At 41.6% G+C, this 72,089-nt stretch overlaps 1 protein-coding gene and 1 long non-coding RNA gene across 10 annotated transcripts in view; both read left to right on the top strand.

Moving 5' to 3' along the window:
* The first annotated feature begins 21,800 nt into the window (after nt 1-21,800).
* On the top strand, nt 21,801-53,195 carry LOC127658554 (mitogen-activated protein kinase kinase kinase 12-like). The gene is made up of 14 exons (XM_052147903.1): nt 21,801-22,024; nt 25,340-25,845; nt 25,931-26,114; nt 26,218-26,409; nt 27,485-27,643; nt 29,575-29,733; nt 29,953-30,061; nt 41,060-41,169; nt 41,832-41,948; nt 42,820-42,939; nt 45,701-46,355; nt 48,149-48,216; nt 52,214-52,499; nt 52,981-53,195. Exons 2-14 carry the CDS (start codon nt 25,422-25,424, stop codon nt 53,083-53,085), a joined length of 2,688 nt encoding a protein of 895 aa, XP_052003863.1. The 5' UTR covers nt 21,801-22,024; nt 25,340-25,421; the 3' UTR covers nt 53,086-53,195.
* Nucleotides 53,196-68,401: 15,206 nt separating this feature from the next.
* The window catches only part of LOC127659340 (uncharacterized), a 5,257-nt gene continuing 1,569 nt past the window's right edge, over nt 68,402-72,089 (top strand). The window contains exons 1-2 of one of the 9 annotated variants that reach the window (XR_007972526.1): nt 68,402-68,442; nt 71,098-71,264. This is a non-coding gene — a long non-coding RNA (uncharacterized LOC127659340). Of the gene's footprint in view, nt 68,443-69,065; nt 69,107-69,233; nt 69,275-69,399; nt 69,441-69,893; nt 69,935-70,059; nt 70,101-70,390; nt 70,432-70,557; nt 70,599-70,722; nt 70,764-71,097; nt 71,265-72,089 lie in introns of those variants that run through there. The other 8 variants (XR_007972525.1, XR_007972524.1, XR_007972523.1 and 5 more) reach the window with 8 other exon arrangements.

Here is a 72,089-nt window from a genome sequence, read left to right as displayed (position 1 = left end):
GCTCCTTAATTACAAACAAAACTTCGTCATAATAACCACTTTTCAGCTTTATCTTCACAAGATGACTGATTCCGTCGATAACCTCTCTGAATTGGACTTTCGCATCATCATCAGTAATAGTGTACCATGATCTAGGGTATTCAATTTCAGCCACACCCACCTCCCAACGACCTTTTAAGTTTATAGGTTTGGCTAATCTTGTTCTGTAATTTGAAATTCGGTTTTCGGGGTAAAGATCTAATGAAGCAGTGCATGGCAATGTAACATAAAACCCTGCTTCATCCATGACCGTTTACTGCAGAAATGAAGTCAGGTAACAAATGTTTTATTTTTATATGCTTTAAGAGGTTTGTAGATCTACAACAGCTTTTTCATTAACCCAGCTGTCAAACTTCGGAGGCCACCCCACCCATCGTACGAGCACCATGGATCTTTTAACATGCTTCTTCTTGTCTAATATCTTTTCTACTTTAAAAGCTTTGTCCTTATCCACAATAATTTTTTGTAACTCCTCTTCATAAAATGATCCATCGATAACGTCGCCATCGTAATCAGATAGTTTGTAGACTGGTGGTTGTCGTGGTATACATTCGGTTATAGTGAAGAACTCATCTGTGTAGTTTTGTTCATAACCCTTGGTAAAAGGACCCCTCATCTTTGATATTCTAACCACGTCGCCGATTTTGAATTTAAATACAGGCATCTTCTTACACACATTACCATACAAATTGTCATAGACGACCGGTTCATTTTCTTTGTTGACATCTACAGGCCTCATTTTAATACTTCTGTGATAACTACTGTTCTATCCTTGAATAATGTCTTGTAAAACATTGATGTAGCGTTTAGAGTTTATAGCTGTTAAATAACGCCACATCCGTCCTTTTAACGTTCTATTAAAACGTTCAATAACGCTTGCTTTCAATTCACTCCCCGTGCTGAAATGGTAAATGTTGTGTTTTTTAGTTAGTTGTTGGAAATGCTTGTTAAAAAATTCCTTTCCCTTGTCAGTCTGAATTTTCTGAGGGATTCTACCCTCTTGTAGTATTGAATTAAAGGCATTGGTCACCGCCAATCCAGTCTTGTTCTTTATACAACGTACCCATGCATATTTGCTAAACACGTCTATACATGTGAGAAGAAATTTAGTATTGTCATTTTCCGTAGAATATATTGACATATCTACCAGGTCCATTTGAAACTGTGTATCAATACCATAAACAACGACCCTATTCCTTTTAAAATGATGTCGCAGTGGTCTGTGGAGTGTATAAGCATCTTGACTGGCTAACCAGTCTGAAACTTCTTTATCACTTAGCAAATCACCACTTTCCTCTAATAAACCACGTTTTAATCTACTCACACCCCCTAAAGAGCCGGGGTTTGATGGTGTGTAGTACACCTTATGCAATTGCTCGGTCATGTTAACAGATCAGACACCACCTAAATAATGAAACAGTGATTCTATAAAAGTATCCTTTTATTTTAAAATCAGGGGTAATCATACAATACATGCTTAAATAGTCAAATAGAGACACCAACATCAACCAATGTCTAGATATTGTAGGAAATTATCGCATGTATAAGTATTTTTGTCAATCAGGTAATTAACCAGAGTATCAACATTTTCAAAGACATGACTATCACTCCTTTCGTTTCTTGACAATAACATCACACATGTATCCGTCACAAATGTACATATTATATGCATATTATATCAGATATTTTACAGACATTATCGCATTCAAACAATGAATTTAGAATGTTTTTAAGCAACAAACAGGGAGAATCATTCTGGTAGGCATAGACTTGTATCATTTCAGTCCAGTTGTTTGATAGACCTCTGACTATATCCATGTGTTTTTTTAGACAAATCAGCCGTTTGTTAATATAGGGTTCATTTACAAGCTTGTTTTGTCCAGAACGTTCGTCATTAATGATCTTATACAGCATATTGGTTATTTCACATTGAAGTCGATGTTTCAGAATAAATGTAATCAGGCCAGTAGCTCCGCAGCAGTTCCCCATTGTTAGCATCAAACTTTGGACCCAGCCGAACAGCCTTTCCAACCGTCCACAGCGTCGTAGACAGCCTGTTCACAGGTATCATTCACCAGCTTCTCACGGATTTCACGTACTCTCTGTAGAATGTTCGGCTCCTCTCTTAGTTCACACAACACGCCTCGACAACTCCATGGATTCTCTGAGGATGCGGTGTCAATCCAAATGGTTTTAAAGCCTGGCCGATGACTTGGTTTAACACAGGTTTAAACAGTTTACTGGAAATTTCTTCAAAATGAGTGTAAAAGAAATACTTGTCAGGATCAAACAAGCACGTGTGCTGGATCTGACTGGGGTGATCCACTTCACAACCGTAGCACAACTCTTTTAACTTTAAATCGAGGAGATGATCCAGAATGACCACTATGACTGCTTTTATGAAATTGAACCCCTTCACACCAATAATGCCATCCGTGTCGTCCTCTCCCTTAAGAGCCGCTGCATACGGAAGTGGGCATCCTGATCCGTGGGATGAAATGAACGTTAGATTGCTGTAGCCAAGCTCCATGCAAAACTTGTCAAGCCAATGGCCGATGCCAGAAGACCCTACAACAGGGTCATCTCTTGCTGAAGTATCTGGGTCATTGGGTGATGCGACGGGCCCAGGAAGATATGTAGTAAAGTCTTGAGACATGTTGGTTTGAATGTTGGTTTGAAATGCGGTCAGTCACCGCCAGCCTTTAAGGTCTGTAGAAGGTGGGCGGTGTTACACGGTCACTCCCATGCTTTTTCGGGGTCAAACAGGCTGACCTTAATTACATTGTATTGGTCATTTGCATCACACCATTTAAACAGTTTGTCTATCTTTGAAAAAACATCATTCAGTATAGGAATATCTTTCCACTGAAACAAAAACTTCATTTGGAAACATTCATTGTGCTCTGTCTCTAGGAAAGGACACCCTCTGTCACTGAGACCCTGTTTGTCCTCGCTGGTAAGTACAGGTCCTTCTCAAAAAATTTGCATATTGTGATAAAGGTCATTATTTTCCATAATGTCATGATAAAAATTAAACTTTCATATATTTTAGATTCATTGCACACCAACTGAAATATTTCAGGTCTTTTATTGTTTTAATACTGATGATTAATTTGGCATACAGCTCATGAAAACCCAAAATTCCTATCTCAAAAAATTAGCATATTTCATCCGACCAATAAAAGAAGTGTTTTTAATACCAAAAAAAAGTCAACCTTCAAATAATTATGTTCAGTTATGCACTCAATACTTGGTCGGGAATCCTTTTGCAGAAATGACTGCTTCAATGCGGCGTGGCATGGAGGCAATCAGCCTGTGGCACTGCTGAGGTGTTATGGAGACCCAGGATGCTTCGATAGCGGCCTTAAGCTCATCCAGAGTGTTGGGTCTTGCGTCTCTCAACTTTCTCTTCACAATATCCCACAGATTCTCTATGGGGTTCAGGTCAGGAGAGTTGGCAGGCCAATTGAGCACAGTACTACCATGGTCAGTAAACCATTTACCAGTGGTTTTGGCACTGTGAGCAGGTGCCAGGTCATGCTGAAAAATGAAATCTTCATCTCCATAAAGCTTTTCAGCAGATGGAAGCATGAAGTGCTCCAAAATCTCCTGATAGCTAGCTGCATTGACCCTGCCCTTGATAAAACACAGTGGACCAACACCAGCAGCTGACATGGCACCCCAGACCATCACTGACTGTGGGTACTTGACACTGGACTTCAGGCATTTTGGCATTTCCTTCTCCCCAGTCTTCCTCCAGACTCTGGCACCTTGATTTCCGAATGACATGCAAAATTTGCTTTCATCCGAAAAAAGTACTTTGGACCACTGAGCAACAGTCCAGTGCTGCTTCTCTGTAGCCCAGGTCAGGCACTTCTGCCGCTGTTTCTGGTTCAAAAGTGGCTTGACCTGGGGAATGCGGGATGTTTCTACTCCAGACTCAGTCCACTGCTTCCGCAGGTCCCCAAGGTCTGGAATCGGTCCTTCTCCACAATCTTCCTCAGGGTCCGGTCACCTCTTCTCATTGTGCAGCGTTTTTGCCACACTTTTTCCTTCCCACAGACTTCCCACTGAGGTGCCTTGATACAGCACTCTGGGAACAGCCTATTTGTTCAGAAATTTCTTTCTGTGTCTTACCCTCTTGCTTGAGGGTGTCAATGATGGCCTTCTGGACAGCAGTCAGGTCGGCAGTCTTACCCATGATTGCGGTTTTGAGTAATGAAACAGGCTGGGAGTTTTTAAAAGCCTCAGGAATCTTTTGCAGGTGTTTAGAGTTAATTAGTTGATTCAGATGATTAGGTTAATAGCTCGTTTAGAGACCCTTTTCATGATATGCTAATTTTTTGAGATAGGAATTTTGGGTTTTCATGAGCTGTATGCCAAAATCATCAGTATTAAAACAATAAAAGACCTGAAATATTTCAGTTGGTGTGCAATGAATCTAAAATATATGACAGTTTAATTTTTATCATTACATTATGGAAAATAATGAACTTTATCACAATATGCTAATTTTTTGAGAAGGACCTGTATGTAGACATTGTCAGCCACCCTCTTGATAGTGTGGTTACCAAACACACGGTCTCTTGGAAATGATTCTGGAGATGCTCCATTATTCAGATCCCTCCAAACACGATTGTAAAACACATCCCAGTCCTTTTCCGTGAAATACAAACAATGGTCTTCATCCATTGCATCACCCTTGTTGAATAACTTAACAGTACAAGATGTTCCGTCAAAGTCGTACACACACAACTGTGTGTTGTTTAGATGAAATTCATATTTCAGATCTTCTAACGGCTCATGGAGAGACCTGGTCATGCCTGGACCATGACATCTCCTCGGAGCCCAATATATCTTAGTAAGTCTTTTTACATCATTTAACATTGTTTTTTTTAGGAGTGCTGGGAGCAGCCATTGCACAAGTGTAAATCACAAAATTCTTGCTGAATAGTTGCAATGAACAAACCTAACCCTTTTTAAATACACCGATGGGGGTATCAGAACAGACACGCCATATCACAGCATGTAGCCTACAACTACCGGAGGGAGGGGAGGGGGGCGGAGGGAAAGGTCAAATGTACAGCAATTAAACCATAAATCAGGGCCATAAATCATTTTTTGTCACAACGTACATAATACATACTACTGTCACATTTAATGCAAAATAAAAAATACTGCTTTCCTTTTCAGTAAATCACAGATTCCCCTGAAATTTAGAGAACAAACTGACAAAGATACCATTGTGCTGTATTAACAATACCTTCATGTTCCCATCACCTCAATACTGTAACTTCAACCCAGATTGACCTTAATAATACTTAAGGGTCTTTAAAAACTTTGATGTACAACATATGAACATTTTGGATATATTTCAATAACAGATAAATCGAACATTTCTGTCCTCAACGTAGTCTATTCCAAGTAATGACTCTTATACAAGATACTGTATATGCACACAATCGTATTCAGTCGTTATATCTCATATATTTCTTTTCAATCAACGAAGGCTCGTATGCCAACAAATTAAGTCTTCTTTCCTACCGGCCGAGCAGCCTCCACTTTTGGCCACATTTGTTTATGTATGGCTTTGTCTATAGCTGTTAAATCCTCTCCAAATAGTATCTCCTTTGTCTTCAGATGGGTACTCATTTTTGCAGCTTTCCAAAGCATGTCACGTGAGGACCTGGACACGAACTGGATGATGACGATTCTCACTTTAATGGCATTTCCTTCAAGTTTCCTTCCAAGCCGGTGTACGATATCTACATCTTGTTGAAGTTTGCTGGTAAATTACGGAAGTATTACACAACAAATATCCACCACTCATGCCTTTATGTCTTCGCCTACCTGTTCCACCAGTCCATACATTATCAGATTTCATCTTCTTCTATATAGTTCTACATCGTTGAGCCTGGCTTCAATCTCCGACATTTTCATGTGCACCACTGACCTCATGACTTATCTTCATCTCCTTCTTAACATTTTTCATTTCTTCTTTGACGTCTTTTACTTCATTGAAGAGGAATTCTGTCGTTTTCTTCAAAGCTTCAATGCTCCCAGTATTTGCCCTCAAGAGTTCTTCTAATCCGTTAATTCTCTCATTTATGCATCGTATGATGTTTTCTTGAATTTCAGACAAGGAAGGTTCATGTTTACCATTCTTCGGATTAGGAGAGCTGGGGTCAAATCAGGTAATGGAGAAAGTGTAGTGTTATGCACCAAATATGAGTGGAATGCTTGAATGTCAGTGCTGCAAATGTGTACTTCATCATCTATGCTATGACATGGGCGTCGAATGTAGTGACACAAGGGGTCTTCCTTGGGAGCCTCGCGTACCTCTGAACTTGAGAAAAGGCCAATGAGAAATTGGCAGACAGAATTTTCATGTCCCGCCCCCAGACATATGGGTACAAGCAAGCTGAGTATCACTACTGTTCCACTCACCTCTGTTGGCCGAGCACTGCTGTTGCATCTATGGCACATTTCCAGCAGCGTTCGTCAATGTGAGGGTGGCTCACGGCCAGTCTGTTTACCCCCGTGAGCTGGATGATGATTTTGTCACTGCATCGGAGAGCGTCACAGCGGCATCTGATGCTGATGACTCGTCTGGGCTGCCAGCTTCGGGTCTGCTCACCCAGTCTGAGACTGATTTGCGGATGCCGCCATGAGCGCGAGACTGGACTGGAACCCCCCCCACCCCTCATGGCTATTCGATTGGTTCCTCGGGTCAGGGCGCCGCTCATAGCCATGCCCGCCCCCAGTTCCTTTCTTCCCGAAAGTGCATGACGAGCTGACAAGGTCGCAATTTACTACCCAGATCCGAACTCCTAGCTTGTCCGCCCTTACTACCATTGATGGTGGGGTGAACCACGGGTACACAGAGGTCCCCCAGGTGGATAGGGCAGTTGCGTTCCACCTGTGTCCCGAGAACGCCGCCACCTGGTGGGATCATCCGTTAAACCCTCCAAGGCCTGCAGGAGGATGTTGTCACTGACTTCGAAAGCTTACAGCGCCACTGGACAGGCCACTTCTACCCTGCATGCCATGACTCTCCTGCAAGTCCACCAAGCCAAGGAACTTAAAGATCTGCACTTGGGTAGTCCTGACCCCGATGTGCCGCAGGGACTGCGCTCTGCCACCGACCTCGCTCTCAGAGCCACGAAGGTCACAGTACGGGCACTCAGGAAGGCGATGGCCACTCCTCAATTCCCCCGTCTCCCAGCTTGGCCTCTTCGGCGACACCGTCAACGACTTCTGCCAGCAGTCTATAGCAATAAGAAGGCAGACGCTCTCAGCCCCAGCGTCGAGCACCTCACAGGTGGCGCATGCCCCCATCTCCAGGACTTCCTCTAGGAAGTCTCCTAAGCACACCTGAGACGGAAGACCCAGGGAGTCAAATGTTCGCTCCGGAGCTTGTACCAAGAGCACTTGGAGGGCCGGAAGGAAAATCCTTGTTTTCCCACATTGTTAATAAAAGAGTGATTTCCCCACTTCCTGGGTCATCCAGCCAGTGTACGACGTTCTCAATGGCAACCCGGCACCAAAAACCCCAGTCCCGGCTCCCTGGACGCAGTTACTTTGCCTCTGGACCCACGACTGCCCATCCCCGGCGGGTCACCGCTGATGAGTTCCGAGGACGTCTTCACAGGACCTCCTCCTCAGTCTTTAACCCGCCCCCCTTCTGGGTGCACGGAGCAAGATAAGTGCTTTGAGTCTTTTCTCAGTACTCAAGCCTCGGGACCTGCTTCCCCCACTGTGAAGCCCCACCCATTGACAACCCATGTGGTGTGTTGGCCACATATCACCTCCCTTGCGAGAAACATAGAGAGACAAAAGGCTGCGGCTGGCTGGCTTGCTCCCATGATGGTCATATAGCACCTGTTCCCCCCTTAGGGGTGCTGGGAACCTAAGACCTGTATATGACACCTTTTTCTGGGGGCATTGGGGTGGGTTTCATGTGGCCAATACAGTTGCTTCTAGCACTGTGTCAGCAGTTCACGTAACACGATCTAGTGCAAGGTTCATTTGAATGGGCCCCATGTGTACTACATTCAACACAAAGTTGAGTGAGTGACAGAAGGGGAATGTCATGGTTACTGTTGTAACCTCTGTTCCCTGAGGGAGGGAACGAGAGGAGGAGCCCTGGGAGGCTCGAGAGGAGGAGCCTTGGGAGGCTCGAGAGACTTGAGAGGCGGAGCCCTGGGAGGCTCGAGAGACTTGAGAGGCGGAGCCCTGGGAGGCTCGAGAGGAGGAGCCCTGGGAGGCTCGGGAGGAGGAGCCCTGAAAGACTCGAGAGACTGGAGAGGCGGAGCCCTGGGCGGCTCGAGAGGAGGAGCCCTGGGAGGCTCGGGAGGAGGAGCCCTGAAAGACTGGAGAGACTGGAGATGCAGAGCCCTGGGCGCCTCGAGAGGCTCGAGAGGCGGAGCCCTGGGAGGCTCGAGAGGCGGACCCCTGGAAGGCTCGAGAGACTTGAGAGGCGGAGCCCTGGGAGGCGGAAACCTGGAAGGCTCGAGAGGCGCTGGCCCTTGGACGGTCATGGCTACTGGCGCTGGCCCTTGGACGGTCATGGCTACATGCGCTGGCTCAGGGACGGTCGAGGCTACAGGCACTGGCTCAGGGATGGTCGAGGCTACAGGCGCTGGCTCAGGGATGGTCGAGGCTACAGGCGCTGGCTCACTGACATCGGGGGCTAATGGCTCTGGCTGGTTGACCGTGGGTGATGTGGGCTCTGGCTCGCTGACCGGGGCTAACGAGGGCTCAGGCTCGTTGACCGTGGCTGACGAGGGCTCAGGCTCGCTGACCGTGGCTGACGAGGGCTCAGGCTCGCTCACCGGGGCAGGCGTGGGCTCTGGCTCACAGACCGGGGCAGGCGTGGGCTCTGGCTCGCTGACCCGGGCAGGCGTGGGCTCTGGCTCGCAGACCGGGGCAGGCGTGGGCCGGGAGGCGGAAGCCCGTCTTCTCTTCCTCCTTCGGGCAGACGAAGTGGGCCGTGCAGGCTCATGGGAGACGACTGGTGTGGGGGTTTGCTCGCTGGTAGGTGGGGCAGGCGTGATGAGAAGAGCCATGGGCGAATGGGAAGTCTCCACTGCGGAAGGTGAGGTTGGGTCCTCCTCTGCCACACCCACAGTGAGTGGCGAGCCTCTGACCAGCAAAGTCTCTTCCACGATTTCCTACAGGGTCCAGCCGTGCGTCGCCGGAGGCAGCCGCTCCTTCAGCGAGGGGTTCAGGTTACCCCAGAAGAAAACCACCAAGGACGAGTCCGGGAAGTCGGAGATGTTTGCCAGCTCAAGAAAGTCCCGGACGTGGTCTTCTACCGGTCGGTCCCCTTGCTTCAAACAAAGCAGCTGGTAGTTGGCCTGCTGGACCGCTGGATCCATTTGTGTGGTCGGTTGTTCTGTTATGAAAGGGAAGTCAGGAGAAGGCAGACGGGAGATGTGGATCCAAATGCGTTTTTTTTATTGCAACAATAATCAGACAAACACAGGAACAAATGAAAGGTCCACGAGGGGAAAATGAAACTAAAAAAACACGAAAGAACATCCACGAAGGGCAAGGTAATCCACGAACGAACATTCAGGAGGAAACATGAACAGGCATGAACAAACATCAGGAAACACTAGAAAACATTATCAACATACAACAACCGACAAGGGAATGGAGGAACAAACAGGGTTTAAATACACAAGGACACAATAAAGACTAAACGAGACACAGGTGAGAACAATGATGTGTGCAGGCAGTGAGGGAGGCCGGGAATTGTGGGAATTGTAGTTTTCTACAAGGACAGTGAGACTCGGGGCGGACAACAAGGAAAACATGACATGGAATGTGATCCGTGAAGGGTGAAATGGAAAACACGGGGCAGACAACAAGGAAACGTGACATGGAACATGAAAGGTGGCATGTGAAACAGACAACACGGGACAGACAACACAGGAACGTGACACTCATATTGGCTGGAGTTTCTTTTATAGATTATTTTCTTTTGCGTAATTCTGTCTCACAAAATTTGTATAGAAAAACTAGACTTGAGCAATCCGATGGCAAAGTTGTCATGTTGGCTCTCGTAGGCGTACATGGACTGTTTGAGTTTAGAGGGATGGATTTCAGTTTTCTTTTTCAGTTTTCTTTTATTTTTTTCATCAGTCCCTAAGATTTATTCTAGAATATATATATTTTTGTATATATGTATATATATGTGTGGAACTTTCCAGTAAGGAAGACGGGAAAACGGCGTCAAAGGTAAGGCTTTTAATATGTATTAATAATTACAACAAAGCATCACACATTTCTTTGTTTGTCGTGTCGGGTTCTCTCTCTCGGGGCTCTGTTGCTGCTGCTTTTTATGCCGCTCTCCTCATGCTACTGCAATTAGAGACAGGTGTTGGACATAATTTAGCTCAGGTGTGAGCGCCCTTACCGCTTTTCTCTCCCGGACGGGCGCTTGACCACGCCCCCGCTGCCACAATATATATAAGTCCCTCATTTAATCTGTTATTGATTGTTCAGTTGGAAAAAAAATTGTCTCAGTTCGGAGATCAGTTGCCACATACAGAGAAAAAGAAATCATATGTGCTTTAATGTATCCCTTTTGCAAAATCCAGAATTCCAACAAATGCTAAAGACTGACATCAATGTCTATATGGAGACCAACTGGACCTCAGTATCCTCTGTGGGTGTGGCATAGGAGGCACTTAAGGTGGTTCTTAGGGATCGGATCATCCAGTTTGCCTCATTCACCAAAAAATCCAAAAGCACGAGAACTCGTGGAGTTGGAAGGGAATATTAAAAGTGCCGAGCTTAAGCACCGAATGTTGTCTGATATTCTAAGAGAACTGACCTGATTAAAATACAGATATAACACTATTTTGTCATTGACAAATTTGTACATGTGGCAGGGTGGAGGGCGGGGCCGGGTTGTGATTCTACACACCCGGTCCCTTATCAGGCTACACTGCAAAAAATGATTTTCTTGACAAGTATTTTTGTCTTGTATTCCTGTCAAATTATCTAAACTTTCTTAAAACACGATTTATTTACTTGTCAAGCAAAATGGGATAAGATATTAAGTCTTGTTTTAAGATAAATCTGACTAAATTTAGTGAACTTTAGACTCAAAACAAGAAAAAAAATCTGCCAATGTGGTAAGCAAAATAAACTTAATTTAAAAGGAAAACAAGTTTATTTTGCTTATCCCATTGGCAGATTTTTTTTCTTGTTTTGAGTCTAAAGTTCACTAAATTTAGTTAGATTTATCTTAAAACAAGACTTAATATCTTATCCCATTTTGCTTGACAAGTAAATAAATCGTGTTTTAAGAAAGTTTAGATAATTTGACAGGAATACAAGACAAAAATACTTGTCTAGAAAATCATTTTTTGCAGTGTAATCAAGCCTCCAAGAGGGATAAAGGCCGACTGCGGAGGATGGTGATCTCTCTCTCCTGCACCATCCTCCGCAGTCAGCCTTTATCCACCAAAGGGTGATCCACACATTGTATCCTTCATGCAGTGGAACCACTGGAGTGGGACATGATCTGAACAGAGGGGGAAGGCCCACGCCAGCAGGAAGAAACGGAGGGTGAGGACTGCCCACTTGATCTTTAAACAATACTTTTCAATGGTGCTGTACTTAGTTTCCTCAGCGAGAGTTTACAACTAAAATACAGCACCAGTTGCTCCTCCACCACCTGTGAAAGCACTGCCCCAGCCCCCTGTCAGATGCATCATCTGTAAAATAAAGGGGAGAGAGAAGTTTGGTGCATGTAAGTGTAGTACCCCACAAAGTACAGATTTCACTTTTAGAAAAGCCTGTTGACATGACTCCATCCACTGGACCGGATTGTGAGCCCATTCGAGTGAGATAAATTAGCGGGCTGGTGACGTTAGAGAAACTAGGCACAATCCTTCGGTAAGTGCACAATCCCAATTGTGCACTTCTTTGGGTTGGCCAGCCGCAGCGATCTCAGGACGGCTCTCAAATTTTGCATGTGCTGGCGCCAATTATTACTGTAAATGATGATATCATCTAGATACGTAGCGGCATATGTGGTCTGAGAATTTTGTCCATGAGATGCTGGATCATGGCGGGGGCCCCAAACAAACTGAACAGAAGGGTCATGAATTGGTGTAAACCGAACGGTGTGGAAAACGCAGTTTTTAATTTCGTTTTTACTGTTTGAAGGTCTCTTCTCCTAAGCTTCCCATATGACGTCGAGCACGCCACACCACTGCTGCAGTAGCAACCCCCTCGTGTCTGATCAGGCTCTGGAATGCCTGTGGGTCCTCCGCTTGGGTCTGGAACAGGAGTTGAAAACGCTGATCCTGCTCCAGCCGCAGCTCGATGAGGGCCTGACGCTGGTTCTACTGGATGCCTGCGAGGGTCTTGATCACCTCGCCCAGTGGTGAGGACTCCATAACGTCCTGTCTCCTCAGATCCTGGGTTTTGGCACCAGTGTAACAAGACCTACAGATTGGGTATGGAAAATGAGGAGATGGGTAGCATTGACCAGGGTTAGGGTTAGAAGCAATATTGAAGCAACATCTAAAGACATCAGCAAGGAAGTTAAAGCTTGGTCACATATGGTTCTTTCAAATGGACAATGACCCCAAGCATACCTCCAAAGTTGTGGCAAAATGGCTTAAGGACAACAAAGTCAAGGTATTGGAGTGGCCATCACAAAGCCGATCTATGGGCAGAACAAACTAAAAAAAAGCATGTGCGAGCAAGGAGGCCTACAAACCTGACTCAGTTACACCAGTTCTGTCTGGAGGAATGGGCCAAAATTCCAGCAAATTAATTTGAGAAGCTTGTGGAAGGACCCAAATCATTTGAACCAAGTTAAACAATTTAAAGGCAATGCTACCAAATACTAACAAAGTGTATGTAAACTTCTGACCCACTGGGAATGTGATGAAAGAAATATAAGATGAAATAAATCATTCTCTCTACTATTATTCTGACATTTTAAATTTTTCAAATAAAGTAGAGATCCTAACTGACCTAAGACAGGGAATGTTTTCTATGATTAAATGTCAGGAATTGTGAAAAACTGAGTTTAAATGTATTGTGTATGCAAACTTCTGTCTTCAACTGTATGTGTGTGCCTTTATGTATATACATATATTTTTGTTTTATCACCTACTTTTATTTTTTTTTTGTACTATTTTTATACCATATTTTCATTGATGTTTTTTGAGATGCTCAGTTTTATAGTTATTTTATATTTATTATTTTATGAAACTCTTTGTAACATCTCTTTTGAAAAATGCTATATAAATAGAAATTGGTTATGTATTATAAATATAAATGAATAAAAATGCACTCAGCACCTAGTTCTGCTTGATTCAATAGTGTCTGCTGAAAACACAACGGATGTTGCAGGTTTCCTCATTGTTCCTTTTGGGCAAACAGTTGGCAATACATTTCACTCTATAGTGATTTCTATCACTCCGCCATGTGACACGTAATGCATCATATTAACATACTCCATCTCTTATCTGTGTCCCTGTAATAATAAAGAATATTGTTAGAGTATAACAAACAACATCAGGCTAGGTATGAAAATAATTGAACTGTAAATGACAATGCATTCACAAATTTAATAGGGCTTTATTTTTGAAATTCAACACCAGAATTCCCTGACATTCTTTGAGTGACATTCTGAGGTGGCGTACTATCATTCTGAAGTGAAATTGTTCTTTGTAAACAGGGAGATTCCTTTAAATATATATCTGAATTTATTGAAAAGACATTTTATTTATGAAAAAGGAGTTTCCTTTTAATATCAATCTGAATGTAGAAGGAACACAGTGTATAAATATGACATTTAGAGGGCTTTAATTTTGAAATTCAACATCAGACAGTCCTGAAATTGTGTGTGTGTGACACTCTGAGGTGGTGTACTATCATTCTGAAGTGAAATTGTTCTTTGTAAACAGGGAGATTCCTTTGATCTGAATTTATTGAAAAGACATTTTATTTATGACATGTTAGAGGGCTTAAACCGAACAAAGGAAAAGCATTATTTGTTCCTGTGGCTATCAAATTCAACAATGGCATAATAGCGCCCTCAACCGACAATCGTTCATAGCCTCAATGATCCGCTTCAAATGAGAATGAGCAAAATGATTGACAGGTGAAAATCATCAATGACTGGGACCCACAGCCACATTTTTGTTTGCTGTTTGCTGTTCTACAGCGGTCACAGGGACCAGTGAGATATCTCAGGACACTTATTTCATTAAAATCTTTAAGGTAGTAGGACATGTTTTTGTATGCAAAAATGTATTTTCCATGAAAAAATCACTTACAGCACCTTTCAAATAAATGAATAAAAATGCAACAGCACCAAACGGTACGAAAATAATGGGACTTTATAACTCTCAAAAGATTCAACTCAATAAAACAAACAATTCAATGAGCTAAAACACTCTTAAAGAGACAGTAACCATTTTGCCTTTGTCCTGAAAATGTACATTCCAAGCTAAGTGAGTAAAGATGCTTACTTTCCACCCCTGAAGTAGTTTGAATCCAGGGTGTGCTGAGTCACTGCAGCCAGGTCTCCAAAGCAACCAAATTGGCCCGGTTGCTAGGGAGGGTAGAGTCACATGGGGTAACCTCCTCATGGTTGCTATAATGTGGTATGCTCTCAGTGGGGCATATGGGGAGTTGTGCATGGATGTTACAGAGAATAATGTGAAGCCTCCACACGTGCTATGTCTCTACGGTAATGCACTCAACAAGCTATGTTATAAGATGCGCAGATTTGCGGTCTCAGATGTGGAGGCAACTGAGATTCGTCCTCTGCCAACCGGATTGAGACGAGTCACTACACCACCATGAGGAATTAGTACACATTGGGGATTCCAAATTGGGGGGAAAAAGGGGAGAAAGAAAATGGTTCAAGGAACGAAAATAAAAACTGAACATGAACAAAAAAAATAAAAAATTCTGCTGATAAATCCATCATACAGCTTATTTTCACTTATTTTGGTGACTCAAGTTGCTTATTTTGAGCTTGTTTTTCCAGACCAGGTTTCTGTTGCTAGATCTGACAACATGACAACTGGTATTTCACCCACACTAAGCGCAGTGCTGTCATTATAAAAAACAAGTGTGGTGATGTGGTTGTGGCCAAGCGACGTCTGTAGAGAGCGAGGCTGGGAGAGTAAGAGTGGTAAGGATTGACACCTGTGGGAAATTATCTCTAACAGCTATTTTGTATTGCAGTGAGAGCTGGAGGGGGATAAAAGGGCAATCCAGACCTCCAGAGGAGAGAGAGAGAAGGATATGCACACAGCAGTGTCTATGTGTGTGTTCATTTGTTCTGCGGAAAATTAGTCTGTGTCACTGAAAAGTGTTGATATTAAAGACTTACGTGGATTGATTATCCTGCTCCAGCTTCATCCTTCCTACCTGAAAGAGCTAGAGACTTCTTACAGTGGTTCTGAAACCCGGGATTAGGAGGAAGAAACATCATCATGGAGTCCTCGTTGCTGATCGAAGTAATCACGATCCTCGCGGGTATCCACCATGCCCAACATTAGGCTCTGCTTGAGCTACGTGTGGAAGGACCAGCAGGTGGAGGACCAGCAGGTGCTTTGGAGCTTGGTACACCAGGAGGGTTCTCCAGCCAAGACCCCGGACCCACCTATGGCTGTGCCGACCTCAGGACAACCTTTTATCGAGCTCTGTGAGTGGATGGCCAAAGTATGGAAGTGGCCGAGCTCCCAGTGGGCGGCCCGCCTACTGCCACTGTTGTCCAGGGAAGCCCAACTCACAGCCCAACAACATCCTGCGGCCAACCTCCTGGTGTATGAGTACTTGGAGAAGGCCATCCTGCAAGGGAACGGCTTCAGCCAAGAACAACATTGACAGCACTTCCAATCGCGGACACTTGGCGAGATCCCATTCGCATTCACCCAACAGCTCCTTAACACCTGCCGGAGGTGGCTGCTGGCTGAAGAACATGATGCAGAGGGAGTGCTCGATCTGGTGGTACTGGAGCAGTTCATCACCCGATACTTGTAGGAATGGCATAGTTGGTCCAGTACCACCATCTGGCTTCGTTGGATGAGGTGGTCCAGCTGGCTGAGGACCATATGGCAGTGTATTCGGGGACTGGCAAGTCCCTTCTTCTCTCTCTCTCTCTCTCTCTCTCTCTCTCCTCCTTCCCCCTCTCCTTTCCTGCGTCCTGTTCCTATTCCCCAGAAAAGGGGAATTCTGACCCCTAAACTAGTTCACCAGTCCCATGGGACATTCAACCAGCCGGTCTTCCCTAACCATCTCCACTCTTCCCCACAGGCTGGTGAATTCGCTGCTGCGGGTGTGGGCATGAAGTCTGGGCTGGTCTGCTGGAACTGTGGAGAACCTGGGCATTTCCAGTACTCATACACCGCGATGGAGGTGGAGACATTGATCCGGATCCCCAACGTGCCACAGGCCAGAGTACTGTATACCGGTGAGTATTAAGGGGGTTACATACAAAGCATTGGTGGATTCAGGTTGTAATCAAATCTCCATTCACCAAAGCTTGGCAGTCACTTTTCAATTTCGGGGACAAAAGTATAGTGTTGAGGCTGCGGTTAGTCCCAGCCTCTACCATCCAGTAATATTGGGTACGAATTGGCCAGCATTTACTACTTTATTAAGGGGAATATGTGTGGATGGGTCCTGCAACAAAACGTATCTGTGTGTTGTGTTTGATTTGCTGGCTGGGGAGTCTGTGCCATCTTCGTCAGCTCCACGTCAGTAGGACGTAAGGGAGGGGAAGCCTCTGCTTCCTCAGCCCTTAGAGGATTCCCTGCAGGGGATTTCCCTCTGGAGCAGATGTGAGATGAGACCCTTAGGCATGTCTTTGATCAAGTGAAAGTGAATGAATGTCAACGCCTCCAGTCAGACATCGCACTCGCATAACCTTAAGGATCGGTTGTATCGAATGATGCAGTACACTCAGACAAAGGAGGATACAACCCACTTAGGGTAGGAAAAGACACTGCACTGTCTAATGGCCCATTTCGATTGACCGGGCATTCGCAGGGATTTTCGCAGGTGGTGTGCGGCATGCTTTGAATGCCAGCTGGTGAATTCGCCAGCCACCCCAAGAGCTGCATTGCGACACTTTCCATTGATCGAGGTCCCCTTTGAAATGATTGGTATGGACCTCGTCAGGCCATTAGAATAGACAGCATGCTGGCATCACTTTGTGTTGGTTCTGGTGGACTACGCAACATGATATCTGGAATCAGTGCCTTGTTGCTGAGGCACTCTTCAGAATAATCTCCTGAGTGGGGATTCCGAAAGAAATCCTCACTGATCAGGTCACTACGTTTATGTCAAGTACATTACGCAAACTGTACTATTTGATGGGGACTAAATCAATTCGGACCAGCGTTTAACATCCCCAAATTGACGCTTGGTTGAAGGATTTAATCAGACCCTAAAGAATATGATTCAGAATTTTGTGCAAGAAGACACTCAAAATTGGGACAAGTGGCTCGAGGCCCTATTATTTGCAGTACTAGAGGCCCCGCAAGCCTCCACAGGGTTCTCTCTATTCAAATTATTGTACGGGCATCGACCGTGCAAAATGTGCTATGCAAAAATTGTGAGGAGGGACATTCAAACAGCTAAAATGAAATTCAGTATGTTCTTTTTTACCTGGGCATCCACTTGAGTCATGGATAGGTGCGGCCCCAAATTGATAAGACAGCAGTGATTGCAGCCTTTCCGAGACATAAGACCTGGGCTGTAGTTAGTGGGGTGAAAAGTGGTAAAGATTCTAGGAGCCCAAAGGAACCCCCTGCTTTGCTCTCTCCTGATTTCTTTCTACCTTTTATCTTGCAGATGGATGCATTATACAGGGGGTTGGGGGTAGTACTGTCCCAGCTGGTTGAGGGGGAGGAGCGCCCTGTGCTGTCCATTAGTTGCAAGCTCTCCCTGATGGAGACTAGGTATGGCACAGTTGGGAAGGAATGTTTGGCCATCAAGTGGGTCCTCACCCTCCGGGGTATCTGTTGGGGTGTGCTTTCACACTCTTTTCGGACCATGGCCCGCTGTTGTGACTTTATCGCATGAAGGATACCAATGTGTGGATCACCTGTTGGTATCTAGCTCTCCATCCTTTTAAGTTCGAGATGGTCCACAGGCTGGACCACAGGCAAAAGCATTAGTTTGTGTGTGTCACTGAAAAGTGTTCATATGAAAGATGTAATACAGAGCAAGAGACTTATTATAGACCGTTAACTGTTCTTTTATTTTGTTATAACTGGTAACCATTTGGTAAGGAGGCTGCGGAACTTCTTTACCGGCATGAAAAATTAAATTTTTACAGAAAACAAACCAAAATGAGAAAAATTTCGTTTTCGTCTCTGATTCCAAGTAAAAGAAAAGTCAAAAAAAAATTCTCCCCTTTTCTCCCAAATGTTTTATTTTTGTCTTTTTTTTCACTCTTATTGTTTCATTCAGATGTTTTTGATTGGCATGTAAAAACTAAAGACAATCATTCAACCTTTGACAATTTAAAGTGTGAGCCTGTACATAATACTGAAATATTTACAGTTACAGTAATATAGTGTTATAAATTGCCTATATAGTCTTTAAAATAAACTTAGTTTGGGTGAACTGTCCCTTTAACAAAAATGAAAGCACTCCAGGTAACAATGGCTAAAATGTCATATCAAACATAAATATGTAAACTGCCTTTAACTGTTGAGGCTGCTGGCATTTTTGTCCCTTTTACATGCAAGTTATCCATGCACTACATGCATCCAGAAAATTTGCATCCCAAGAATAGCATACATAATGGGTAGTGGATAGTGTAGAAGTAGGTATTTTTTGTATTTTGAATATGCCAACAAACGGTGCCAGCCAAACATCACTTCGGTCTATTATGATGGACTTCAGAGGATGAACTGATACCAACTCCAACCTGCATCACCTCGGTCTATTGATGGACTACGATCTTGAAATGGAATGCATAGACTAACTATTGCCAACAAAAGCCTTCATCAGCCAATTAACAAGGACAATTGCATCTATGTGAACTTCTGCAGTTAATCCAGGATGGACTTCAAAGACATTAATCATTAATTTTACAGTTCAAACAAAATCGATGTTTAAACACTGACCCTTAACACTTACTTAGGTTAATAATGTTAAACCATGATTTGAACTATACACAAGTAATATTTACATTATATTCATGATGTTAGCCCGAGGGGAACTGGCCCCCACAGTAAGTCTGGTTTCTCCCAAGGTTATTTTTCTCCATTAATCCACATCTTATGGAGTTTTGTGTTCCTTGCCACAGTCGCCTACAGCTTTCTCACTGGGGTTATTAATACAATTATTATTTAATTATTCTTAAACACGATTAAGAATCATATTTTATCTAATTACACAATGATGATTCATCGACATTATAGACATTACAGTTTTATCGTCTGTTAATGATGATCTTCTGTAAAGCTGCTTTGAAACGATGTGTGTTGTGAAAGCCACTATACAAATACAATTGAAATGAACTGAATTAAATTGAAATATTAATCATTTTCAACAAGGAAACAAGCCTGATTAATTGATTGATTGACATCTAGTGTTACATTTTTTATTTAGCATGTTTCTATTTAATTGTTTATTTTTCATTACAAATTATATTATCAGCATAACAGTTTGAGTGAAAAATTGTGTGAAACCCAATGCTTATAATAAAATCATGATCCTGCATGAGAATTTTCACAGAACATTTGTGAAGTTGCTTTACTCTTTATGTACAAAACGAGTTAACAGTAATGTCACAAATTTGCTTATTTGAATACTCATCATGAAATTGTGTGGAATCTTAAACATTTCTTATATTATGTAATCACTAGCACACAAACAACAGCCAGAGAGAAACATGCTATTTTATTTCTAAGATGTTTTCTTGATCTAATCCTTCCTCAAGATCACGAAGCGTGTTTTCATCAGCTGAATGGGAGATTAAACAATTTTTAAAGTGTGACGAGACTCCAAATCGCACCTCCAAAATGAAACCTAAAACTTTATTTCCAGGTTTAATATATATTTTGAATAGACTTTAAAGATGTTTGAACCCCACGATGTGGGTTTGTTTTCTCTTTGAATCTTTTAATGTAATTTTGAGGGTAACAATGGTTTAAGGAGGGTGTACCTGTATGCTGGGTTGGAAATCCAGGATTTAAAGTGGTGTTTTCCTTATTACATCACATGTTCTTCTGAAAGCAAAACGAAACACAAAATGTAGGCAGTCATCCACGTAGCCTGACAAAAGCAAAGCGGGTACGTTTACTCCCGCGATTAACAGAAAGTGAAGTGCTGCCGGCTCATGATGCGAGAATGGCTTGCATGCACTGCACGATTCTGTTGGGTATACTGCAGTCTTGACACATTTGACATTTTTGTTTAGTCTCCCATTCAGCTCCCATTCATGATCATGAGGAAGGATTACATTAAGATGTAGATTGGAATTCAGGTGCAGAATAAAAAGTAGTATACTCCTCTCTTGCAGTTGGTGATTACCCCTCCGGTGCCAATGCTAGCATGCGTGCCATATATTGCTGACCCCTGTTATAGATCAATAGTTTTAGAACTGTTTACAGGTGATAAAGCTTGTATGTCAACAAACAATCAAACTCTATGGACCTCAAAGTGTAATGTGTGCCATGTCAAAAAAATACATAATTTGAGCTGATGTAATAATGTTACAGATTTGTGTAGCTAATGAAAATTCTGGGAGTTATCACATATATTCAGACAAAAGAATTGTATATAATTTTTAATTTGATGATCAAGGTGATTAATACATTCGTTTTTCTGTAGCCTAACTGTCAAATATGCCAAATATAAAAATGGCAAAATTGATTAAATAAACAAAAAAAAGCTGAAGTAGATGTTTTGAATTTGTACATTTCTTGCTTCAACAAAAATATTTGCTCTAAGCCATCAATGGGTACAACGGTTTCTCTAGCTTAATATCTATCTATCTATCTATCTATCTATCTATCTATCTATCTATCTATCTATCTATCTATCTATCTATCTATCTATCTATCTATCTATCTATCTATCTATCTATCTATCTATCTATCTATCTATCTATCTTAAAACAATACATAGCCTCCATCCATCCATCCATCGTCAACCGCTTATCCTGTGTACAGGGTCGCGGGGGGCTGGAGCCTATCCCAGCTAACATTGTGCGAAAGGCGGGGGACACCCTGGACAGGTCGCCAGTCCATCGCAGGACAATACATAGCCTATTCATTGTAATTTTTATTTTGGTTGCGTTGTACTCTAAACTAAATATGAAAACTAATGTTTTATTAGCAGCATTGGTTTCATCCCGTTCTCGCGCTGAATGATCTAAATGATCCGCTTCTTTACTAAAATACAACTAAAATAGTAACCTATCAAATACAGCGTAATCATGAAATGTAATTTAGCGAGACGCTACAGATGTGCCTGAACACACACACACACACACACACACACACACACACACACACACACACACACATACACGCTCACACATACACACACACACACACACACACACACACACACACACACACACACATATACACACACACACACACACACACACACACACACACACACACACACACACACACACACTTCATACTTTGACATCATGTTCTAACGCTCAGTGCGCGCGGCGCGCCCCCTATTGGGCGTCATGCCGCCCTTTGACGTCACTTCAGCACCATAGAGGAGAAACAGCTCCTTCCGTTCGAGCAATGGATCCGAATTCATGATCATGCAATTCAGCTGATGGGGCTTGATCAGGACCGGATGAAATCACATCCCACACCCGTGAAGAGAAACACACACGCGGCGGCAGAGGAGAAAGCGTAAAGTTACTACATTTACCCCGGAGCTGCGAGGACAACATCAGATCCCACCCGTCACTTGACAACGCGACAACAGCAACGGAGATTCGGTACTGTTTATCTGCAAAACACATATGACGCAAGCGATGTTTTGCGCTTGGTCTCATAATACTGCTGTATAGTGTGCGTGCAGAAACGAAAAAACGCTGAATGTCTTTGAATAATAGTGGAATTGTGCGCGGACGCGCGCGCGTGTGTGCGTGTGCGCATTCTCTTCAGTCATTGCGGTACTTCACGCTACTCCACGGCTGGACGTGTTCATACGCGCAATTGACGCCAATGACATCACATCTGAACGCGTTCAGTTATTTGCCTTTTATTCGTCGCGTACAGCAATGGCTCATTATCGTCGCCGATAAATATGTTGTGATCTTTGTAATTGTCCACACCTTTTAATCTCATTACTTTTAGTCTCATTAAACGCTCAAAGAATCGTAGTATTAAGCACCGAACGCAATGAGAACGCGTGCGTTAGTTATGCAATTTTGTCGTATTGTGCTGAGACTGACGTGACGTGAGCTATGCGTCCGTGGGTTCGCGTAGAGACGACCAAGCAGAAGTGAAGGGTTTTCTATAGGACTACAGCACATTTATATGAATATTAGGCTATATTTTCTGGGGACATATTTTCAATAATGTTATTGCTGGCAAGTGTTACTGCTGTTACTGTTACAATAACTTTTATTGTCACAACTATTTTAGATGCTTTGTCATTGGGTACTGCTTTCCTTATAACAGCAATAATGAATAATAGCCTAATAATAATAATAATGGAATACCATGTATGTTGAGTAATAATAGCGTGATATATTGGCCAAGTGGATTCATGGGCCAATATTTGGTCTTTTTGAAAGATTATTAAAGGAATATTTTGGGTTCAAAACTCAATCAACATCATTTGTGACATAATTTTGATTGCCACAAAAATACATTTTGGCCAGTCCCTCCTTTCTTTAAAAAAACCCCACACAAATCTGTTACAGTAATGCACTTACAATGAAAGTCAAAATTTGTCTCATTCACATTTTAAGTGCCTCACTCTAACCTCATTTTTTCTTTTTACGAAAAGGAGGAACGAGTCAAATAATGTTTTGTGGTTATCAAAATTATACCATAAATGCTGTTGATTGAGTTTAACTTGCGTTCTTTAAACATTATGTCAGTTACTAAATCTACCACCAGATTTTTTACTTTAGGCACATTTTCCATTTTTTTTAAACATTTGTAATGAATTTTTAGTTGATATTGTGAAAAAGAGAAAATAAGCAATATAGTGTACCTCATTTGGTAGCTTTTAATTTGTTGTAATTTGTATTACAAATCAAATGTCGGCATCAGTATCCACAGGGTCCATAATTTCATGTTCCACCTGCCAATTGTAATTGAATTGATATTTTTGGAATTATTAGTCTTAAAATTAGTCTTAAATAAATAACATTTTATTTACTTGCCAAAGCAAATTTCACTCCCATTTGGCATCATATCATATCATAAAAATAAATCATAATGCCGAGACTTGAATACTACTTGAGACTGTGATAAACAAATATGATTAGTCCACCATATGCAGTAAATCTCTTATATCTTTTAGTCACTGATTATCATTGCTAATAAGCAATAGCGTATGGTTCTGGAAGTAAAAAGTCCATTCATTTTCTCCATAAGGGAATTGATTTTTAACAATAACTTCTTTCATAGGTGTTTTCATAGGCAGACCTACCGTGAACTCTGAGGTTGTTCATCAATGGTATTTGCTTCTGCTAAAGTCATCAGCTACAGACAGCAGCATATCACCCTGCAGCTGGTTACCCACTGAGACCGTCTGGTGAAAAACTAAGGTTACTGCTTAAAGAGGTATTAGGGAGTCCAGTAGGGGATGCTCACCCTGCGGCCCTAATACCCCAGTTTAATACTGAAAAGGACACACATTATCAGATTAGATGTTGAACCGAGGTCCTGACTACTTGTGGTCATTAAAAATCCCAAGACAATTCTTGTAGGGATTGTAACCCCTGTGTTTAAGCCAACTTTGCCAATTAGCCTCTATCCATCACGGCTTCCTAATAATCCACTATACATGCGATTTGGCTACATCATTGTGCTCTCCTCTCTACCAATAGCAGGTGTGCTGAATGTCCTGGCACACTATGGCTGCCGTTGGCTTTGGATGACTCTCCCAATACTATGTAGAGCATTTTGAGTGTCTAGAAAAGTGTAAATATAAAGTATTTTTAGTATTATTATCAGCTTTTTTTATTATTATGTTTAATAGTAGAATTTCTGGTGAAGAACAATACTACTGCATAATCCTGAAGGAAATTGATACACCAATCAGAGAATCGCAGCCAACAAAGTGCACCCAAAGAGCTCTGCAGCAACCGCTGTGAATGATCCAATCGTCAATGTATGTTGTTTATATACGGAGATTCAACAACTCTAAATCAATAGTTTTATATTTTTCTATTGCTTTTATTTCAATTACATTTGCTGTGCTTCATGGGATTGAAGTCTCTTGAATGACTCATGGGACTCTATCTTGAAAGTTGGTGAGTACACAGTCTTGTCCATGTATCTTTTTGTCTGATTTTCAACTTTTTTTGAAATGTTGAGATTCATCTGGGAGCTGGTTGGTTTAGTTCATGGCTTTTTACGAAATCCCTATGGATGTAATGAATTGGAAAAATACTTCGGAACCAAGATGGCTGAATGGGCACTGTTGTGCTTTATTCAATCCCACTAGGATTTTGCTGCACTTGATTACTGCGGCCCAGAATTACACATTTGCCATTTGCATCATTTTTTGTGTTGTTCTTGCAGTGAAAACTCATACAAATAATCAACAATATTTGTAATACAACAAATAATCATAGTACTTGTATAATTTGTGTCAATGACTGTATACGTGCAATCACCTGTACATATTTTAGTCCATAATGTTTGCAGTTAGCAAGAAAAACATTATAAATACACACAAAAATACCATACATTTAAGAGGTGAGACCCATAAGGTTAAGAGGTGATGACTTAAACGAGTTCAATAGAAGATCCTTAATTATTATTATATTCAAATTTTCGACCTTAAGTAAACTTTAGTATGGTTAAAATAGAAGACCTACATTAAAACTGTAAACTAAAAACTCAGATATATTAATAATTAGAACTGTTGCGATTATTACATCACCCGAAAGAGATCATTTGATCTGCGTTTTGCCAAAATTATTGCTACTGCAAATAATGTGAAGAGTGATTGAATATGCAATAATTCTTGCAACTGCAAGATCACAAAGACCTGGAGGGACTGTCTATTGCCATTATCAACAAAACTAAGAACCCCTTTTTTCTTGCTTCATCATTCCTTTCTCCAGGCGTTGAGGAACATCAGTTCTTTGGAGTGAGTGGTGAAGGCGACACTTCTTGAGGGTGGCCACCCCCACCCCTACTGCCCAGATGGCTTGTGTCCATGAGCAACATGCCCCTTCCCCCTCTCTCTCAGGGTTTAGCACCCCACTCTCTGAGCACCCTTTCTATCGCCCAGATGCTGAGGTGCCCGCAAGCACGCCGGACACTGAACTCACCCCGACCCAGTGTGTTCTCCGTAATGTACTCTCCATTGACCCTGTGGGGGGTGGGAGCGGCACTCACACCCACAGCAACAGCCCCACCCTCAGCGACGAGCCCACCAACTTCTCTAACAGCGTGCTAAAGCTGCAGGAGGGCGGAGCAGAGGGCGGAGCTGTGCGCAACCAATCCGACAGCTTCAGACTTCAGGCAGGTGGAGGGGGCTTTCTGGAAGGTTTGTTTGGTTGCTTGAAGCCTGTGTGGACGATGATTGGAAAAGCATACACGACAGAACACAAACTGAGCCAGGAGGGTGAGTGACACCTTCTGAGACTTGTTGGTCCCTGTTAGGGTCATTTTGATTCTATTTGATCGGCATGATCAAATGTGTCTTACAGTATCATGGGAGGTGCCATTTGAGGAGATCTCGGAGCTGCAGTGGGTGGGCAGTGGGGCACAAGGAGCGGTGTTCTTGGGCAAGTTCCATGGTGAGGAAGTGGCAGTGAAGAAAGTGAGAGACATCAAAGAGACAGAGATCAAACATCTACGCAAGCTCAAGCACCCCAACATCATTACCTTCAAGTAAGTGAACTTTCCATACGAATGACAGGTTAGATATTTGAAGTTCATAGCTGGGTCAATTAGACAGTTATACTGATGCTGTACATGAATGTATGTTTTTCAGGGGTGTGTGCACACAGGCTCCATGTTACTGCATCATCATGGAGTACTGTGCACAGGGGCAGCTGTATGAGGTCCTGAGAGCGGGCAGGAAGATCATGCCATCTCTGCTAGTGGACTGGGCCATGGGCATTGCAGGGGGCATGAACTACCTCCACCTGCACAAGATCATACACAGAGATCTCAAATCACCCAAGTACATCACGCACACACATTGACAGACGAAGTTCAGTCTGGCTCACATCAATTAACCGATATAATATAATTTGTCAATATAATTAACCCATTTCAAATGATCATGTAGGTGCCACATAAAGGCAAAAACTATTCAGTAATAATAATAAATATTGAAATAAATGATATGATTAATATTAGATGTGTTTGAGATGCTGAGATCTGAACATTCTGTGATATCTTGTATTAGATTCATTATCAAGTCTTTCTCAATGTAAATAGTGTATTTTAATGGTTGGCACCAGTGTTGGTTAAGCTATTAAAAAGTAGTAATACACTTCAAATTACGAATGACTTTTGAAATATTTTTGGTGATTGTCTACATATATATTTCCTCCTTTATTTTCGTTGTCCCATTAGCTATCATTCATTTTTTAAATGTGTTCTACTTAAATAATTTTAAATATTCAATATTTTAGAAATATGCATAACCTACTTAATGTACTGTAAAGTAATTAACTTAATGTCAAGTCTAAAAGGAATTTCAGTTACTAATTACTTTGTAATCAGATCACACCCAGCACTGGTTGGCACCCATATGTTTCTTTAGGCCTAAAGATGGCAGGAAGATTTGTAGTAGTCCATGTTATGAAAAATATTAAAATATACAAAATATATAAAAAATGTATTTTTATACAAAAAATATATTTATATGAAATATAAAAAAATGCTACAATCACTCCTACATCTCCCCCTGCAGTCTGTTTTCAGTGTATTACTCTTTGTTTTATTTCGTTTTTTTTTAGCAAATTTATGCCTGAATATGTATCATTTGTAAAGCTCAAAGGTTGCTCTTATCAACTTCAGACCAAACTGGATTACCAGTTGATGCTGCTTTAGAGAAATGCATATCTAAATAGTGCAGAGATGTACTGCATTTGCCTTCATAGCCTCTAGATGACATCAAAGAGTATTTCTGTTATTTCATTTGAGTTCAATTATTCTCAATTACTTCAATTACTTCAACGTTTTTACCATGTTTTTAGCTATGGTTTGGTTTTCTGAAAGACAATCACACATGTCTCTTCCTGTGTCAGTATGCTGATTACACATGATGACCTGGTGAAGATCTCAGACTTCGGCACTTCTAAGGAACTCCGAGATAAGAGCACTAAGATGTCGTTTGCTGGCACGGTGGCCTGGATGGCTCCTGAGGTTATACGAAATGAACCCGTGTCTGAGAAAGTGGATATCTGGTACGCACAGGGAATCTAGTGAATGTAGTGGATGGGAAAAGAAATTATGAATGATATAGGGAATACATAATAATAATAACAGTTATATCCCCAGATAAAGTCACTTTGTTGGGTATTACATTTTTATTTACATTAAACAGAGTAAAGGCCAACCATAGGTTTGAAATATTCTAGTTTTGTTATTCTAACTTTGATGGGATCATTCATCGTTGATGCACAAAAAAACTTGGCTTGTTTTCCTGTAAAAATTCCTTATTGTCCTTATCAAATTCACCTGATCAGCAAAATTGCATAAGATATTAACGGGTTTGCTAACCCAGACATGAGATTGTTTACTTACCCTCATGTAGTTCTAAATCCATATAAGTTTTTTTATATGGAATATAAAAGGTACGGAGCCTCTTATAGGACAGGGAGGGATTTTTTTTCTGAAATATTTTTGCATCCCCTCACAGTAATTTTTGTGTTTCCTCACATTAGTTTGTGTTTCCTCGCAATAATTTAACCATGGTTATTACAGTCATGGTTATTACAATATTACTATAATAAAAGCATGGTTAATTAATTCCAAGGGAATGCATAACTTATTGCAAGGGAACATGAAACATATTACGAGGTAATGCAAACTATTGCAAGGGAAAACAAACTAATGAGAGGGACCGCAAACTGTTGAGAGGGAATGCAAATGTGATAGAAAACCTTTTGTGAGGGAAAATGCCCCACCAATCATGTCATTATAACTTACTGCAGCACCACGGGAAGATTAACCGAAGCCTAATGCCACACTGTCATAATTTTCTGACTTAAGTGAGGAAAGTGCATCTCTTGGTTTCTTAAAGGGATAGTTCACCCAAAACGTAATCTCACGTATGACGTAATCTCACGTTCTCCACTCAGTTGAGACATCCAGGATAAGCACACAAATGCCCCATTGTGAATAAAGACATAAATAGAGATCTAAACCAAAATCAACAAAGCTTCTGTACAGCGTTCCTCCTTCTCACTTGTAAACAGCGCTGCTCTTCTGGCTGTGACGCACATGCCTCAGTTCTCGTGTGTTGCAAATTCCAGTACGATTACGTTACAGGAAGCATGATTTAGAGTTTAAAAAAGTACTTAAATATTGATTTTTTTCACATCAAAACTGATCATGTCACTTTAGAAGACATTCATTTAACAGCTGGAGTTGTATGGATGATGTTTATGCTGTCTGTCTGTGATTTTTGGAGCTTCAAAAGAGAAATCTCCATTCACTTGATTTTTAAGGATTTTTAAATCCCGTTCAGAGTGGGTCTAACAAGAATGATGCTATCCTGAAAGAGGAAAATTCTGATGGTGTTGTGTTGGGCTCCAGTGGATTCCAGTGATGCAAGCATAGGGCAGAGCACCAAGCACCAAGCACCTCCAGCTAATTAAATTGGTTTAATGGCTTCAAGGTCACCGCCCTTGGCTAACGCAGAGCTGAAGTGATCAACTTTAAAGGGAACCCAGTCGTCCTTAATTAAGAAGGAGAAAAAAACAAAAAAAAAATAAACATAATCTGAGCATCAAAAAAATTATAAAAAGCAACCCAAAACACAGCTAACACTGCTGGAAAAACAAACAACCCAGTGGGAAGGGCACAACTGATACTAAAACCAAAAAAAGAGTAAAATAAATTTACAGAACAAAATCCAGCAAAAACAAAAAAGAAGATAGAAGCAGGAGGGAACATGAGAGGGTAGAGAGAGGGAAATGTAAAGGGGAAGAAATCAGGAGGGTAAATGAGGAGGGCAGGTGGGGTAAATAAAGAGAGAAAAATCTAGTCACTTATTTCCCTTGGTTCCTTAAGCCATTTCTTTATAAATAACAGTTTATAAATAACAAGAAGTTATTTAATAGGTTTATCAAAAAGTTAATATGTGAATATCTTGTATGTTGTTGTTATGTAGGTCATTTGGTGTGGTCCTATGGGAGATGCTGACTGGTGAGATCCCGTATAAAGATGTCGACTCGTCCGCCATCATATGGGGTGTCGGAAACAACAGCCTGCAACTTCCTCTTCCTGACAGCTGCCCAGACGGCTTCAAGATCCTGCTCAGACAGTGCTGGTAAGAATAAACTCTTCCAGTTTGTCTTTTTAGAATATAGTTTGATAAAGTTTGTAATGATCTGTTATGATCGCAGCATGCTATACGTGAAGGGATCTACAGAGATCTTTTATAACAAAATTAAAGGTTGAAAGTAAACTAGAGAAGAAGTTGTAATATTGGCAATATTTGCTACTCTAATGTGTGTGTGTGTGTGTGTGTGTGTGTGTGTGTGCGCAGGAACTGTAAACCCAGGAACAGACCATCATTCAGACAGATTCTTCTGCATCTGGACATCGCATCTGCAGATGTACTTTCCACACCTCAGGAGACGTATTTCAAATCACAGGTGACATGCAACCTGCACACTGTACAACACTACTGCTGTTGAGTAGTTTATAAAAGAAATGTCCAACCTGGTCTCTACATTTTTGTAAAATCAACACAAAATGAACATGAGGAACTACAACAATGACTTTTATTCACTTTCACACCAATCATGAGCAGAAATGGAAGTGCAACGTAGTGCAGCGTAGTTCTAGCGGGAAGACTAGCAGCTGTACATCATCACTTCATTAGCGGGGTAATTCCTAGCCAATCGCATTGGAAGCCATTGCTTTATAAGTCTGCTCACAATCTATCACATTGCTGTTTCAATGCGCTAAAACACAGGCAACTAGACGCGCTTCAACATCTCCAGGCCACATATAACCAGTGCACAGCACTTCTCCAGAAGCCTGCCTTCCCTTTCCAACGACGTCGTCATTTCATCTCAACTTCTACCAACATCAAACCCATGGGGAGTAAACAACCAGCAAACATATCTCATTCACTCAGGAGATCTCTCCCAATCGCATTGCACGACCCGGCGAAGGAGCGCGCAACCCGCGAATCCTGCAAAATCATCGGCTCAGGCAGCAGCCGGCTTCCATCAGAAATAAGCGAAGTCATTTTCATATCCATCAAATGCATTCGGATCTAGTCATGGGTCTAGATCTTCCGTTGCCATGCAACCTGTTCATCACAAAGTTGCAACGTTGCCTGTTCATCATAACGCATTCACATCAATATCAAAAGCCAGTATTTCACGTCAACAGCGCATTCACTCATAGTATGGCAGACAATCGCATAATCTCATGAAGGCAAGGTTCATTCACTTGTCATTCACAGTCCACATGCCCGAGTGTTCCCCATCGGGGAATTAAGATAATTATTCAGGCATATCATCATGTACAGTCAACGCTTATCTTACAGGCTCTCATTACTTCATTCAGTAAGATTCCCCATTTTTTTGTTGCCGCCTTCGCCCAAATCACGTAATGGGTGCGTTCCAATCCAATTCATCATCCCTATGCCCTACTCACTAGGAAGACCGAGCCCACGATGTGAGCATTCCGAGGGAGCATGACATCAGTTTCACCCGTCGATGTGCGCCCCCCCCTTCCCGAGCACAAACCATGCAAATTACATACCCAACTTAAATGGCTGTATCTACTGGCTCCCCTGGAGTATGGACACAGTTGTAGTATCTTTTGAAAGAAGACATTTCGGGCTTCACTTCTCAAGTTTCAGAATTAATGAATGTTGTTATTTTAAAGCAAAAAAATAAAATAAAAAATAAAAATAAATAAAAAAGTTTTGGACTTTGAGATGGGCTCATTCTGTTTAGAAGACTTCATATAAAAGATAATATACAGTTTTACAACAGGTAAGACAACAGTGTTTACAACAGAATGCTGCTCCGGTTGCATAGTCTGTCGAAGAACGATGAAGTGTAATTCTTCCAGGTGAGATCTCATGTAAACATGGAGAACATATCAAGATTTATAATTGCGTACAAAAGTGCTACTGGACATTATTGAATTAATTCTGTCACGGACAATTGACCCAAGCAGGCTGAACTGGATTCATCTGGTGATCGCTATTTCATAAGGTATGGAGTCCCGTTTTTGATATTGCATGTTGCCATCCGCACTTCCGGCACAAATAAACAAATTGCTGTTTTTGGAGGACTGTCATCATGCATCAGAGATCGGATATCAACGTCGATCACCTAGACCTTCGAAAAGACATATAATCTGTTATCATTAATCGCATATTCATGCATGCATATATCAGAATGCAAATCTATTAAACGTAAGCAGAGTGACTTCACTCCAGAGCGCAAACAAATACGTATCAACAGGTTAATATAGCCTCCACCAAGCCTTGTGAAAGAATTTACTTCATTCAGTACAACATTCGATGAGGTTCCCAGAGCGCCTCCAAGGGCGAATTTACGCGATCCATAAAACGCAGCATTTTCTTACTCCAGACGTACTTCCATGTTTTCATCGCTAGCACCATTGTCCCGGCGCGCCTCTGATACCTAGAGGTAGGCTCCGCACCGCTTCCCCTATTCTTCAGATTATCTACCACCAGCGTAAGGCATTTCGCTATGATCAGGACATACAGCGAGTAATTCCCATCTCATGGCATACTTTCATTTTATTATCATTCAGGCATCATCAAAGAGCAGAAATTCGTTGGCATGTCTTCACAAATCATTCACTCATCGTGGTCAGACCACTACAGCAACCACTACTCCGAACCAATATGATTGACAGCGTAAATGCCGGAATCCAGCCATACATGTTTAGGCGTGCGTGTATCTGGTCTCCGAAATATGTCAGAGACAATGGTAACTCGGCACAGCAGCCGTCGAATCAGCTATCAAGCACATTCGGAAGGAGATTTGAAAATATTCACAAAATATAAAGTGCGATACTGCATCTTCAGGTCGTAAAGGTGGGACATGAACAGCCGGAACTGATCCATGCTCGAGAATCACATCCTGAAGATCCCGATTCATATCAACACACATTTCATATCAACACACATTCACAAAGCAGTTTCGTGCAAGATGATTTGCACAAACATGCACACATTCTTGTATGTTTTGGGGCACACCTCCTTCAAAAACTAAACTGTACACTGCATCTTCAGGGTTCTTGCCGGGAGTACATGAAGACTCTCATGTTCCTTTTACAGCCAACAACTAAAATCATGAAATTGAGACATTATTCTTCTCAACCTATTTGCTCCAGCTCGAGGAATAAGAGGGAGGAGAGCGAGAGAGAGGAGAGAAAAAAAAAAAACACACAACGAGCCACATCTCTAGAATTCTAGACATCACACACCTTCTCTAACCATGCAAGCTTCCCCCCCTAAAGAAACATGACAGGATCAGGTCTATTTTCACGTCATTCCCTGGTCCGTTTGGGTCTCCTAACGCAATCTCCAGCCCCATCAGTCCACCTCAATTTTGCCATGCTTATCATTCCTCAAGGCCACTCCGCCCTTTTTTCCACCTCCTCACACTAGCTCATTCCATAGACGGCCTCTCCTACCCACCAATCAATGAATTTCCGGACGACACGCCCCTATTCTCGGACATGGCTCCCACCATAGGATTCAGGGGTTGCCGTCTAGGACCATGGTTCACAAGGGAATGGCCAGAATGATACTCTCTTCAAATATAGCTTCCTACGCTCCAGACGCTCTCTTCGTAAGTAATCCCATTGCTAGATATTTAATAATTTAATGTATTTATCAAATGATCTCGACCCACAATCCCAGTCTCAATGCGGCTCAGCGGAGGGAAGAAAGAAATGACACCGAGACCCAAGCTTCAAATCCTTCCTTGCCATTCGTACAGCACTTCATCATACGGTCCAGCAAACAACCTTCCCCTCTACCCTCCAATGAAATGGTTCTTTACCCCGTACGGGGTAAAATATATGTTCGAGTTCAGAAATAAGAAATACACTCGCAGAACCACTGCAGCCTCGTTCCGCGATGACACAGCAAGCTACATCTACAAAAGAAGTTTAAAATGGGGCTTCCTTATTCCACACCCATCATCTCGGCCAGCGTCATATGGGTTCCCTCAAACGCATCGTAGTCATGCAACAATTCCGCAGTAGTTACTACAATCAATAAAGTCCGGCCCTCCTCGAAACATCATGTCCTCTATGAGACGTCTGACATGCCAGTGCATTTCCTGTGATTTCATCATCCCAGCCAGACACATTCCCAGGTTTCTCAACTTCCCTCCCTCGCTTCGCAGGAGTTCCACAGACCAGCTCGACGGGCACCCTTCGAGGTATACCGGAAACTACTACGAAGATGCTCGGCCGCTGCTCTCCCTAATCGTACCTGAAATGGTCAACTTGACCCAAATCATCAAACAAGCTCAACTCTCCATCAGCCATAAGTTCTCATGCATATCTGGTGGTGGTCGGTGGCTCTTCCCCAGCTCATCCTTACCTGCACTGATTCAATTCAAGCAAGCTCACCGTTCGCAAGGACAGCACATAACTATGTCCTCCCCTCGCCGGGCTTCCACAATCAAGCATAGTTCCGTCGCATAGGGATCGCTCAAACCAGCCGCCCTCACCGGAAACTCTCACCATAACGAGATGGCTTTCAACAAGGTATGGCACGACAACATTGTCTTTATCGTATTGCCTTATGTATGCGTTCAGTCTGGCAAAGATAACCATCAAACAACTTTCCCTCGTCGGAGGGTTTTCATATCAAATGTTTTCTTTCAACAAAGGGATTGCAAGCAACATCGTCATTATCATACGGCCCCATGCATGCCATAACCCCGGCAGGTTATATTTAAAAAAAACAAAAAAAACAAACACACATTTTATCACTACTTTCGGAGGGTTTCACAGTTAAACGTTTCCTTTCAGCAAAGGGATTGCACGCAACGTCGCCATTATTGTATGGCTATGCACGTCACCCACCTCGTTCAACAAAGATACCCAAACAATCATTCCCTCGCCGGAGGGCTTTCATATCAAACGTATTTCAACAAAGGGACTGCACGCAATGTTTCCATTATCTTATGGCTTTACACACGTTGCCCACCTTCGGCAAAGATACCTCAAACATCTTTCCCTCGCCGGAGGGTTTTCATATCAAATGTCTTCAACGAAGGGGCTGCACGCAACGCTGCCATTATCGTATGGCTTATACACGTTCCCCACCTTCGGCAAGGATACCTCAAACAACTCCTCCCTCGTCGGAGGGTTTTCATATCAAACGTCGTCCTTCAACAAAGATACCGCACAGCAACGCCGGCCTAACGTAGGGCCGCATACCACGCTGCTTGCCTTAGGCAGATTCTGCACAACCAGGGGCCTCAACGGAGAGCCCAAAAACACAAAAACCTTCCCATTGCAAAGGCTTCACACAACCATACCAGAGATATCACAAATTTCATGTCAATTCTGATGCTCACATCTCTATTTTCTTCTCCAGAATGAACGCCCAACACAAGACCTGGTTCGTACCAAACAGGATCATCTCTTTTGGGGGTAGTATACTACTTTCTCTCTTTTTGGGGGTAGGCTCCTCGCCCCTGCCTCCTATCTCCGGCAGGATATGATGGTTCCGGGCACAACTCCCTCGGACCGCCGGACGGGGCCTACGCCAAAGAGAGAGACATTACCTTGTTTTACATTTATCAAATAAATGGCATCTTAAACCTCACTCAAGCCTGCGTCTTCCCGATAGAATGGAGGGTTACCAGTTTATAAATATTTATTTTTCGGCCTGTTCCTTACACAATACTATGTTATGACAATTTTACTATAGTGCATGACTGAGGGGATAGATTTGAACATTTGCTTTACATAACTAACTTCTAGGTTACAGATGTAACCTCTGTTCCCTGATGGAGGGAACTAGACGTTGTGTTGGAGAAGCGACACTAGGGGTCTCTCTTGAGCGCCGAATATGCCTCTGATCTATGAAAAAAGGCCAATGAGAAGTTGGCAGACAGTATTTGCATACCCTGCCCCCGGACATACGGGTATAAAGGCGAGGAAATACGTCGAGTTCATTCAACTGAGGAGCCGGAAACACTGCAGTGGCTCGGCTCAGCGGCGTGGCCGGGAGGACACAACGTCTCGTTCCCTCCATCAGGGAATGGAGGTTACATCTGTAACCTAGATGTTCCCTGTCTGTTGCTCTCTCAACGTTGTGTCGGAAAAGCGATACTAGGGGTCCAGTTTAAATCACGCCATGCCGTGCGCCGTGTACCTATATTGCTGACACAGGAGCAGGCAGGTCTTTAGACCACATGTACCCTTCCCTAATGCCCCAAAACAGTCATCAGTGTCCTTCTGGTTACCCTAAACAGGAGAACAAGGCGACACTTGCCAACCTGGGAATGGGCCGAGCTGGCTGGGTCTCTTTTCTCTCTTTGTTTCTCCCCATAGAGTAATAAACGGCCAGGGCCCTTACACGCATCGAGGGAAGGGGGTCTTACCCAGTTTCCTATTCTTTCAGGGGGAAAAGACCCTGCGGAGACCACACCTACCCTGAAGGGGAGGTAAGAGTGGATGAATACATCACATGGGTTTTTTAGGTGGCATGTGGAAATGGCGCAGTGGTAGATCCAACCTCATTAGGAGGGGGGAGTTGCTACAACACGGTGACCGGAGGGCAGCAGGGACTGCCTAAGGGAGATGCGGGTCCACTCGCAAGGGGACCGTACCAAGGAAAATACACACAGGGGGAGTCTATGTAGGAGTTCTACCCTGTGGAGCACCTATTCCAGTACAGGGTAGATTAAGTACCCGCAGTGGATTGGGTTGGCGAGTTCCTCCGCTGAACTGCGTACCCACAAGGGTTAGGGAGGAATCATCCAGGGATCCGAGGAGTGGGATCTCCTGGGAGAAAATGCGCACAATTTTACCACAGTGAGGGAAAGGGCGCTAGGCGCAATCGATCCACCCGGTCAGTCCATCAACGTGTTACCGAGTTCTACTGGCTCGGACCAGAGAAAACATGGGACGAAACTGACTCAACCCGGAGATTGTAGAATCTCGAAGGTATTAGGTGTTGCCCAACCCGCTGCTCTACATATGTCTGCTAGGGAGGTGCCTCTGGCCAGTGCCCAAGAGGACGCAACACTTCTTGTTGAGTGGGCTCGGACCCGCAAAGGGGGGGCACGGCCTGGGTGTGATAGGCCAATGAAATGGCGTCCACGACCCAGTGGACAAGCCTCTATTTGGAGACAGCGTTCCCTTTCCGCTGTCCGCCAAAGCAGACAAAGAGCTGCTCAGAACGTCTAAAGCTCTGATACCTCCAGATAGGTACGCAAAGCACATACCGGACACAGCAAATAAGTGGCTGGGTCTGCCTCCTCCCGGGGCAGCACTTGCAGGTTCACTACCTGGTCTCTAAAGGGTGTGGTAGGAACCTTGGGCACGTAGCCCGTTCGCAGTCTTAGGATCACATGTGTGTCTGCCGGACCGAACTCCAGGCAAGTGTCGCTGACAGAGAACGTTTGCAGGTCCCTGACCCTCTTGATGGAGGCAAGCAGGGCAATCTTAAGTGAGAGGGCCCTGAGTCCAACTGATTCTAGCAGCTCAAAGGGAGGTCTCTGGAGGCCCGCTAGGACCACCAAGAGGTCCCAGGAGGGGAACAGGCTTGGCCGGGAGGGATTTAACCTACGGACGCCTCTTAGGAACATGATGATGAAGTCGTGCTTACCCAAAGACTTGCCATCTACTGCGTCGTGGTGGGCCACGATAGCAGCGACATACACCTTTAGGGTGGAAGGGGACAGCCTCCCCTCCAGCCTCTCTTGCAGGAATAAGAGCACTGACTTAACTGAGCACCTCTGCGGGTCTTCGGCCCGGGAAGAACACCAATTTGCGAACAAGCGCCACTTCAAGGTGTAGAGATGCCTGGTAGAAGGGGCTCTGGCTTGGTTGATCGTGTCTATGACGGTAAGTGGTAGACCAGCTAGATCTTCCACGTCCCGTCCAGGGACCAGACGTGGAGGTTCCAAAATCTGGGTGCGGATGCCCGAGCGTGCCCTGCCCCTGAGAAAGAAGGTCTTTCCTCAGGGGAATTCGCCAGGGAGGGGCTGTCGTGAGGAGTATGAGGTCCGAGAACCAGGCCCGGGTGGGCCAATAGGGAGCCATTAGTGTGACTTGTTCCTCGTCCTCCCTGACCTTGCACAGCACCTGTGCAAGAAGGCTCACTGGGGGAAATGTGTACTTGTGCAGCCCGCGGGCCAGCTGTGTGCCAATGTGTCTCCCCCGAGGGGAGCCTCTGTCCAGGCATACCAGAGCGGGCAGTGGGAGGTCTCTCGGGAGGCAAACAGGTCTACCTGGGCCTTGCCGAACCGGTCCCAAATCAGCTGGGTCGCTGCTGGCTCCAAAGGAGGAGATGACTGGCGAGTCACGACATGTGGCGGGAGCGTACGCCGCCTTGGTGATTTATGGATGCTACCACAGTGGTGCTGTCTGACCTGACTAGGACATATTTGTCCTGAACTAACGGGAGGAACTTCCGCAGGGCAATGAAAACGGTCAGCAACTCTAGGCAATTGATATGCCAGCGCAGCGGAGGCCCTCTCCAACGGCCCGCAGCTGCGTGCTCATTGCACACGGCGCCCCAACCCAATCTGGAGGCGACGGTCAGGACCAGGACTTGTCGGGACACCTGCTGCAAGGGTACTCCTGCCCGTAGAAAGCAAAGGTGTGTCCAGGGTTTGAATGTCTGGCGGCAGGCGGGGGTGATCGTTACCCGGTGCGTGCCGCGGCACCATGCTCGTCTCGGGACTCGAGTCTGAAGCCAGTGCTGAAGCAGTCTCATATGCATCAACCCTAGCGGTGCGACCGCCGCGGAGGATTCCATATGCCCCAGGAGCCTCTGGAAGAGTTTTAAAGGGACCGTTGTGCCTGGCCTGAAACTGGCGAGGCATCTCAGCACAGACTGAGATGATACAGGCATATCAGTACAAAGTCCTCCCCTTCGGCATGTCTCTGTCCCCTCGCGTCTTCACGACAGTCGCAGAGGCAGCTCTTGCCCCGCTCCGAGAAGCCGGCATCCGCATACTCAATTACCTCGACGACTGGCTCATTCTGGTCCACTCACGAGAGTTACTATGCGCTCACAGAGACCAGGTGCTCAGGCACCTCAGCCGCCTGGGGCTTCAGGTCAACTGGGAATAGAGCAAGCTCGCCCCAGTTCAGAGCATCTCTTTTCTCGGGATGGAGTTAGACTCAGTCTCAATGTCAGCACGCCTCATCAACGAGCGTGCGCAGTCAGTGCTGAGATGCCTCTCCAGTTTCAGGCCAGGCACAACGGTATCCGTGGGCCGCTCCGCCGTCGAGGGTAGCAAGAGCGGATGAGCGAGTGGCTTTGTGGCTTTGTGATGAGTGGTGAGGGGTGCTCTCCACGATGACATCAGCTCATCATGCACCTCCGGGAAAAAGGAGACCGGGCTGGCTGTGAGGCGAGCCGCTGTTGCCTCGAGCACGGACGGGAGTCAACGAGCGTGCTGGGGGCGGGTGGTCCGAGGGGGAGTACCCGGCAGAGCTGCACCCATTGCATCCCCAGCTCGCCTCCATCGCCAGCAGTGAGAGCATGAACCATCCACAAACGCAGCCTCGGTGTGATCACTGCCCAGACACACGAGACATCGCCTGTGGCAGACTGAAGCGGAGAGCACTCTACCACATCCAGGAACTACACAGGGGCGCAAAGGCATCTTTAGAAAGACGCGTCCTGAAAAGGACGTTCAACGCCGCTCTGTACTGCTCTTTTAGTGATTTATACTCTTTTAAAGAAAATCACTCTTTTAATAACTCTTTTAGGCAAGGCAAGGCAAGGCAAGGCAAGTTTATTTATATAGCACATTTCATACACAGTGGTAATTGAAAGTGCTTTACATAGAAGAGATTAAAATAAGAATAAAAAAAAAATATAAGAATAATTGAAACAGTTTAGAATATAAAATAAAATACGTTTTTAGAGTTTTTTCTCTGCGCTGTCGAAGCACCCAGGGGCAAATTGCACTGCGTGCAAGGAAGGAGAAAGCCGCTGTAATGCGTCGTCAATCCAACAGCATGCAGAGCGTCAGAAGAATACAGGAACCGGTGTGATTCGTAGCAAACAGCTTGCACAACCATCGGCTCCGAAGAAAATTTCTGAATGAACTCGACGTATTTTTTCGCCTTTATACCCGTATGGCGGGGTATGCAAATACTGTCTGCCAACTTCTCATTGGCCTTTTTTCATAGATCAGAGGCATATTCAGCGCTCAAGAGAGACCCCTAGTGTCGCTTCTCCGACACAACGTCGAGAGAGCGACAGACGGGGAACTACATTTACAATCTTATTCAAGTTCAATCAAACTGCACAAGAGCTCAACTGATAGAGCGTTGCACTTGTGATGCAGAGGACGGGGTAAGAGTCCAGAAGAGCATGCATGTTAAAACATGAGATGAAAGTTTCACAGAAACGCTTCAAAATAATGTGGTTGCTTCAGCAATTGTTTTTCATCACACATTTACTCTATATGACACTATCGGTTAGGGTTAGACTTAAGGTTTATGGTAGGGAAGTATTTATTGATCCAAAACTTTCATTAATCTGAAAAAAAAAACTCATCCATTGGGAGAAAATTCAACTCGCTTTTGGCACCACACAGTGGACATTTCACTTTGAAACTCCCTCAATATGTGCAGTGAACCAAATAATATCATTTTGTAAAGATTTCACGTAATTTGCATGAGATCAGGCTGGAACTGTAATGTGATTATTAGAATTGTGATTTGATTATGATCTTTATAGATAAATGTACATTTGATTTCCAAAAAATTACAGTCCAAGGTGTCATCTTGTATAATTTGATACAAAAAAGGGAAAAATAGATAAATAAAAATGTATTTAATTTTGGCTTGAATAAATTCTATCATCATTTACTCACCTTAATGTTGGTCCAAATCCATATGACTTTCTGTCTTTTGTTGAACATTTAAAAACAGAGATGTTAAGGGGTCTGGGTTGCTCACCCCAGGAGTTGTGAGTTTGAATCCAGGGCGTGCTGAGTGACTCCAGTCAGGTCTCCTAAGCAACCAAATTGGCCTGGTTGCTAGGGAGGGTAAAGTCACATGGGGTAACCTCCTCGTGGTCACTATAATGTGGTTATCGCTCTAAATGGGGTGCGTTACATGGTAACAATGTAACGCACTCAACAAGTCACGGGATAAGATGCGCGGATTGACGGTCTAAGATGCAGAGTCAACTGAGATTCGTCCTCCGCCACCCGGATTTAGGTGAGTCACTACACCACCACAACGACTTAGAGTGCATTAGGAAATGGGCATTCCAAATTGGGGAGAAAAGGTGTAAAAAAACAACAACAAAAACCATTTTGGTTTCACCATTCACTTCCACTATATGAAAAAGGTGCAATTAATGTGATCACTGTTAAACCAATTTTAGACTCACCAGTCAAACATCTGTGTGTGTGTGTGTGCGTGTGCAGGCAGAGTGGCGTGAGGAGGTGAAGCAGCACTTTGAGAAGATAAAGTCTGAGGGCACGTGTCTTCACCGTCTGGATGAAGAACTGATTAACCGCCGGCGAGAGGAACTCAGGTCAGCAACAATAACATGGACCAAAACATTCCCCTCTGAAAAAAACATTCAGTAGTATCATTACTACAGCTATAGCTGAGTTACTGAGATTTGACCTCCAGTTTAATGTACAGTCTTTTACTGTAATTACAATATCCATTCATATCATAGATAAAAACCAATTACATGTAAATGTATATTTTCAAACAATGGTTGTTTCCGAAAATGTGTTCTTTTAAAGGATGTACTGTAATGCATTTCTTGGCCATTAGAATGTTCTTTAGGTATGCAGTTGAGCAGTATTATTACATTCCCGGGCATACTTCATTCGGGAAGGTGGACATTGGGCCTAATTCATAAAATACAAGCAGATGAAATCTTTTGGGATATTGTAAGTAAAACCTTTCATAAGTAAATTTGTCCCATACAAATTAAAGGGACAATTTACACAAGAATGGTTTCATGAACAATTTATGAACACATTTTGTTCTGTTTATGTTATGATTAAGGCCCATTGTCCCGTGACCTGAAAATATGACGTAATAACAACAACCATGAAAATCATTTACAAAGTTGTCATTTCATTATATGAAAGAATGAGAAGAGAAAAATCAGAAGAGTGGACATTCTGTTGGCCGATATCGTCCTGTGTGTTGATGACATCATATGAATAATTTGAACAGGCATGCTCTGGACATCAGAGAACACTATGAGAGGAAGCTTGAGAGAGCCAATAATCTATACATGGAGCTCAACGCAGTCATGCTACAGCTGGAGCTCAAAGAGAAAGAGCTGCTCAGGTAATGCACACACACTATGTGAAGATTCAAAGGTCAACAGAGGTAACATTTTTAAAACCGCCCATGCCATAAAGCACATATCAAGCTGAGAATCAGCACATTAATCGTTTTTAAGATACTGCTGTTGTTCATGCAGCTTAAAAAAAGCAAAAAAACATTTTGAATAGTCTCGCCACGATTTCAAAAATAAAAAAGGATAAGGAAGAAATGATACCTAAAAAGTTTTATTTAAACTGACAAACCATTTTTGACCACTATGTGACACTGTCTCCTAACAGCTCAGATACAGGACATGATGTCAAAGACACATACCAATTTTCATTTAAATCTGAAAAAGCGATAGAAAAAATTATTTATGTAAAAATTCTAAATGGCAGAAGCAATATGGCCGATATTGATGAACTGTTGATGTGTCGACATGACCCAAGAAATCAATAGGCACCAACCTCAGGATTTTAGGACTAACAGTTCAAAAGTTACAGGCAAAAATAGCTATTTTTTTTATGTTTTGACCTACTGGTGGAGCTGTTACCTAACTTGGCATGTACCCTCAGATCATGGTCCCGATGAAGCATACCAAGTTTACTTTCATAGACCAAAGCATTTCCGAGATACAGCCTCATTTACTGTTTTACTGCAGCATTGTTAGATTTGCGTTGGACATAAGAGAGAATCAAAATTCGGTTTGGTCAGTTCTGTGCGGCTCAGACTAAAGATCATCTGAGACAATTTTTAGGCAAACTGGACATACAGTATGGCGTGTAAAATATAAATGTAACTAATCAGATTACTAATTATTTAAAGATGAAATCTATTACCACAAGAAAACAGTAGATTAATGGTATGGTAATACTCTGTGTTCTGTATTTAGGAGGGAGCAGTGTCTGGACAAGAAATATCCGAGTCTCTTCAAACATCACCCCTCAACTACAGTGGACAAACTCATAAAAAAAAGAAGCATCCCTCAGAAACTGCCCCCTCACGGCAAGAGGTATGGACAGATATCTATCTGCAGTGTAGCTTGAGAATTTCCTTTTCATAGGATTTGAGATGAAGGACGACCGATCGCATTATGTCCAGGCCATATATTACGATCAAGGCTCTGTGATCTGTTTAATGTTAAAACAATTCTCAAATCCTGGATTTACAAAAACATGGACAAAACTTTAAAATGCATCGATTAGCAAAATAAATAAATACAAACAATGAAATAAAAAATTAATAAAGCTGTATAATTTTACATTACAGTTTGATTTCACTATGGTTTAATGGTTTAAGATAAATAACACGAAAAGCAAAAATATTTGGGATACACCCACCGATGTAATGTTTGGGCAATATGATACCAATTTAAACCAAAAATTATAGGCCTGTACATATATTTTGCCACTTACCTTATTTGGATTTATGCTTTATAAATATACAAAGTAGAGACTGACCTATATATTGGTTTTGCGATCGGTTAACCTCTACCTCTTAATATCGGTTTTATTGTTTTAACAGAGAATAATTTACAGTGAACTTATTTAATCTGTTGAACACAGGCCAACATTTTAAGAGAGCCACAATTAAAGATAAATACAAGATAAAAAGCTTTTATTTATTTACATTTCATTGCTTTTACAATATTCCACCAATTTATATGGGTGGGAGTTTCTTTATATTACACATTATATTATAATATATATGGGTACACACATACACACATATACAGTATATACTGTATATAGAGTATATATATATATATACACTCGCCTAAAGGATTATTAGGAACACCATACTAATACTGTGTTTGACCCCCTTTCGCCTTCAGAACTGCCTTAATTCTACGTGGCATTGATTCAACAAGGTGCTGAAAGCATTCTTTAGAAATGTTGGCCCATATTGATAGGATAGCATCTTGCAGTTGATGGAGATTTGTGGGATGCACATCCAGGGCACGAAGCTCCGTTCCACCACATCCCAAAGATGCTCTATTGGGTTGAGATCTGGTGACTGTGGGGGCCATTTTAGTACAGTGAACTCATTGTCATGTTCAAGAAACCAATTTGAAATGATTCGAGCTTTGTGACATGGTGCATTATCCTGCTGGAAGTAGCCATCAGAGGATGGGTACATGGTGGCCATAAAGGGATGGACATGGTCAGAAACAATGCTCAGGTAGGCCGTGGCATTTAAACGATGCCCAATTGGCACTAAGGGGCCTAAAGTGTGCCAAGAAAACATCCCCCACACCATTACACCACCACCACCAGCCTGCACAGTGGTAACAAGGCATGATGGATCCATGTTCTCATTCTGTTTACGCCAAATTCTGACTCTACCATCTGAATGTCTCAACAGAAATCGAGACTCATCAGACCAGGCAACATTTTTCCAGTCTTCAACTGTCCAATTTTGGTGAGCTCTTGCAAATTGTAGCCTCTTTTTCCTATTTGTACTGGAGATGAGTGGTACCCGGTGGGGTCTTCAGCTGTTGTAGCCCATCCGCCTCAAGGTTGTGCGTGTTGTGGCTTCACAAATGCTTTGCTGCATACCTTGGTTGTAACGAGTGGTTATTTCAGGCAAAGGTGCTCGTCTATCAGCTTGAATCAGTCGGCCCATTCTCCTCTGACCTCTAGCATCAACAAGGCATTTTCGCCCACAGGACTGCTGCATACTGGATGTTTTTCCCTTTTCACACCATTCTTTGTAAACCCTAGAAATGGTTGTGCATGAAAATCCCAGTAACTGAGCAGATTGTGAAATACTCAGACCGGCCCGTCTGGCACCAACAACCATGTCACGCTCAAAATTGCTTAAATCACCTTTCTTTCCCATTCTGACATTCAGTTTGGAGTTCAGGAGATTGTCTTGACCAGGACCACACCCCTAAATGCATTGAAGCAACTGCCATGTGATTGGTTGATTAGATAATTGCATTAATGAGAAATTGAACAGGTGTTCCTAATAATCCTTTAGGTGAGTGTATATATATATATGTATGCTAATGCCCGATATGCCAGCGGTTTTAATTAGGTCAATAATTATTGATGACAGATGCATCAGTGCATCCCTAAAAAAATTGCTAGTTTTCCATCTAAATTAAATATTTATTTATTTTATTGTTTTATTTTCTCCCCTTTTTCTCCACAATTTGGAATGCCCAATTCCCAATGTGTTCTAAGTCCTCGTGGTGATGTAGTGACTCGCCTCAATCCAGGTGGCGGAGGACGAATCTCAGTTGCCTCCATCTTATCACGTGGCTTGTTGAACGCATTACCGTGGATGTGGAGGCACACGCTATTCTCCCTTATATATCCAAGCACAACTCACCGAGAACGAGAACCACATTATAGCCACCACGAGGAGGTTACCCCATGTGACTCTACCCTCCCTAGCAACCGGGCCAATTTGGTTGCTTAGGAAACCTGGCTGGAGTCACTCAGCATGCCCTGAATTCGAACTCACTACTCCAGGGGTGGTAGTCAGCGTCAATACTTGCTGCGCTACCCAAGCCCCAAATGTTTTTAACCACATAAAAAAAAAATTTACTAAAGCAAATGCAAAAAATTATGTGTTTTAATTCACTGTGTCATGCACATTATCTTGAGGGAGCTGCTTTTTCAGGATGGAGCAGCTGAATTACCTTCTTGCTTCAGGGAGAGTTGTATTTGCAGAATTGAACTATTTAAATTGACTTTGTAAAGTGCGATTAATCAGGAAAAGAAATTAATGTAAATATAGATGTCATTATAATCTTCTGTATCCAGGCCTGATATCCTGAGGTCAGAGATCATTCTGCCTAAGATGGACACCGGTGTGCTGCAGGTGACGGTCCCACCATGTGTGAACCGAGGCCCCACTTCACCGAGTCGCGCCCGCAGGGTTAAAACACGCCACCGGAGGAGCGGACGAGGAAGCAGCGGGGATCTGTCTGGACCTAAACACCCATCGGCCCCTGTCAGTAGAGAGAGAGAGCCCATCCTGTCAAACTCGGCAACGCCTGCTCCGGCCCTTGCAGAAACAATAACCGGGGGTGCGATGAGGGAGGCCCAGCTGGAGCCGCCCCCACTTAAACTCTCCTCCTCCAGCCCAGATCTGTTGTGCTCTGCTCGGCGTGTGGAAGATGGAGTCAGCGCCGGCACAACTGAAGCCCTGGGTGGAGAGAACAGCAGCGTGGCTGGAGCGGGGGCGGGACTGGATGAGACACCGCCCAGAAGTGACACGGCAAGTGAAGACGCGGCTTCACTGCCATTCTCCAGCAGCCCGGACTCACCCTGCTGTGCTAGAGGTGGGCCTGTGGGTCGAGCTCATGTGGAGGAGCGGGAAGAGGGCATTGGGGCGGTCCGTCTACCCAGGGGATCCAGTGGAAGTCACCTGACTCCCTCAGCAATACTCTATCGCGCTGCTATCACACGCAAACAGGTGCACACATCTCTCTATTTCATATACAGTTATAATGTCCTTCAGATCTGCAGTGGAGTTCAAAATTCTGAGAACACATTGAAAATGTGACATTCAAAATATAATTTAAACATCAAAATAAACAAAATTTTGTATTTAAAAACAATGTGAGCAAAAAAAAAATACAAATGTAAAATTCATCTGCACAAGATTCTGCACCAATCTTAGTCACTAAACAAATGTGAACAATTTGTGACATTGACTATGGTAAGGTTTCCGTAATGTGTTTTGATTCGATTTGGTGTTTTGACGTATTTCCTACAGAAAATGGAAGTGGGGTAGGACATGTCGAACGACACGTACCGCTTAAAAAAAAAATAGCCAATAGGCTTTAGTTTACAGCCATAAAAACATGCCGCCTTCTACCGTGTTGTTGCTCATGTCAGAGCTGCTAACTGGGGGGGAAAGCAATCTCAATACTGGCTAGCATATCCAAAGACTTAAGAAGCGAAAGATGATCTACCTTAACGCGTACAATATTTTGTCGAAAAAAATTTAGCATCTTAAAGGTCCTGAGCGATATGCTTACACTCAAACAGATAAAAAACATCAGTCATAGTAATAAAAAAGTCCTTAATAATTAGAATAATAATAATAATAATTATTATTATTTTAAATCACATTAAGTAGTAAAGTAGTAAATGGGTTCACAATAGAAATATTTGTACATTCACCGCTAATGTAGGCTATACATCTCCCTGTGTTCTTGCAAAATAAGAACGGAAAAGTAAATATTTTTTGTCAGTTCCCCTGAGGAAGGACCTTCTTGTCAATAAATAAATTTTTGTCATCAACAAATTTTCTGTTTACTGAACCAATGCAATTTTTTGGATAAGTTTTCATCACATAATGCATATATTGTCTTATCGTCTTCCTTTGTGTTTTGATTTCCAAACTATTTTTATATCTGGCTTGTCAAGACTAAGTTGTTTGATGGCGGAATTTGCAACAGAACCGACACTGTTACTCATACAGTACATTCATTGCTTGTGCTCGTCATGTTCACAATCCGTCACACAGCAGGCACCACTAATACTAAAGTTACCTAAAGTTTGGTTTGGCTCTACATTTATGGGCAGATTCATTTCTGCCACAATGCCTAATCAGTGAGGGTTCGTTGCAGTACCATATTTGACCACTTTTCCATTGAGGAAAAATGAGGGGCGCTGTGGAGTTCACGGGTGCAGCAGATTGTTCACATTTATCAGGTTTGGTTTAATTAAAACTAACTCTGGTGTGATTGCTCTGTTAGTGAAGTTCTTTTGAACAAGTGTGAATGCTGTCACCCAAACCAGTAAAAATGCCAGTGTGAACGCTAAGCGAACCAGGACTAAATGTATAATTTTCTTATTTTGGTCTGGACCAAGAGGACCAAGAGAACCGAACCACAAGTGTGAACACACCATTAGATTCACATTCTCATAAATCTATATCAAACACAGCGTAACAAAGGTTTCAGCTGCATTACGACTAAAATATAGAATATATGTATACTAAGCCTGTTTTTAAATACATATGTCAGCATTTTGAACACATTTATGGATTTACAAATTAAATTATTGTAATTTTATATTATGGATCTGTTGTATGTTTTCAAGTGAATCAATATTTAGGTGGGGCTCAGCCCTACCTACCCATAAAGACGAGCCGCACCGGGTCAAAATAACAAACAACATTTGAAATTATCCTTTAATGTTTTTTGAACTTTGGTAGCTATGACACAATTACATAGAGAGAGTGTTGTATCCTTGTAGCGACGTGGCGTTTCTTCAGAGGAAGAGGAGGGTGAGGTGGACAGCGAGGTGGAGTTACCAAGAAGACGGTAAGAATATAAATACATGCTCTTCCATAATTTTTTTTTTCTTTATGAAAAAAGCTAGTTGGGAATTTGTTAGTGTGTAATGTGCATATCCAAATTCATAATAAATAAAAAAAATGGTAAACTTTGGCAAATGTTGCTGAAAAATAGCTTGAAGTGGATATCTTCTCATGCTTTGTAGTGAACCTTTTACTGCAAGGAAATCTGTTGAATATTAAATTGTTTCTTTGTAATCCATACTTGTTTCCTTGCAATGAGAGTGTAATAGTCAAACTTGGCCATAATCTATGATGTTTCGTGGAATATGGATAGGGAAGAAATACCTACAGAATATTAAGAAATTGTAAATACCTAACCTGACCTAATCTGCAGGTATTGTACTTGCATAAGCCTAGTGTATGCATACGCTAGTGTATGCGTATAGGGCAAGTAATGTAAATCTCTTCATCAGCAGGGTACGTGAGCCCTGGAAGCGTGCGGACCAGTTTTTCTAACTGTGCATACACTGTAGGGATAGTTTGCGCATTGCTGTTTGCATTAATTAATGGGTCTGCAAGGTTGCAACAATAACCATTAGGCCATTGCTTTCATGAAGAAGTGCACCAAAACAATGTAAACACCAGTGAACAACTGGAGATGAAGGTAGAAACCACAATAGTGTATGTGCAATTCAAGACTGCTTGTTTGTGGAGGTCAGAAAGTATCTGCATTTGTATAACTTGAGTCTGAAAGACAATAAAGACATATTTATGGGTCTAAACTAGATAAAGAACAGTTTTGCATAGCAGTCATAGCAGGCATGCATCAACCACCTGTGTATTTGTTCATGGTTAAATGGAGTATACTTTGAAAGGCTAGAGCATTCAGATCTATACATATGCTAGTTTATGTGTGTAAACCAAAGTATACTTTGGGCTTTAGAGATCAATTGCATGTTAGATTAGATACAAATATTAGCATCATGGCACACTGGCACTTTGTATGTCAAGCGTTTCTCTTTGGTGGAAAATTACTTTCTTACCAAAGATTTGCCATAGATCTTTTAGAATTAGTGGCAAACATTTACAGTCAACAAACGTTTGCTATAGATATATTGGCTAGTAGTGGCAAACATTTTCCAAATATTTGCCATTGATCTTTTACTGAAAAACATTTATATTAACCAAAATTTTGTCAGATATTTTGGCCAATAGTGCCAAACATTCCCATTTACCAACTATATAGATCTATTGGCTTGTAGTGGCAAACATTTAGTTAAAGATTTACTACAGTTCTTTTAGCAGTAGTGGCAAACATTTATATTTACTAAAGATTTGCGATTTATTTTTTTGGCCAGTTGTGGCAAACAGTTACAGTTGCAAAAGATTTTCCATTGATCTTTTGGCAAGTAGTGGTAAACATTTACAGTTACCAACGATTTGCCCTTCCGCCTCTGTGTAGTTCCTGGATGCGGTCAATATCTCTCTAAATCTGCCAGTCATAGACGCCGCCTCGTGTGTCTGTGCAGCGATCACACCGAGGCAGCATTTGTGGATGGTACATGTACACACTGCGAGAATATGACCATGGCAATGTTGCGGTCGTGGCTTTCATTTCTTAAAGTGAATGCCACTTCAGCCGCCCCCCCATCACTCCTTTTTCCCATGGGATTGAGGACGACCCAGTTGGCTATGGAGGCGATTTGGGGATGACAGTGGGCTCGGTTTCACCGGGTACGTCCCCACGTATCACCTGCCCCCCGGTACACTCGCTTGCTTCCATCCGGGCTCGAGGTGAGGGCGGTTCGCCTCACAGCCAGCCTGCATTCTCCCTTGAGCCCCCTGAGTTAGATGATGATCTCGCCACTGTATCGGAGTGTTCAGACATCTGACGCAGAAGACTCGACTGGGCTGCCACCTTTGGGTCAGCCCGCCCAGTCTGAGGCTGATGCGCAGATGGCCGACATGCCATCTGACCGACTTGGCTGCCGCGAGCATTGGGTTGGACTGGAACCCTCCATCCTCCCCACAGCCTTCATGGCTTGACGATTGGTACCTCAAGTCAGGACACCGCTCTCAGCCACGCCCCCACCGGTACCTTTCTTCCCGGAGGTGCATGACGAGCTGACGAGGTTGTGGAGGCCACATTTCACTACACGGAACCGACCTCCTCAGTCGTCCGCTCTCACTACCCCTGATGGTGGGGTGGCCCAGCTGATTTGGGACCGGTTTGGCATGCAACAGGTAGACCTCTTTGCCTCCCAAGAAAATTCCCACTGCCCGCTCTGGGACTCCCTAACGGAGGCCCCTCTGGGGACAGACGTGTTGGCACACAGCTGGCCCCATGGGCTGCGCAAGTACGCATTTCCCCCAGTGAGCCTTCTTGCATTAGTGCTGTGCAAGGTCAGGGAGGACGGGGAACAAGTTACCTTAGTGGCTCCTTACTGGCCCACTTGGACTTGGTTCTCGGATCTCACGCTCCTTGCGACAGCACCTCCCTGTCGAATTCCCCTGAGGAAGGACCTTCTTTTCCAGGGATGGGGCACCCTCTGGCATCCGCACCCAGACCTCTGAAACCTCCACGTCTGGCCCTTGGATGGGATGCGGAAGGTCTGTGTGACCGGTTATAGACATGATCAGCCAAGCCAGAGCTCCCTCTACCAGGCAGCTTTATGCCCTAAAGTGGTGCTTGTTCGCAAATTGGTGTTCTTCCCGGTCTGAAGACCCGCAGCGATGTGCAGTTCGGTCAGTGCTTTCATTCCTGCAAGAGAGGGAGGCTGTCCCCCTCCAACTTGAAGGTGTATGTAGCCGCTATTTCGGCCCACCACGACGCAGTGGACGGTAAGTCCTTGGGTAAGCACGACCTGATTATCAGGTTCCTTAGCGTCACCCGGAGACTGAACCCTCAGGGGTGCTGGTATATCACACTTTTTTGGGGCTTTGGGGAGGGTTATGTGTGGCCGATACACAGTTGCTTCTAGCATGCAGTAGCTTGCTTTCACCAGTGTCAGTAGTTCACGTAACACGGTTTAGTGCATGGCATTTTTAAATGGGACCTCTTGTGTCACTACAATCGACACAACGTTGAGTGAGTGACAGAAGGGGAACATCATGATTACTGTTGTAACCTCCATTCCCTGATGGAGGGAACGAGACGATGTGTCCCCCTTGGCTCCTGACTGACAGATGCACGTCCTCTTCCCTTTATACCTGTATGTCCGGGGGCGGAACATGCAAATTCTGTCTGCCAATTTTTTATTGTCCTTTTCTCAAATCCAGAGGTATGCACGGCTCTCAAGAAAGACCCTTGTGTCACTACAATGGACACAACGTCTCGTGCCCTCCATCAGGGAACGGAGGTTACAACAGTAACCATGACGTCACCAATGATTTGCCATAGATTTAGCGGCTAGTAGTGGCAAACAATTATAGTTAACAAATATTTGCTATAGATCAATTGGCAAGTAGTGGCAAGCATACTGTATATAGGCCAGTTACCAAAGAATTGCCATTGATCTTTTGGGTAGTGATGACAAACACTCATGGATACCAAAGAATTGCCATTGATCTTTTGGGTAGTGATGGCAAACACTCATGGATACCAAAGATTTGCCATTGATCTTTTGGCAAGTAGTGGCAAACATTTATTGTTAAAAATGATTTTCTATAGATTTAGTGGCTAGTAGTGGAAAAAATGTAAAGATAACAAAAAGATTGTCCATTGATCTTTTGATGATTAGTGGCAAACATTTACTTTTAACAAAGATTTGCCATTGATCTTCTGGATAGTGATGGAAAACATTTGTAGTTACCAAAGATATCTATGCAAAACTTTAGTGCCATAGATCTATTGACCAGTAGTAGCAAACATTTGCATGTTTACATGTCGATGTATGTTCAGCTGCCACTGAAGACTGGCACTGGGAGTTTTCTAATTGGAGTATATTTTTGCCAGTTTAGTCATTTAAATTTCAATCATGTCCTCATTTAATTATTTATGTTCTTAATTGTGCAATTGACAGACGGCCGACCAGTATAACAAAGTGCCAATCAGTATCCACGTTCAGTTCGGAGAACCTGTCCGTTTCAGAGGGAGAGGAGGGGCATACAACAGATCACTCCCACAGTGGCACACCAGACGTGGTCAGTACCAACACAGACGAGCGATTGGATGATCGCAGCGATGACCTCATCTCTCAAGGCTCTGAGATTCCTGCTGATATCACAGACCCCACTCTGTCTGAAAGAGAGGCTGCGGCCCTTGAAGCTGAGAGAGCAAACTTTGACCTTGAACAAAATATCTTGGAGGTACACAAAACACACAACATTAAATTTGAGCCGATGTACTTCCCAATAGATGTATCTGCCTATGTTAGTTTAGTCCTCTACTGTATGTTACAATGCAAAAATACAGAGGCAAAGTCAACAGTTGCACCACTTTTGCACGTGGTATTTCAGTGCAAAAAGCTACATCAAATTCACTTATCTCTGCAATCTAGTTTAAGCAGGTGTAATCATTGATGAAATTGTTCTGCTTCCTGAGTATTCAAATTAAGTCATTGCCATTCCTTTCCATGCAAACACGCCTCCTTTCTATGTAAATTACGCTAATTATAGATTGGGTTCAGGACAGATTTTGTGGGCTCGTTTGTGCCTTTGCCTGTTCGGGCACTAAACCAGCATAGACAGTGCATGCAAAACAATGTCGCTTCTAAAGGACCCAATTCATTCTTAGTGAATTCCCTGTATAATGTGTCCAAGAGTTTGATCCTACTCTCTCTTTTCACAGACTCGTGCGCTGTGTGAGGATTCAGACTGTGACAGTGCTGAACTCGACCAATCAGGGAGCGGAGAGCCGAGCCGTCCCCCAAGTGCCGGAGGCCCTCAAAACTGAAACACACACACACACAAGCCACAAATAAACTTGTGCAGTGGAGCACACACACACACACACACACACACACACTCTCTCTCTCTCTCTCTCTCTCACACACACACATGCAACACATTCAAATAAACTTGTGCAGTGGGGCACACACACACACACACACACACACACTCTCTCTCTACACACACACACACACACACACACACACACACACACACACACACACACAATATTGGTGCAAAACAAGTGATTCAAAAAGCAAAACGATTTGCCACTTTAAGAACAAATACTCTTGGCACTGGTCAAAACAATGTTGGGATTGTAAACTGCCTCATGACCAGGACATAAAGCCACGGAAAATATAATTTAGGAAGTCGTACATCAAGATAAAAAAAATTAAATGTGGATAGCAGGAACTATGTAAAAAGATCAATCCACTTACAAAATTCAGGGCATTCCTGATAAGCAGCAATGGGGATGAACAATATTATTGTTAGGTTTGTTCACCCGTAGAGCAAATAGACTTCCAGGGCCAGATCATCTCCATTAATGTGCACAAGGCTTGTGGTTAGAAGTTAGATTCAGAATAAAGCATGTTAATCTATTCTCTGAAGACACATTTAATCTGTCACTGGAATATAGAGTGCTGGATGAAACTCAAAACAAAGAAAGTATTGATTTTTTGTATTCACCTAAATGTACCCCAATAATCTGTTCAGACATGACATTTATGGAGTGTGTGGCATTGAAATTGAACTGACTTCACATGTACAGACACTTCTTTCCAGAGCACTTAAAAGGTGCATTTACAAATGTGATTCTATTATGACTATTAAGACCAGAGTTTATGTAAATATTTATTTAAAAGGATTAAATAAAAATATTGGTAAAAGGAATTTAACAAAAACACCAAAATAAATCTCACATTTATACGATTCTCCTGTGCTTGTGCCACCCTACTATGGCAGCTCCAATAGGTTTGGGTATATGGGCAGGTGTGAATATGTACAGTTCTATCATATAGTCATTTCCCTTTGCTAGTGCAGGAACATACAACCCTCGAATGCAACAAACAACACCATCCATAAACACAGACTGAAGACTCATGATTAATGATATCTGTTAAAACTGTTTGCTCTCTACTTACCTCTCGAATTATTTTTCGATACGTTTGCATTCAGAGGGACATGCAATATGTACATTTCAACTGATCTGATAAAAAAAAAAAACACTTTTATTTTCTGTAATATCTGTAAAAAAAGACACACAAACAACAATAAAAAATTATGTATATGAATTTTAGCTTGCAAGATGTAGGTCTGAGAAGTGTAAAGTTCTAAAGAACAAAAGCATGATATATACATTTGTATGTATTTTAATTTCTAAATCAATTGTTTTTATACATCTAAAGAAATGTTTGCACTTTTTTTACCTTGAATGTGTAATAATGTTGTGTTGCTTGTAGGCACTTTACAGTAGAATGTTTATATACACTACATTATCACCTTCTCATGTTGCACTGGAAATGTTGTATTTATCATAATGATGATGGATTCATCAGATTATGTATGTACTGTATGTATATTAAGACCTTTAATAAGGAAATACTTTGAACCACATCACCTTATCTTTATGAAAAAAGATTTTAACTACAGCAAACAAAGTTTTTCCTTTATCATTCAAGTGTCAGAAGGTTGTATATACTGTACAGTATTTAAAAAAAAAAAGAACATGAATCTGGAATATTGTCAGTCCTATTCTAAAATAATTCATAGTCTTCAAAATTTGGTTTACATTTACATAAACAGCAATAATCTGACTATGACAGTAATCTGAATGTGAAATTAACATGTAAGATGCATTTTCTGATTTTCTGATTATTTTAAATACGAAATATTTAAAATAGTCAGAATAAGTTTGAATTGAGATGTGGAGTATCTTAAAAGTCCCATTATAAATCTCAATCCAACTATGACCCTATGTATTTTGCATCATAGAGCAGTCAAACCGCTTGACGACACATTTTACCTTCCAGTGTTTGTGAACTTGTAAAAATAAAATATATAATTACAAAATAACAGTTAAACTGTAAAAAAATAATTGCGTACACTAACATTATTCTATAGAAGAGATGTGTTATACTGGAGGGACTTCAGAAACTAAACTTGTTCCACATTCTGTAAACAGGAGACGTGCAATTCTATAAGTTGTTTTAACACTTCAACTGGAATATCGTCCAATTGTAGAAATTTAGAAACAGACCAATATTCAGACTATTACATCCCATGTAAATGTAGCTAATGTCAGTCATGGAGTCCTTTTAAGGAATGACAGGTGTCAGTTGATTTACAACATAAGTGCAAATCTCAACTCAAAATGACTGTAAATTTGCCTTAAATCATGGCACAGGCTAATTTTCCAAATCTCCGTTATCAGTTTAGAACCTGCAGTTTCAACTCTATCAATATGAATACAAGAAGCTCCTACCTACACAAGTTTGACAATTTACTATCCTGTCAAAAAAACTAGCCCCTTAGGGGGAATTACATTTCTGACATTTTTTGCATTCCCTCTAAATTATTTTGCCTTTCATTGCAAGAAATTAACCATGGTTCCCTTATAAGTTGCTGATGCTATGGGAAGCTCCACCCTGGAGTGACAATCTCTGAAGCCCTTTACAGTCGTGCCAATTTATTGGCAGATGGTGCTTTGACGCTCAGCCCCCGATGTGCACAACATCACGAGCATATAGTGCAAAACATGCCATTTCATCAGAATTTTCTCTTTCAGGGTTGCGATATCTTTCACAGCGAGTGGATTGTTTTCTACTTCCATGTTTGCTCCTACAAATGGACGAGCCTCACTTCGCTGTTGATTCTGCAGAGCTTCAGCAAGTGAATTATTTTTTACTTCCCTGTGGTGCTCCAATGGAAAGTGTATCCTTTATCATACGCATGTGAAAACGCTATTGTTCTTGTGTTGTTTTACTGTACAAAAAGCAAATAAAAGAGCCGTTTGCTTAACAACATCTTTTCCAAGATGGTGTTTTGCAAATGTCTCCATAAGCATAAAAACAAAGCGATATATCCCACTGTCTGGTGGGCTTGAGTACTGTTTTTATAAGTAGCACTTGTTAAGATTGATTGACTTTCTGTGAAGGCATGAAACTCAAGATGCTTCGCTCTCAGCTCACTTTCGTTCAGAAAGCCGAAGCCGTTTCCCACTCTGCCTGCTATGCTCCTTATGTGGCTTCCGAGGAACTGTACGAAGAAGTGCGTGAGAACAGAGAATAGAGTATGGAGTTTGAGGATTAGTTGCCGGACCTGCCTTGCATACATCCTCTCCTCCATGTCAAGCAGCTCGCCCATTCGGTACGAGTGCATAGTGCTTTATTCTGGTCTCAAGTAGGCCCGGTAAAGCGGGCCTCTCGCTTCCCTGCCATCGAAGATTCGTAAGCGACTTCTGGTGTATCACAGGTCAATTAGATGACTGCTTTCACTATTGTTGGTGACGTGCCAGAAGGCTGCCATTTCAAAACAAAAGACCTCATTGCATATGCAATAGGCATGCATGCTTGTTAAACCCTGTGGTGTCGCTGCCATAGCAACCAGGAATGACCCCTTGAGTGGTTTGTCTGTGGGCAAACATCCTCTGGTCAGTAAATTGTTGTATGGTGGAAGACAGATGGTGCCATGTTGCCCTTCTACTGTCCTGGCATGGAACTTATTACTGATACTAAACGCACCAAAGGGTTCCCATTTTTTTGTCATTAGAGGCAGTAAACTTTTGCATACTCTCCTTGAAGACCGCCCTGCTACTCGCTTTGGCTTTAGTCAAATGTGTCGGGGACCTTCAGGCCTTGAGAGTCAACAACTCTTGCTTTGAGTTTCAACCGGGCTTATCAAAAACCATTCTCATCCCCAAAGTGGGTTATGTGCCCAAAGTGCTGGTCACTCCCTTCAGGGCTCCGGTTGTAACCTTGCAAGCTTTCTCTCCTCCTCCCTTGAGTCAGACGAGGCTAAGAAACTGCACATGCTCTGTCCTCTGAGGGCATTATGCATGTACATTGACTGTACAAGCACTGTTAATTTTTGTGATGGTTAACCATAATAAAACGGGTAATAAAACAGGAAAACAAGTAAAATCATGGTGCATTTTGTGGTTTTACTATTCAAATACCATAGTTCAACTTTAGTTACTGTAGTAAAACCATGGTTAATATATTGCAAAGGAAATGTAAAACTATTTTAAAAAAAATTTCTCCCTGTCTAAGGCAAAGTACAATTATGTCAAGAAAATCCAAATGAATTTAATATTGGTCTAGTGTAGCAATAATGTACATAATAACAGATACTAACTCATTTACTAATGTGTACAGACTCCATGCATAAACATAATGTGATTAAATGAGTGTTGATAATGTCCATGTAATAATCTCTGAGCTAACTGCAGGATCTCCACTGTCCCACTGTTGGTTGAGCTCTCACAAACCCTTGAACAGTTCTTTGAAATTGAAAACAGTCAGTCAGTGATTAATTTTACAATGAAATTATTGATGCAATGTTTTTGAAAAAACTGTTATTATTTGGGCTAATTTTGTCATGTCTCATTTTATTTATTTATTTTGCTTTTCTTTGTATTCGAGGAAACATCAATACACAATTATATAATGCCTTATTTTCAGAGTGCAAAAGACAAACCAACAACAACAACAATAAAGCCCTTATAGAACTGAAGTACCCTTTCTGAGTGCAAAACCGAAGGATTGTAGTGACTTTGATTTGAAATGCATGTGATATATAATCTAGGACAAGTCTGATTTGGTTTTAATCTGCTCTAATTCAAACTCTAGGAATAGAGAGCCCGTCCACGTTTTCAGTCAGCTTGGTTCCGGAAGTGTTTTTCCCATTCATTTTTTTCCATAGGGATTTCATAAAATCCTTCATAAAAGAGTTGTAAGTCATGAACTGAACCACCCAGCTCCGAGGTGAATTACAACATTAATAACTGTGACTTGAAACAAAAAAAGTGATTACAAATCAGACAAAAAGACAAATGCACTTAACACCTTTTATTAGGGAATGAACTACTATTCCATGAAGCATTGCGAATTATGTAATCTAACTGAAAACAATATAAAAATGTAAAACTGTTTATGGGTATAGACTCAATATATTTGAATTCTATTTGAAAATATTCAGATTTGTACAAATATATAAGTGGTTTGAGAGTGTATCGTGAAAGTTGGCATTCGCTGCAGTGGTCTTTTGGGCATTGTTGGCCATGATTCTCTCATAGGTGGATCGTTTCCCTTCAGGATCATGATTATCACCAATAGTAACACAATTATTGTCTTTACTGACCTGGAAATGCCCATCTTGAGGTTTCGGACCCAGATCTGCTATCAAACCCCATTAACCTCGACCTCTGAGGATGTTCTGACCAAGGCTGGTGAAATCAAGTCCCCAAAATTCCATATTTGGCTTGTTTCTAGGAGAGGCAAAAAAACAAAAAACAAACAAGTGACAACTGAACTTTGCCATTAAGTATTCAATCCCTTTATGATTTTTTTTTTAACTGTCATTTAAGCACATTTCTCAGTACCGAGAACAATTTTTCCAGTATCTTCATACAGTTGTCTTTTCCAACATACAGCTTTACACATCAGTTAAAAATCTTCCAAAATGCACAACAACCACCCAAACACTTTATACATGTTATACATGACAAGATCACTGGAAGCAGGGTTTGAAATGAACTGTTTGGCTCGCTGTGGCTGGTATTTACCAAGGTCACTAGCCACTTATCATTTTTACTAGCCACAATCCCACACCTCGCAAAAAGTGATGAAGGTAACTGGAGACTATAACCGTATGCATTTTTTTGGATATTTTATTTAAACAAGAATGATATGAGTTCAGCAGGACAGAAGCTTAATGGTTTAAGTAACCTAAAATATCCAAAGTCAAATGCCAGTTAGAACAGAAGTATGATAGATCAGGAGGAAAATAGCATGTCCATACTGTAATTCATGGAAGTTTCAACTCCTTCAAATTGTACATGCCGATGAATGTTTACCATTGTTCTAGCATTGTTTAACAGTGTCATTTGTAATGATGGTGCTATAAGGTAAGACCATGGGTAACTTCACATTGAGAGGTTTGACTTCCTCCATACAACGCTTTATACTAGAATGTTCTCTGTAGAATTCAGATGGGTCACATAAGTTTTGTGTTTTCCACCGGCCGCTGCTATATCGAGTGAAGTGTGACTGAATCGCGCACGTTTCACTCTGGTGATCTTCTCTCTGGTTCACCGAAAGCACGCTTCATTCGCCCTGCACAGATGCACATTTAAGTTATGAGTGGCATGAATGTATTGATATTCACAGAATTTTCGATGCAGGAAAAACCCTGAAAAAAAAACGTGACGAGTAAGAGTGTCTGAGTTACCCGCCACAGCCAATTTTGTATCTTTGATTTTTTTATAGAAAACAAAATGACATTACAAAACATACATTTCCTCTTTATTGTGTCACACGTACTGCAGTACGTTACACAGAGGTGGAAAGTAACAAATTACAACTACTCATTACAGTACTTGAGGTCATTTGAAACTTTTCTTCTTTACTTTTATACTTTTACTTGTTTATTAAAAATGAAATGTTCAACTTGGGTATATTTATTTTTAACCACAGTTACAAAGTACTGTACATATAGTATATAGGCTATATACTGTATCTATAAGAATGTTCGGCAAGTTCTAAGTGCTGAATATGCTAATTGAAATAAGCTTCTGCACTTCTAGTTGCGCAGAACACAAAACTTATCCTGATCCATTTGAATTCTACTGAGAATTACTAAAGTGCTATGGAGGACGTCAAACATCTAAACGGCTAGACAACCTCAACATTCTAAAGAGCACTGATGAAGATAGAGAAAACAACACTTTGCGTCAACACAGAAGTGAAGCTAGAAGGCAAGCAAACCAAGTAATTGCAGTTGGATGATGTTCATTTGTCATAGGCTTTATTAAAGGCTGAAGCTTCCCGATGTTCATATTATTTTGGTGTAAATCCAATGGATTAAAGATTATAACTATGAAAATAAATGTTGTTGGCTATTATATATTTTTCCCTGATATAGTAGTCATGTCTTTGCACAATTCACCTATAAGTAATCCATTCAACTGCCTCGGACAGGTACCCCACACCTCCCCATCACAGATTTCTAACATGTTGCACTTGGCTATCAAACACTGTCAGACAGCTAGTAAAAATAGACAACTTGCCAAATAGTGAGCTACTCACACATTATTGAAGAGATTAGCCTACCTCGGTGACAATAATTAAATAAATAAATAATACGGCATGACGAAAGTGGTGCAGCAAAGCGCAAAAAAGTCACTGAAGCCCCTGAGATAATGGTGAGTCTTCCAAAACAGTGTTGTCAAGGAGATGATGTTGAAACATCAGCGGACAGCACATCACTCTGGGGCTGGCTTCACCAACCATGCAGAAGTTACAAATTAGACTAGTTATAGTGTATATGGGCACTAAGTTACAATTTACAAACTACTAAATATTTGAGCGTTGGACCATTTAAATTTTATGATACATAACCCTATGTATAAACTCACAGATTTTACAATTGCTTTTCCTAATACCTAGTATACATTTCAAAACTCCTCATAATTTCAACACTTCATCAGTGTCTGTGAACTGAACTGTGGATCATCTTGTCAATGCTTTGATACAAAAAGCATTTAATGACAACATCAAATCAAAATCTTTTCTCAAACCCAACCATAAAATATACTCTGACCCTGACCTTCCTCCCTCTGTCTTAGGTGGCAGTGTGGGACAGATTCTGGTTGGCTGGGGAAGTAATTCATTGATTTAATTAGAGGTTGTGTTGTATAAAAGTGTAACCCTTTTCTTCATCTCTCTGCTCTCTCTTTGGGGGTATGACCACCTCTCCAGAGAAGTCACTTTTACCACAATCTGCTCGATATTCACCTGCGGTTTCCAGCTCACTGTGATGTTCTTTTTGTTTTAACTCCTAGATTCTTTTCTGTCATTAGGTTAATTTGAATTAATTTATAATAAAATCATATCTATTAATTGCATTTGTGTCTAACTCCCCTTTATGTTGTGGTCTTGAACAAGCTGGCCGTAATAATACTGTTTTCGAAGCTTACATTTATGTTCAAAACAGTTAAATAAACTGTATTAGACAGCAATGTGCTTTATTTATACCACAATTTCATATTGAAGAATACGCTATATACATACACTCACCTAAAGGATTATTAGGAACACCTGTTCAATTTCTCCTTAATGCAATTATCTAATCAACCAATCACATGGCAGTTGCTTCAATGCATTTAGGGGTGTGGTCCTGGTCAAGACAATCTCCTGAACTCCAAACTGAATGTCAGAATGGGAAAGAAAGGTGATTTAAGCAATTTTGAGCGTGGCAAGGTTGTTGGTGCCAGACGGGCCGGTCTGAGTATTTCACAATCTGCTCAGTTACTGGGATTTTCACGCACAACCATTTCTAGGGTTTACAAAGAATGGTGTGAAAAGGGAAAAACATCCAGTATGCGGCAGTCCTGTGGGTGAAAATGCCTTGTTGATGCTAGAGGTCAGAGGAGAATGGGCTGACTGATTCAAGCTGATAGAAGAGCAACTTTGCCTGAAATAACCACTCGTTACAACCGAGGTATGCAGTAAAGCATTTGTGAAGCCACAACACGCACAACCTTGAGGCGGATGGGCTACAACAGCAGAAGACCCCACCGGGTACCACTCATCTCCACTACAAATAGGAAAAAGAGGCTACAATTTGCAAGAGCTCACCAAAATTGGACAGTTAAAGACTGGAAAAATGTTGCCTGGTCTGATGAGTCTCGATTTCTGTTGAGACATTCAGATGGTAGAGTCAGAATTTGGCGTAAACAGAATGAGAACATGGATCCATCATGCCTTGTTACCACTGTGCAGGCTGGTGGTGGTGGTGTAATGGTGTGGGGATGTTTTCTTGGCACACTTTAGGCCCCTTAGTGCCAATTGGGCATCGTTTAAATGCCACGGCCTACCTGAGCATTGTTTCTGACCATGTCCATCCCTTTATGGCCACCATGTACCCATCCTCTGATGGCTACTTCCAGCAGGATAATGCACCATGTCACAAAGCTCGAATCATTTCAAATTGGTTTCTTGAACATGACAATGAGTTCACTGTACTAAAATGGCCCCCACAGTCACCAGATCTCAACCCAATAGAGCATCTTTGGGATGTGGTGGAACAGGAGCTTCGTGCCCTGGATGTGCATCCCACAAATCTCCATCAACTGCAAGATGCTATCCTATCAATATGGGCCAACATTTCTAAAGAATGCTTTCAGCACCTTGTTGAATCAATGCCACGTAGAATTAAGGCAGTTCTGAAGGCGAAAGGGGGTCAAACACAGTATTAGTATGGTGTTCCTAATAATCCTTTAGGTGAGTGTATATATATATATATATATATATATATATATATATATATATATATATATATATATATATACAGAGAGAGAGAGAGAGAGAGAGAGAGAGAGCGAGAGTATATGTAAGAGTAAGGAATTTTTAGAATTGGCCCCTAAATATCAAGTCAGGTCTACAGTCGATGTCTCAATCCGGATACTCGCGAGGGGAGAAAGAAGTGACACACACACGAGAGCATATCAGATCATTCTCAAACGTTTAATGTCCAGCTCATCATTAACTATGTTCAGCAAAGCAACACGTCTACTAGACTAACCAGTCAAGTCATTCTTTACCTTATCTGGATGTGACATGCATGTTTGTTGAAATACGTTAGGTCTTAGGACAGGGAGTATAGATAAAGGAAACACATTTCTATAGATGGCAGTTTGCTTACACACACACTTTTGCAGGACAGGAAACAGCTTGCAACAACTGTGTCTTGTAACAGCAAAAGTTAGTTATACTGGTTAAAACGTTGTTGAGAGGCCTTATTATTTAACAGTAAGGAATAACTGATGACGGACCGTTGAATTATTAAAAAATAATGCACACCTGAGGTGGTAATGCAGTCACGACGTGCAGCGTCACTTTAGAACTAGCAAGGGAAGATTGCTAGGCTTGCGCTGCTTTACTGGAGCGATACTGAAGTACAAAGGTAGTGTGTTTTGTGCATGTGTGTTTGTTTGTTTTTCAGTGCTCAAAAGAGAGAAATTCCAAAAATGAGAGCAATCACAAGTGGATTACCTTTTTTTGTTGCAGCTTTCGTCAGCAGTAAAATCACTTCAGAGTTAGGCAAGATGTTCTCAGCAGCGAGTGATGCCATTTTTGTTTATAGCTTTTCCGTTGTAGATATTAACAACAGTTTCCAACCCCCACTTAGATGCAGGTGTGTGCTGACATGACAGCTATTTTTCCGCTTGCAAGTAAGTGTGTGCGTAATTTGTATATGTATGTGTGTGTGAGAGCAAAAGAAAGAGTTAAGGGGAGTGCGAGGGTGCTTCCTGCATATATTTCAGATAACATAGATACTGCTGTACTGATCAAGCCACGGGGGTGCGTTTACATCTCTTTGTGTATGTGTGTGTGTGTGTGTGTGTGTGTAGGTTTTTGTGGTTTACAAGGACATTTTGTAGGTTACAAACTGGTAATTACAAGGATATTATGCTATAAATGTGGTTATAGACATTTCTATAACTGGTAATCAGGAGGTCGCTGGTTAGATCCCCACAGCCACCACCATTGTGTCCTTGAGCAAGGCACTTAACTCCAGGTTGCTCCGGGGGATTGTCCCTGTGTTACAACGAAGGAGGTCACAGGAGCAGGATCTAAATGCAGCTAAGGATTTTAATGAAAATAAACAAATACAAATAACTGGTAGACACAGGAACAAATAAAACATCCACGATGGGAAACAAGAACATAAACAGGAGCAAACATCTCTGAAGGGCACTGGTTAAACACAGGAGGTCAAAACACAAATAACAACTGACAACGAATGATCAAACAACAGGGCTTAAATACACAAAGGATAATGACTAAATGAAACACAGGTGAGGACAATGAAGAACAGCTGGCAGAGATGAGAGCAGGGAATTATGGGAAGCCAAAAATGTAAACTATGTTTTATGGAAAATTAAAAAATGGAGAAAGTTTTTTGTGAGGGTTTGGTTTAGGGGATAGAATCTATAGTTCATACAGTATAAAAACCTAACCCTAACCCATAATGTCTATGGGTATTAATGTCTAAATCATAATGATAGCTGCTCCAACATGTGTGTGCGTGCACGCATGAAATGTCCTCATAAACCACATTTATAGTATTATACCCTTGTAATTACCAGTTTGTAACTAAAAAATGACACCCCCACCCCCAAATTATGTGGTGATGAGCAGAGCACAACACGCAGTGAAGAAAAACCACCACCAGGCACAGAAATGGAAGCCAGTCTCCATGCTGCAAACACATCTCCTGTAAAAAAAAAAAAAAAAGAATTGATTAAATTCAAATACATATGATCAACAACTGGACACCTCACTGGCAAATTTAATCAGTTAACCAAACAAAAACACATACATCAAATTCGGTTACCCAAAATGCACTTGTGGCTAAAAAATCTTACCAAAAAAAAAGCAGAACCAAACTAAATATAATGAAAAAAGAAACAATAGGAGCAGAAAAGTAGTAAGTCTATGCACTCCAAAAGGGGAAAGGAAGGTAACCCCCACACTCTAGCCACAGATGAAATGCTTCCACATGTTATTCAGCCCACCTAAAAACAAAATTAAAAAAGTTACTAGTACAGAAATGTAACAATGATAGCTAAAAGTGCTTATTAATATACATACCGGGGAAAAGGTGTCTTGAGCCCATGCAATGGCAACCAGCAACAGCTACATGGTAAATACACTCACTAAAGCGAAAGAAGCAGTGATTTTTCTATGCTATTAAAGAACACCTAATATGGTCTTAAATGTGCCTAATTTTGTTTTAAAGGTCTCATACAATAGATTTACATGCACCCAAGATCAAAAACACTTTAATTTGCTCATAATTTAAATTGCAGCATTAACTTTTTTTCCCATTGTCAAAAACGACTCCAATGATTCATTCTAGACTCCTCCTTTCAGAGAGCCTACTCTGCTCTGATTGGTCAGATGTCCCAGTCTGTTGTGATTGGTCTAACGCTTAGTGTAGTGTTTGAGGGTGGGTCAAAGCTGTTTGCGAGTAGACATTGAAGACCAGAGGCAGGTTTTTTGTTACCAAATTATGTAGGTTAGTACAGGATGCAAGTCTAGAATTAATAACCACTCCTTTCAGGTGTTCGGAATCGGTTCTTTCTTTTGGGAGTAAATAACTCCATTTGTCGTGCACTTTGATTTTTGAAACTTTGCAGACATTCACAAACAGCTATAACACACTACATGAATGGTAATATTTGAAAAAACATAATAGGTGCTCTTAAACTCAAAGAAACAAACAACATACAACAAGAATGCACTGTAGTGCTCAATGCAGCTGGTGGCTACACCAGATACTGACTGTTACTTTTGATAATGACCTCCCCTTTGTTCAGGGACACATTACTCCATTTCTTTTAGTCATATGTCTGTGAAACTTGATCAGTTTATGTCTTAGTTGTTGAATCTTTTTTTGTTCATACAAATATTTACACATGTTAAGTTTGTTGAAAATAAAAGCAGTTGAAAAGGAGAGGACATTTCTTTTTCTGCTTTGTTTATATATATACATACATTTGAGCTGTCGATTTAATGCATTAATTTAGTGCAATTTTATGGAAAACAAATGCGTAAACTTTTTTTACACAAATAATCATGCTACCAATTCCATTTGTAAAGTCTGGAATGTTCTTACCATCAGACCAATTTAAGCTTGATGTCACCTTGATGTGCAGTGCTGGAAAGAGTACTGAAAATCTTAAGTAAAAGTATTGCTACTGAAGAAGAAATTCACTCAAGTACAAATAGACGTACTGAGAAAAATATGACTCAAGTAAGAGTAAATGGGTAATTTGCTGAAAAACGAATTACTTTACAAATGATTTTTATGAATATAATATTTTACATAGTTCACACATATTACACACATCACAAATACTGCCAAAAACATAAGCAATGTAGTAAATTATTATTACAGTTTGAAATGTGTTATTTTTTTACCCATGATGGCAAAGCCCCATTTTCAGCAGTCATTACTCCAGTCTATTATGACTACACCTACACCTTAAGAAATCATTCTAATGTGCTAATTTGGTACACAGTATTTGTATTATTATTATTTTTTTTAGAACAGTTAAATTTGGCTGTGGTATTGTGAACACTTCTTTCAAAAAAAAAAAAAAATTCTCCTGAAATTCATCAGTCTTTTGAGAGATGAAGGCTATTCCATGCACAGCTGTTTTGAAAGAAGAAATCAAACTAAATTTAACAGGATAGAGAGAGAATTGGATGGCCAGGTTGACAACAACAAGAAGACAAGTACTGTACATCATTCTCTAGTTTGAGAAACTGACTCCTCACAGCAGCTTAAATGAACAGTACACGCCAAGCACTTACATTGCCGCAAGTAGACAAAATACAGCATTTCTTTGAGTAGAAATAGTCATTTGTAACTTTATAAATGTTTTTATTTTAATTCTTGATCAGTGTAATGCATCACTGTCGAACAGAATCATCAATTTCTTTTAAAAATCAAATGTCTTTGAACGGTAGCTGTTTAGCAGCCTATATATAGTATGTATATACAATATTTGATTTAAGTGTATTTTTGAGAAATTTAGTCTCTTAAAACTCTTTGGTTTAATTTAATGGATGCTGCTGGTTTCTGTCAAACATGTATATTTATATTTTTTTAATTGTGGTTAAAAAGTTAAATATTAATTTTTGCCACATTAATCAACTCAAGTAAAATTACAATAATTTATTTATACTCAAAGTAGAAACAATTGAAAAATGCACTCAAGTACTGTAACAAGAGTAATGTGTTACTTTCCACCTCTGTTGATGTGGCAGTAGAGGGCAGTCAGCACTCCAGCTGTACAGGTAAGGTGCCTTGTCAAATCAACGTGAGCAACAGTCAGCACGGCCTTCTACAGACTGCGGTCAAGCCAGCCGCCACTTCAAAATGAGCGGTCAAACTAGCCGCACCTATATTTCGCGGTGCGCGTATACACTGGTTATTGCGGTATAACCGTCAGAACTAAAACAAGTTAATTCCTGCTAAGGCAATTTCACATGCATTCATTTATTCTGTCTGTCTGTCTGTCTGTGAGAAAGAAAGAAAGACAGAACCAAAGAAAGAAAGATTTTAGCACACCTCACAACCTGTCACTGCATGATATGTTGAAGTCCAAAATAAGAACCCCCCCCCAAAACTCATATATGACCTTTTTTGTCCATACATTCAGAAAATCATAAAAATAAAAGTCCTAGTTTCCACAGACCAATTTCACCTCAGGTGGGGAGGACACCTTCTCAAGGTGTGAACTACAATGTTTCAGGACATTCTGATGTTATATTCCAAAATAAGAGCCCCCCAAAACTCATATATTACCTTTTTTGTCCATACATTCAGAAAATCATAAAAATAAAAGTCCTAGTTTCCACAGACCAATTTCACCTCAGGTGGGGAGGACACCTTCTCAAGGTGTGAACTACAATGTTTCAGGACATTCTGATGTTGAATTCCAAAATAAGAGCCCCCCAAACTTGAATATTAGATGTTTTGTTTACACATTCAGAAAATCATAAAAATAAAAGTCCTTGATTCCACAGACCAATTTCACCTCAGGTGGGGAGGACACCTTCTCAAGGTGTGAAGTACAATGTTTCAGGACATTCTGATGTTGAATTCCAAAATAAGAGCCCCCCAAACTCGAATATTAGATGTTTTGTTTACACATTCAGAAAATCATAAAAATAAAAGTCCTAGTTTCCACACACCAATTTCACCTCAGGTGGGGAGGACACCTTCTCAAAGTGTGAACTACAATGTTTCAGGACATTCTGATGTTGAATTACAAAATAAGAGCCCCCCCAAAACTCATATATTACCTTTTTTGTCCATACATTCAGAAAATCATAAAAATAAAAGTCCTAGTTTCCACAGACCAATTTCACCTCAGGTGGGGAGGACACCTTCTCAAAGTGTGAACTACAATGTTTCAGGACATTCTGATGTTGAATTACAAAATAAGAGCCCCCCAAAACTCATATATTACCTTTTTTGTCCATACATTCAGAAAATCATAAAAATAAAAGTCGTAGCTTCCACAGACCAATTTCACCTCAGATGGGGAGGACACCTTCTCAAGGTGTGAACTACAATGTTTCAGGACATTCTGATGTTGTCTTCCAAAATAAGAGCCCCCCAAATCTCATATATTACCTGTTTTGTCCATACATTCAGAAAATCATAAAAATAAAAGTCCTAGCTTCCATAGACCAATTTCACCTCAGATGGGGAGGACACCTTCTCAAGGTGTGAACTACAATGTTTCAGGACATTCTAATGTTGAATTCCAAAATAAGAGCCCCCAAACTCGAATATTAGATGTTTTGTTTACACATTCAGAAAATCATAAAAATAAAAGTCCTAGTTTCCACAGACCAATTTCACCTCAGATGGGGAGGACACCTTCTCAAGTTGTGAACTACAATGTTTCAGGACATTCTGATGTTGAATTACAAAATAAGAGCTTCCCAAACTCGAATATTAGATGTTTTGTTTACACATTCAGAAAATCATAAAAATAAAAGTCCTAGTTTCCACACACCAATTTTACCTCAGGTGGGGAGGACACCTTCTCAAGGTGTGAACTACAATGTTTCAGGACATTCTGATGTTGTCTTCCAAAATAAGAGCCCCCCAAACTCATATATTACCTTTTTTGTCCATACATTCAGAAAATCATAAAAATAAAAGTCGTAGCTTCCACAGACCAATTTCACCTCAGATGGGGAGGACACCTTCTCAAGGTGTGAACTACAATGTTTCAGGACATTCTGATGTTGTCTTCCAAAATAAGAGCCCCCCCAAATCTCATATATTACCTGTTATGTCCATACATTCAGAAAATCATAAAAATAAAAGTCCTAGCTTCCACAGACCAATTTCACCTCAGATGGGGAGGACACCTTCTCAAGGTGTGAACTACAATGTTTCAGGACATTCTAATGTTGAATTCCAAAATAAGAGCCCCCCAAACTCGAATATTAGATGTTTTGTTTACACATTCAGAAAATCATAAAAATAAAAGTCCTAGTTTCCACAGACCAATTTCACCTCAGATGGGGAGGACACCTTCTCAAGGTGTGAACTACAATGTTTCAGGACATTCTGATGTTGAATTCCAAAATAAGAGCCCCCAAACTCGAATATTAGATGTTTTGTTTACACATTCAGAAAATCATAAAAATAAAAGTCCTAGTTTCCACACACCAATTTCACCTCAGGTGGGGAGGACACCTTCTCAAGGTGTGAATTACAATGTTTCAGGACATTCTGATGTTGAATTCCAAAATAAGAGCCCCCAAAACTCATATATTACCTTTTTGTCCATACATTCAGAAAATCATAAACATAAAAGTCCTAGTTTCCACAGACCAATTTCACCTCAGATGGGAGGACACCTTCTCAAGGTGTGAACTACAGTGTTTCAGGACATTCTGATGTTGTCTTCCAAAATAAGAGCCCCCAAAACTCATATATTACCTTTTTGTCCATACATTCAGAAAATCATAAACATAAAAGTCCTAGTTTCCACAGACCAATTTCACCTCAGATGGGGAGGACACCTTCTCAAGGTGTGAACTACAGTGTTTCAGGACATTCTGATGTTGTATTCCAAAATAAGAGCCACCCAAAACTCATATATTACCTTTTTGTCCATACATTCAGAAAATCATAAAAATAAAAGTCCTAGTTTCCACAGACCAATTTCACCTCAGATGGGGAGGACACCTTCTCAAGGTGTGAACTACAATGTTTCAGGACATTCTGATGTTGAATTACAAAATAAGAGCTTCCCAAACTCGAATATTAGATGTTTTGTTTACACATTCAGAAAATCATAAAAATAAAAGTCCTAGTTTCCACACACCAATTTCACCTCAGGTGGGAGGACACCTTCTCAAGGTGTGAACTACAATGTTTCAGGACATTCTGATGTTGTCTTCCAAAATAAGAGCCCCCCAAACTCATATATTACCTTTTTTGTCCATACATTCAGAAAATCATAAAAATAAAAGTCCTAGCTTCCACAGACCAATTTCACCTCAGATGGGGAGGACACCTTCTCAAGGTGTGAACTACAATGTTTCAGGACATTCTGATGTTGTCTTCCAAAATAAGAGCCCCCCAAATCTCATATATTACCTGTTATGTCCATACATTCAGAAAATCATAAAAATAAAAGTCCTAGCTTCCACAGACCAATTTCACCTCAGATGGGGAGGACACCTTCTCAAGGTGTGAACTACAATGTTTCAGGACATTCTGATGTTGAATTCCAAAATAAGAGCCCCCAAACTCGAATATTAGATGTTTTGTTTACACATTCAGAAAATCATAAAAATAAAAGTCCTAGTTTCCACAGACCAATTTCACCTCAGATGGGGAGGACACCTTCTCAAGGTGTGAACTACAATGTTTCAGGACATTCTGATGTTGAATTCCAAAATAAGAGCCCCCCAAACTCGAATATTAGATGTTTTGTTTACACATTCAGAAAATCATAAAAATAAAAGTCCTAGTTTCCACACACCAATTTCACCTCAGGTGGGGAGGACACCTTCTCAAGGTGTGAATTACAATGTTTCAGGACATTCTGATGTTGAATTCCAAAATAAGAGCCCCCCCAAAACTCATATATTACCTTTTTTGTCCATACATTCAGAAAATCATAAAAATAAAAGTCCTAGTTTCCACAGACCAATTTCACGTCAGGTGGGGAGGTCACCTTCTCAAGGTGTGAACTACAATGTTTCAGGACATTCTGATGTTGAATTCCAAAATAAGAGCCCCCCAAAACTCATATATTACCTTTTTTGTCCATACATTCAGAAAATCATAAAAATAAAAGTCCTAGTTTCCACAGACCAATTTCACCTCAGGTGGGGAGGACACCTTCTCAAGGTGTGAACTACAATGTTTCAGGACATTCTGATGTTGAATTCCAAAATAAGAGCCCCCCAAACTCATATATTACCTTTTTTGTCCATACATTCAGAAAATCATAAAAATAAAAGTCCTAGTTTCCACAGACCAATTTCACCTCAGGTGTGGAGGACACCTTCTCAAGGTGTGAACTAAAATGTTTCAGGACATTCTGATGTTGTCTTCCAAAATAAGAGCCTCCCCAAAACTCATATATTACCTTTTTTGTCCATACATTCAGAAAATCATAAACATAAAAGTCCTAGTTTCCACAGACCAATTTCACCTCAGATGGGGAGGACACCTTCTCAAGGTGTGAACTACAGTGTTTCAGGACTTTCTGATGCTTTGTTCCAAAATAAGAGCCCCCCCAAAACTCATATATTACCTTTTTTGTCCATACATTCAGAAAATCATAAAAATAAAAGTCCTAGTTTCCACAGACCAATTTCACCTCAGATGGGGAGGACACCTTCTCAAGGTGTGAACTACAATGTTTCAGGACATTCTGATGTTGAATTCCAAAATAAGAGCAACCCAAACTTGAATATTAGATGTTTTGTTTACACATTCAGAAAATCATAAAAATAAAAGTCCTAGTTTCCACAGACCAATTTCACCTCAGATGGGGAGGACACCTTCTCAAGGTGTGAATTACAATGTTTCAGGACATTCTGATGTTGAATTCCAAAATAAGAGCCCCCCCAAATCTCATATATTACCTTTTTTGTCCATACATTCAGAAAATCATAAAAATAAAAGTCCTAGTTTCCACAGACCAATTTCACGTCAGGTGGGGAGGAC

The sequence above is a fragment of the Xyrauchen texanus genome, chromosome 18 (assembly GCF_025860055.1).
Source record: "Xyrauchen texanus isolate HMW12.3.18 chromosome 18, RBS_HiC_50CHRs, whole genome shotgun sequence".
In the NCBI taxonomy this organism is placed as follows: domain Eukaryota; kingdom Metazoa; phylum Chordata; class Actinopteri; order Cypriniformes; family Catostomidae; genus Xyrauchen; species Xyrauchen texanus.
This window is presented reverse-complemented; position numbering and strand designations above follow the sequence as displayed.

Bases quoted from the DNA above. Each gene is read 5' to 3' on its own strand.
- LOC127658554 (XM_052147903.1), top strand. From the start codon at position 25,422: ATGGCTTGTGTCCATGAGCAACATGCCCCTTCCCCCTCTCTCTCAGGG. The intron at 46,356-48,148 runs GTGCACACATCT...GTATCCTTGTAG, and splicing joins CTGCTATCACACGCAAACAG to CGACGTGGCGTTTCTTCAGA. The intron at 48,217-52,213 runs GTAAGAATATAA...TGCAATTGACAG, and splicing joins GTGGAGTTACCAAGAAGACG to ACGGCCGACCAGTATAACAA.